Source organism: Salmo trutta, chromosome 30 (genome assembly GCF_901001165.1).
Source record: "Salmo trutta chromosome 30, fSalTru1.1, whole genome shotgun sequence".
NCBI classification, from domain to species: domain Eukaryota; kingdom Metazoa; phylum Chordata; class Actinopteri; order Salmoniformes; family Salmonidae; genus Salmo; species Salmo trutta.
This window is the reverse complement of record NC_042986.1, coordinates 37,096-109,184: the sequence shown is the minus strand read 5'-3', so window position 1 is coordinate 109,184 and position 72,089 is coordinate 37,096. Positions and strand designations below refer to the sequence as shown.

The window sequence follows — 72,089 nt, the reverse complement described above, 5'->3', positions numbered from 1 at the left end:
CACCCATGGTCGCGCCCCTGCACAGTCATGTGTACAGTTCATTCAGAAAGTATTCAGACTCCTTGACTTTTTCCACATTTTGTTACATTACAGCCTTATTCTAAAATGGATAAAAGTTTTTTTCCCTCATCAATCTACACAGAATACCCCATAATGACAAACCAAAAAAAATGTTTTGTGTGTGTGTGTGTGCAAATGTATATATAAATATTTTTTCTTCACATTTCCATAAGTATTCAGACCTTTTACTCAGTACTTTGTTGAAGCACCTTTGGCAGCAACTACAGCCTCAAGTCTTCTTGGGTATGACGCTACAAGCCTGGCACACCTGTATTTGGGGAGTTTCTTCTATTCTTCTCTGCAGATCCACTCAAGCTCTGTCAGATTGAATGGGGAGCATCGTTGCACAGCTGTTTTCATATCTCTCCAGAGATGTTCGATCGGATTCAAGTCCAGGCTCTGGCAGGGCCACTGAAGGACATTCAGAGACTTGTACCGAAGCCACTCCTGCGTTGTCTTGGCTGTGTGCTTAGGGTCATTGTCCTGTTGGAAGGTGAACCTTCACCTCAGTCTGAGGTCCTGAGCGCTCTGGAGCTGGTTTTCGTCAATAATCTCTCTTTACTTTGCTCGTTCATCTTTCCTCGATCCTGACTAGTCTCCCAGTCCCTGCCACTGAAAAACATCCCCACAGTATGATGCTGCCACCGCTAGGGCTGTGGCGTCACAAAATGTTGTCAGCCGGTGATTGTTAAGCAAATAACTGCCGTCTCACGGTATTCAACCGTTAATTAACATCAAATCAAATCAAATCAAATCAAATGTATTTATATAGCCCTTCGTACATCAGCTGAAATCTCAAAGTGCTGTACAGAAACCCAGCCTAAAACTCCAAACAGCAAGCAATGCATGTGAAAGAAGCACGGTGGCTGGGAAAAACTCCCTAGGAAAAACTCCTGAGAAAGGCCAAAAACCTAGGAAGAAACCTAGAGAGGAACCAGGCTATGAGGGGTGGCCAGTCCTCTTCTGGCTGTGCCGGGTGGATATTATAACAGAACATGGTCAAGATGTTAAAATGTTCGTAAATGACCAGCATGGTCAAATAATAATAATCATAGTAATTGTCGAGGGTGCAACAAGCACGTCCGGTGAACAGGTCAGGGTTCCGTAGCCGCAGGCAGAACAGTTGAAACTGGAGCAGCAGCATGGCCAGGTGGACTGGGGACAGCAAGGAGTCATCATGCCAGGTAGTCCTGAGGCATGGTCCTAGGGCTCAGGTCCTCCGAGAGAAAGAAAGAAAGAGAGAATGAGAGAGCATATTTACATTCACACAGGACACCGGATAAGACAAGAGAATACTCCAGATGTAACAGACTGACCCTAGCCCCCCCGACACATAAACTACTGCAGCATAAATACTGGAGGCTGAGACAGGAGGGATCAGAAGACACTGTGGCCCCATCCGATGATACCCCCGGACAGGGCCAAACAGGCAGGATATAACCCCACCCACTTTGCCAAAGCACAGCCCCCACACCACTAGAGGGATATCTACAACCACCAACTTACCGTCTGAAGACAAGGCCGAGTATAGCCCACAAAGATCTCCGCCACGGCACAACCCAAGGGGGGGCGCCAACCCAGACAGGAAGACCACGTCAGTGGCTCAACCTACTCAAGTGACGCACCCCTCCCATGGACGGCATGGAAGAACACCAGTAAGTCAGTGACTCAGCCCCTGTAAAAGGGTTAGAGGCAGAGAATCCCAGTGGGAAGAGGGGAACCGACAAGGCAGAGACAGCAAGGGCGGTTCGTTGCTCCAGCCTTTCCGTTCACCTTCACACTCCTGGGCCAGACTATACTTAATCATAGGACCTACTGAAGAGATAAGTCTTCAGTAAAGACTTAAAGGTTGAGACTGAGTCTGCGTCTCTCACATGGGTAGGCAGACCATTCCATAAAAATGGAGCTCTATAGGAGAAAGCCCTACCTCCAGCCGTTTGCTTAGAAATTCTAGGGACAATTAGGAGGCCTGCGTCTTGTGACCGTAGCGTACGTGTAGGTATGTACGGCAGGACCAAATCGGAAAGATAGGCAGGAGCAAGCCCATGTAATGCTTTGTAGGTTAGCAGTAAAACCTTGAAATCAGCCTTTGCCTTAACAGGAAGCCAGTGTAGGGAGGCTAGCACTGGAGTAATATGATCAAATTTTTTGGTTCTAGTCAGGATTCTAGCAGCCGTATTTAACACTAACTGAAGTTTGTTTAGTGCTTTATCCGGGTAGCCGGAAAGTAGAGCATTGCAGTAGTCGATCCTAGAAGTAACAAAAGCATGGATTAATTTTTCTGCGTCATTTTTGGACAGAAAGTTTCTGATTTTTGCAATGTTACGTAGATGGAAAAAAGCTGTCCTTGAAGCAGTCTTGATATGTTCTTCAAAAGAGAGATCAGGGTCCAGAGTAACGCAGAGGTCCTTCACAGTTTTATTTGAGACGACTGTACAACCATCCAGATTAATTGTCAGATTCAACAGAAGATCTCTTTGTTTCTTGGGACCTAGGACAAGCATCTCTGTTTTGTCCGAGTTTAAAAGTAGAAAATTTGCAGCCATCCACTTCCTTATGTCTGAAACACAGGCTTCTAGCGAGGGCAATTTTGGGGCTTCACCATGTTTCATTGAAATGTACAGCTGTGTGTCGTCCGCATAGCAGTGAAATTTAACATTATGTTGTCGAATGACATCCCCAAGAGGTAAAATATATAGTGAAAACAATAGTGGTCCTAGAACGGAACCTTGAGGAACACCGAAATTTACAATTGATTTGTCAGAGGACAAATCAATTGTACTGTCAGCTACCATTTATTGGAGCTGACAGTACATTTTTGAGGAAAGGGGGGCAGTATTGAGTAGCTTGGTTGAAAAACATGCCCAAAGTAAAATGCCTGCTACTCAGACACAAAAGCTATAATATGCATATAATTAGTAGATTTGGATAGAAAACACTCAGAAGTTTCTAAAACTGTTTAAATGATGTCTGTGAGTATAACAGAACTCATATGGCAGGCAAAAACCTGAGAAAAATCCAACCAGTAAGTGGGAAATCTGAGGTTTGTAGTATTTCAAGTGATTCCCTATCTAATACACAGTGTCTGTGGGGTCATTTGCACTTCCTAAGGCTTCCACTAGATGTCAACAGTCTTTCGAACATTGTTTCAGGCTTCTACAGTGAATGGGAAGAGAATAAGAGCTGATTCAGTCGTGTGTCTGGAAAATTGGCATGAGCTCAAACATGCGTGCAGCTGTGAGAGCGAGCTGCCTATCCATTCAATTCTAAAGACAATGGAATTGTCCGGTTGGAATATTATTGTAGATTTATGATAAAAACATCCTAAAGATTGATTCTATACATCGTTTCACATGTTTCTACGAACTGTAATGGAACTATTTTACTTTTCGTCTGGACTAAACTCACGTGCTTAGTGAATTTGGAGTGCTGGACTAAACGAGCGAACAAAATTGAGGTATTTGGACATAAATATGAATATACAAAACAAACATTTATAGTGGAACTGGGATTCCTGGGAGTGCATTCTGATGAAGATCATCAAAGGTAAGTGAATATTTATAATGTTATTTGTGACTTCTGTTGACTCCAAAATGGCGAGTATCTGTATGGCTTGTTTTGATATCTGAGCGCTGTCCTCAGATTATTGCAAAGTTTGCTTTCGCCGTAACACAGCGGTTGCCTGTTGAGGACAGACGTTCCGCTAGCGGAACCCCGTTCCGCCTGCGGAACCCCTAGCCAACAGCCAATGGCATCGCACGGCGCGAAATACAAAACCAACTAAAATACCACAATTCAATTTTCTCAAACAATCAACTATTTTACACTGTTTTAAAGATAAGACTCTCGTTAATCTAACCACATTGTCCGATTTCAAAAAGGCTTTACAGCGAAAGCAAAACATTACATTATGTTAGGAGAGTAGATAGACACAAATAATCACACAGCCATTTTCCAAGCAAGCATATATGTCACATAAACCCAAACCACAGCTAAATGCAGCACTAACCTTTGATGATCTTCATCAGATGACACTCCTAGGACATTATGTTATACAATACATGCATGTTTTGTTCAATCAAGTTCATATTTATATCAAAAAACAGCTTTTTACATTAGCATGTGATGTTCAGAACTAGCATACCCACCGCAAACTTCCGGTGAATTTACTAAATTACTTATGATAAACGTTGACAAAATACATAACAATTATTTTAAGAATTATAAATACAGAACTCCTTTATGCAATCGCTATGTCCGATTTTAAAATAGCTTTTCGGCGAAAGCACATTTTGCAATATTCTGAGTACATAGCTCGGCCATCACGGCTAGCTATTTTGACATCCGCCAACTTCGGGGTCACCTAAACTCAGAATTACTATTAGAAAAATTGGATTACCTTTGCTGTTCTTCGTCAGAATGCACTCCCAGGACTTCTACTTCAACAACAAATGTTGTTTTGGTTCCAAATAATCCATAGTTATATCCAAATACCTCCGTTTTGTTTGTGCGTTCAGGTCACTATCCGAAGGGTAACACGTGAGCGCATTTCGTGACAAAAAAATTCAAAATATTCCATTACCGTACTTAGAAGCATGTCAAACGCTGTTTAAAATCAATTTGTATGCTATTTTTCTCGTAAAATAGCGATAATATTCCAAACGGGCAACGTTGTATTCATTCAAAGAGAGAAAGAAAAAAATGTGAGTTCTCGTGAACGCGCATCTCCAGTCTCACTGTCCCCAGGCTGACCACTTACAAACTCTGCTCCTATACTTTCCCCAGAGACAGCAGACACCCCATTCCACTCTCTGGCAGCTTTAGAGAGCCAATGGAAGCCTTAGAAAGTGTCACGTTACAGCACAGATGCTGTAATGTCGATAGAGATGCAACAGAAGGACAACAAATTGTCAGACAGGGCACTTCCTGTATGGAATCTTCTCAGGTTTTGGCCTGCCATATGAGTTGTAACCAGATTAAATCGGGTACGTTTTTTTATCCGGTCGTGAAAATACTGCCCCCTATCCCAAAGAAGTTAAGGAGAAGTTTATCTATAATTCTGTGCATCACATTTGTATCTTTTGTCAAAGTTTATGATGAGTATTTCTGTAAATTGATGTGCTCATTCACCGGAAGTTTTGGAGGCAAAACATTTCTGAACATTACACGCCAATGTAAAATGGGGTTTTTGGATATCAATATGAACTTCATCGAGCAAAACATACATGTATTGTGTAACATGAAGTCCTATGAGTGCCATCTGATGAAGATCATCAAAGGTTAGTGATTAATTTTAGCTGTATTTCTGGTTTTTGTGACGCCTCTCCTTGCTTGGAAAATGGCTGTGTGGTTTTTCTTTTCTAGGCGCTGTCCTAACATAATCTAATGCTATGCTTTCGCCGTAAAGCCTTTTTGAAATCAGACAATGTGGTTGGATTAACGAGAAGATTATCTTTAAAATGGTGTCTAATACTTGTATGTGTGAGAAATTTGAATTATGAGATTTTTGTTGTTTTGAATTTTGCGCCCTGCAGTTTCACTGGCTGTTGGCGAGGTGGGACGTTACCATCCCATATGTCCTAGAGAGGTTTTAAGGACTTGTGAGGTGTCTGCTTCTCGAACTAGACACTGTAATGTACTTGTCCTCTTTCTCAGTTGTGCACCCGGGCCTCCCACTCCTCTTTCTATTCTGGTTAGAGCCAGTTTGCGATGTTCTGTGACGGGAGTACTACACAGCGCTGTACGAGATCTTCAGTTTCTTGGCAATTTCTCGCATGGCATAGCCCTTATTTCTCAGCACAAGAATAGACTGACGAGTTTCAAAAGAATGTACTTTGTTTCTGGCCATTTTGAGGCTGTAATCGAACCCACAAATGCTGATGCTCCAGATACTCAACTAGTCTAAAGAAGGACAGTTTTATTGCTTCTTTAATCAGGACAACAGTTTTCAGCTGTGCTAAAATAATTGCAAAAGGGTTTTCTAATGATCAATTAGCCTTTTTAAAATGATAAACTTGGATTAGCTAACACAGCGCGTCATTGGAACACAGGAGTGATGGTTGCTGATAATGGGCCTCTGTACGCCTATGTAGATATTCCATAAATAATCTGACATTTCCAGCTACAATAGTCATTTACAACATTAACAATGTCTACACTGTATTTCTGATCAATTCGATTTTTTTTTTATGGACAAAAATCTTTCAAAAACAAGGAAGTTTCTAAGTGACCCCAAACTTTTGATCGGTAGTGTACATATATGTATATATACAGTACCAGTCAAAAGTTTGGACACACCTACTCCTTCAAGGATTTCTCTTAATTTTTACTATTTTCTACATTGTAGACTAATAGCGAAGCAATCAAAACTATGAAATAACGCATATGGAATCATGTAGTAGTCAAACAAGTGTTAAACAAATCTAAATATATTATGTTCTTCAAAGTAGCCACCCTTTGCCTAAATAACAGTTTTGCACCCTCTTGGCATTCTCTAAACCAGCTTCATAAGGAATGCTTTTCCAACAGTCTTGAAGGACTTCCACCATATGCTGAGTACTTGTTGGCTGCTTTTCCTTCACTCTGCGGTCCAACTCATCCTAAACCATCTCAATTGGTTTGAGGTCAGGTGATTGTGAAGGCCCGGTCTTGTGACGCAGCACTCCATCACTCTCCTTCTTGGTCAAAAAGCACTTACACAGCCTGGAGGTGTGTTGGGTCATTGTCCTGTTGAATAATAAATTATAGTCCCACTAAGCCCAAACCAGATGGGATGGCGTATCGCTGCAGAGTAATGTGGTAGCCATGCTGGTTAAGTGTGCCTTGAATTCTAAATAAATCACTGACAGTGTCACCAGCAAAGCACCCCAACACCATCACACCTCCTCCATGCTTCATGGTGGGAACCACAAATGCGGAGATCATCCGTTCACCTACTCTGCGTCTCACATAGACACGGCGGTTGGAACCAAAATTCTCAAATTTGGACTTTCCACCGGTCTAATGTCCATTACTCGTTCTTCTTGGCCCAAGCAAGTCTCTTCTGCTTATTGCTGTCCTTTGTAGTAGTTTCTTTGCAGCAATTTGACCATGAAGGCCTGATTCTCGCAGTCTCCTCTGAACAGTTGATGTTGAGATGTGTCTGTTACTTGAACTCTGTGAAGCATTTATTTGGGCTGCAATTTCTGAGGCTGGTTACTCTAATGAACTTATCCTCTGCAGCAGAGGTAACTCTGGGTCTTCCTTTCCTGTGACGGTCCTCATGAGAGCCAGTGTCATCATAGCGCTTGGTGGTTTTTGTGACTGCACTTGAAGAAACTTTAGAAGTTCTTGAAATGTTTAGGATTGACTGACTTTCATGTCTTAAAGTAATGATGGACTGTCGTTTCTCTTTGATTAATTGAGCTGTTCTTGCCATAATATGGACTTGGTCTTTTACCAAATAGTGCTATCTTCTGTATACCCCCCTACCTTGTCACAACACAACTGAACAAGCTGGATGTGAGAAAGCCAAGACTGTGTAAAGCTGTCATACGGCAAACGGTAGCTACTTTGAAGAATCTCAAATATAACATATATTTTGATTTGTTTAAAAAAAATTCATTGCTACATGATTCCATAGGTGTTATTTCATAGTTTTGATGTCTTCACTATTATTCTACAATGTAGAAAATATAAAAAATAAAGAGAAACACTGGATTGATTAGGTGTGTCCAAACTTTTGACTGGTTCTATATATAAATACTTACTCTGACATTGCTCGTCCTAATATTTCTATATTTCGTAATTAATTATTTTACTTTTAGATTGTTGTGCATTGTTAAATATTACTGCTCTGTTGGAGCTAGGAACACAAGCATTTTGCTACACCCACAATGATGTCTGCAAAATATTTGGATGTTGATTTAGAATGAAAATGTTAAGATATTTTGGGGGGTAATAATCATTCATGCACATATGCACGCACACACTGATTTTAAAATGTGTAATTTGGGGTACATTTCAAGACCTACTGACAACAGCCACTTTTCCAACAAAATCCTCTCTCTCCACTAGTATTATCACCCCAGTCTGTCTTGGATAATCTCTCACAAACAATGTACAACATTACTTCCCCAACCACTCACAAAATTATGAAGTTCACTTGTGCCTTTCACTTTCCATTAGTAACACATTAATGTATCCCTGTTACCCTCAGTCATTTAAATTGCATTAACAGTAAAAGTCCCCTACCTCTGTGGTTGCAGAATGACCATGCCTTCCCCTGAAGACTAATGCATTAGTTCACGTTTTCAAGTCATCTTACTTGTAATTTGGATGCTAAAACATTTAACATGTTTAATACAAATGTTCCTCCACAAGCATAAGCATAAACCCTTTGACTCAGCCGTACCATGCATATCAAAGCCATTTTGCCCTAATTTTAATTTGCCCATTAGCATTTTAGATTTAAGGGGTCTTGGCTTTTTCAATGAGTAAGCATATCTTCTCTGACTCAGTCAATTTAGCACCATCTGATAATTCAGCCTCCTCCAATAGATACATATGAAATTATAACAAATGAATCTCACTTTCTCTGCTGGAAATTGTGTGTCAGCTAAACAAGGACTGGCGCTATCTGTAATTGGGACTGGAAGAAGCCGGCCTCTTCCTGTGAACTCTTTACAAATGCCCTTCGCATTATCAATATTAACCAACCAGATGTCTCTTTAGGATAAATGGCCATTATTCAGATTTGTTCCTCATTCCTTAAGGGGCCTCACACCAAACCGCCCCATGTTTTTCCTATCTGCATTCATCAATATTATCCACCAATAACCTTCAGGATGGAATGCAAGCTTGGCTTTTAAAAAATGTGAATGACTAATACAAATTTCTCAGAATAATCTTTGTAAGTCCTTTTCAGGTTTTTTCTTTAGCACGCATACACATCCAAGGTTCTGGGAAGGTTGTAATCTCATAAGCCTGTTTTACTGTGCAACGTTATTAGCGTAACATGATTTTGGATGGCGTTAATAGTGGGGTGGGTTTAATTGCTGTTTTAAAGGCCATGTTGCAAGTTAAATGTGCCAAAATAAATTTAATTTACACCCCTTGTAAATGGCAATACTAAAAAACATAGCTTTATCTTTTTTCAGGCTACTAAAGAAAAAATGTGTGAAGCATGAGTGCTAGTAAGCAACGTCCCCTCAAGTGCCTAACACAGCTGCCTAACACAGCCTGTGATTTTGCCTGTGACGTTCGTTGGTGGAGACTCTGGAGCTGACTAGAGATAACATCTGGTGAAGACACAGGTTCTACAAACAAGTAGCTATTACTCTTCGGCCTTAAGTCCTACAATAAAACTAAAAAGATCTGCTTGAATGTAATTGTCTCGTGTACATGTTTTTTGTTGGTAAAAGGCATGAACTTGACATTTCTAGCTGGCTTCTGATTTATTCATCCTACTTTACTAGCAACTGGCAAGTTGTATCAGGCAGCTTTAGATGCGAGGGGAAAATGAATAACTATATTTGCTAAGCTATCCATCTGATTGATAAAGTTGGTAAAAATGCCATTAGCTAGCTAGATTGAAACTGCTGGGGGAAAGTTGGCTAACGTTACCTAACTCAGTTCACCACTACCACTGTAAGTGGACTGTAGCTAGGTTTCTAGAAAATAACAACTATATATTTGCCTGCTATAATACTGACTATTGTAAACACTTTTTCCACACTACTTAGTTCCCCTGCCTGTTTGTTGATGCACCGGTGACTGAAAAAGTTGGCAAGAAAAATGCCCCTCTTGATTTCACTGTGAATAGGCTGTTGTTTTGGTATAATTTGGCTGAATAGGCTTGTGCACATTTCCATAAGTGTTTCATTAGTCAACTAAGTTACTGACTGACTAGGCTAACTCTTATTCATGTTTTTGGTGTTGTTGCATTTCAGATGAAGAGGGAGTAACATGTAGATCACTAGAAAGCAGCATGCAGACAGACCAGAGCCCGTATTTACAAGCATCCCAGAGTATGAGTACTGATTTTAGGATCAATTTTGCCTTTTATATCATAATGAGAGCTGGTCCTAGATCACTATTCCTACTCTGAAGAAGCTTTGCGAATACTGGCCCGGGAAGAAAGCTGTTGCCCAATACCTTCCACAGCAGTCTTTCACCATAGGACCCCAAAGGTATTACAGTCAATGCTTATGAACTGAATATTTGTATATGAATTTCCATATCAATGACACTAACAAAATAGTTTAATTGTTCAGCAACATGTACAGTGAACATGGCTTTGATGATGAAAGGTACATAATGCATTTGTCATCTCCCTATGAGGCCACTGCATGCTGTGACATGGGCTTGGATGGTGACACACATCTTCTTCAAGCTTCCTGACTGATTTCTGGAGATTTTCAGTGGTTCCGGAAGCAAGGGCCTTACCTGGGAGTACAGCAACAGTCTCCGTATCGCAGCCATTCTGTCAACATGTATTGTATGTAACCACTCAAATTCATGCAAACTGCTACGGACGCAAGAATCAATTTATATTCACTTTGTCCTATTCTTTAATCTTGTCTGGCATATATATTTTAATTGAGACACCTGTATGATATACATTAATACAAGTAGGTAGCCGGTACTTAACAATAAACTTTAGTGAACTATTAACAGAATATATTTACTAAAGAATACATATATTGTGCATACAACGCTCCCCGAGGAAGACTCTAGTAGTTGAAACGCATTGCAGTTGTGTGTCCTGATGTACTAGGCTGACTGCTCCCATATGTATTATTTTGTAAATATATTCTGTTAATAGGTCACTAAAGTTTATTGCTATGTACCGGTCGTCTACTCATCTTCTTTCTTTGGATTGCCTGCCATTTAGGTGCCTACCTTCATATTGCCTTCTTCTCACCTGATATACAGTATCAGTCAATAGTTTGGACACACACTCATTCAAGGGTTTTTCTTTATTTTTTATATTTTTTACATTGTAGAATAATTGTAAAGACAAACTATGAAATACCACATATTGAATTATGTAATAAGCAAAAAAGTGTTTTACAAATCTAAAGTAGCCACCCTTTGCCTGGGAGACTTCTAAAGGGAGGAGAGAGCATGAGTTTGAGTGAGTACAGTAAATCCAATCCAACCATTGTCCCTGAATAATAGGCTAGCATCACACAAGCAGACTGCTGTAGAGAAAGAGTTTTACATAGTGCATCAAGTTAATTGGTCAGAAGGCTCTGGAGATTCTTTAATCAGTCTGTCTTTGTAGCACCTGGAGAGAGACGGATCGAGGTAGTGAGTGTGCTTGAAAGAGTGTCCTCACCCCTGACCTACCACTGGCCCAGGGCCTTCTGCCTAACCCTCCAATCACAGACAGGAAGTTACTCCAGGAGTAGACCATTGCATGGTGCATAGGGCTTCTTTACATTTTATACAAGTATAGTATTAGCTTTGAAATAGTATAATGCAATGTAAAGGAAAAAATTATATCAAGACCTACTGGCACGGAGTGCTCCATCTTCCTGCTGATAGCAAGCCTCAACCTGAATGCATGATTCATGCCTTTAAATGGCTATAGAGTGGTCTTCACTAGTTAACACAACCACAAAGTTGTACATCCCGCCATTTTTCTACAATTTATCTTCTTAAAATCAGATTTAAACCTATGCCTAACCTAACCACACTGATAACCTTATACCTAACCGTTTTCATGAATTTGAGCAATTTTGACTTTGTGGCTCTGGTAACTATTGGAAACCCAACAGTGCTGATAAAAATATGGATGCCATTTTGTGATAATGTGAATTATCACAAATTTTATAGCTAAGCTATTATAGCTAAGAATTTATAGCTAAGCTATTATTTATATTATGGCACCAAGTATCATTTCACTAACAATTGCAACCTCGACATATTCCATCATGACATCAATGACAACATGCTCCTTATTTGAATATAGTTAGCTGCTAGCTTAGCAGCCTGTGAGGCCGGGCAAGCTTTGCTGCTAAACTGCTTCAAAATGGGTGATTAGTCTACGTAGCAAGCTATCTAAATGATAATTCCAATTAGTTCTAGAAGTATCGACTCTATTGCTTATTCAGCTCCGAGTTACATATGTAGACATTAGCTTGCTAGCTAGCTCGATCCAGCTAACGTGAGCTAGCTAGTCAACATGCATTGTTTCTGACATGCCACGATCCTGTTTACTTTACATCTGACAGATATTTAGCTATTGTAGCTAGCTAGATAATAATGGTTTATGATAATTGCAGTTAGTTCATAATCTAGCTAGCTAACTAGCTAAGTGTCAAATGCAGCTCGCTATCTAGCGAGCTGTATTTTACAGTTAGCTAGCTAGCTAACCAACTAGACAGTTATCAAAGTCACTCACTCGGTAACTTCCAATAATTTTCAAACCAACTAGACATTGCTGTAGCAAATAGGGTTGGACAGTATCCATATTTTCATACTGTCATACCGTTTCTGTACTATACCTGGGTGTACAGTATTACGGGAAGTGCACACAAAGGGCGCTATTTCAACCCCCGCCCCCACCCCCCCAAAAAGGACAAAACAATTTGGGAGGGATTGAATGTCTCTGCTGTAACCTAGAAACTTGATCTTGAAATCTAGCCACTTAGCTAGCAAGTTAGCAAACCACATGCATAGCTGGAGCCCTGAGCTGGATATAATTTCTTTGACACTTAGATTTCTTATAGTTACAATTAACTTATAGTTCTAAGCATGCACCGAGCACTAAAAATATTGCAGGTTTTTCTAGCGTTTTTCTCAAATGTTCTTAATCAGTTTGTTTCATGCTTTACTACACCCATCCAGGAAGAACTTTTGGAATACAAATTGCTGGGTAATCACCGACCTCCCGGAATTCCCTGAGACAGCAGAACAATGGACTACCTTCTTCGGTGAGGAGCCAAGCTGCCTGGGAGGCCTAACGGAGAGTAGGAAGCGAAGAGTTCTTAGTGAGATTAAGACGCCGGGCGACCCGTCCACCATGACTGAGCATACTTCTGTTCATTAACAAAAAACTTGCGAAAGTATTCACCCCCTTGGCATTTTTCCCATTTTGTTGACTTACAAACCCCATTTTAATTCCAGGTTGTATCATATGATTTACACAACATGCCTACCACTTTGAAGACTCAAAATATTTTTCATGTGAGACAAACAAGAAAACAAGACAAAAAAAACAGAAAACTTCAGCGTGCATAACTATTCACCCCCACAAGTCAATACTTTGTAGAGCCACCTTTTGCAGCAATTACAGCTGCAAGTCTCTTGGGGTATGTATCTATAAGCTTGGCACATCTAGCCACTGGGATCTTTGCCCATTCTTCAAGGCGAAACTGCTCCCGGATGGGTTCCACTGGTGTACAGCAATCTTTGAGTCATACCACAGATTCTCAATTGGATTGAGGTCTGGGCTTTGACTTGGCTATTCCAATACATTTAAAAGTTTCCCCTTAAACCACTCAAGTGTTGCTTTAGCAGTAAGCTTAGGGTCATTGTCCTGCTGGAAGGTGAACCTCAGTCTCAGTCTCAAATCTCTGGAAGACTGAAACAGTTTCCCTCAAGAATTTCCCTGTATTTAGTGCCATCCATCCTTCCTTCAATTCTTACCAGTTTCCCGGTCCCTGCCAATGAAAAACATCCCCACAGCATGATGCTGCCACCACCATGCTTCACTGTGGGGGTGGTGTTCTCAGGGTGATGAGAGGTGTTGGGTTTGCGCCAGACATAGTGTTTTCCTTGATGGCCAAAAAGCTCAATTTTAGTCTCATCTGACCAGAGTACCTTCTTCCATATGTTTGGGGAGTCTCCCGCATGCCTTTGTTTGCTTATTTCTTTCTTTAAGCAATGGCTTTTTTTCTGACCACTCTTCTGTAAGCCCATCTCTGTGGAGCGTACGGCTTAAAGTTGTCCTATGGACAGATACTCCAATCTCTGCTATGGAGCTTTGCAGCTCCTTCAGGGTTATCTTTGGTCTCTTTGTTGCCTCTCTGATTAATGCCTTCCTTGCCTGGTCCGTGAGTTTTGGTGGGCGGCCCTCTCTTGGCAGGTTTGTTGTGGTGCCATATTCTTTCCATTTTTTAATAATGGATTTAATGGTGCTCTGTCAGATGTTTTTTTATAACCCAACCCTGATCTGTACTTCTCCACAACTTTGTCCCTGACCTATTTGGAGAGCTCCTTGGTCTTCATGGTGCTGCTTGCTTGGTGGTGCCCCTTGCTTAGTTGTGTTGCAGACTCTGGGGCCTTTCAGAACAGGTGTATATACAGTGAGGGAAAAAAGTATTTGATCCCCTGCTGATTTTGTATGTTTGCCCACTGACAAAGAAATGATCAGTCTATAATTTTAATGGTAGGTTTATTTGAACAGTGAGAGACAGAATAACAACAAAAAAATCCAGAAAACCGCATGTCAAAAATGTTATGAATTGATTTGCATTTGCAACAGATCAACAGAATCGCCATTGCACTGCACAGTCTGAGGTCCTGAGTGCTCTGGAGCAGGTTTTCATCAAGGATCTCTCTGTAATTTTCTCCAATCATCTTTGCCTCGATCCTGACTAGTTTCCCAGTCCCTGCTGCTGACAAACATCCCCACAGCATGGTGCTGCCACCACCATGCTTCACCGTAAGAATGGTACCAGGTTTTCTCAAGATGTGATGCTTGGCATTTAGGCCAAGGTGTTCAATCTTGGTTTCATCAGACCGGAGAATCTTGTTTGTCATGGTCTGAGAGTATTTAGGTGCCTTTTGGTAAACTCAAGGCGGGCTGTCATATGCCTTTTCCTGAGGAGTGGCTTCCATCTGTCCACTCCACCATAAAGGCCTGATTGGTGCATCAATTTGCATCAATTGAAAAAACTACAAGCCTCAGATTTTCAGCTTCCTGGTTGGATTTTTCTCAGGGTTTTGCCGGCCATATGAGTTCTGTTATACTCACAGACATCATTCAAACAGTTTTAGAAACTTCAGAGTGTTTTCTATCCAAATCTACTAATAATATGCATATCCTACCTTCTGGGTCTGGGTAGCAGGCAGTTTACTACGGGCACACTTTTCATCTGGACGTCAAACTACTGCCCCCTACCCTAGAGAAGTTAAATGTGCTGACACATTTCAGTTAAATGCATTTAGTTAACTGACTAGGTATCCCCCTTTCCCCTTTCCTACTCCCTGTTCACACTGCGTCTCCAACTCAATCATCAAGGTTGCAGACGACACAACAGTATGCCTGATTACCAACAACGACGAGACAGTCTACAGGGAAGAGGTGAGGGCCCTGGCAGAATGGGGTCTGTGGTGATTGTGGACTTCACGAAACAGCAGAGGGAGCACGCCCCTATCCACATCGAGAGGACGCGGTGGAGAAGGTGGAATGCTTCAAGTTCCTCTGCGTTCACATCAATTACAATCTGAAATGGTCCACCCACACAGACAATGTGGTGAAGAAGGCGCAACAGCCTTGCCTTGATGACAGTTTTGCACACTCTTGGCATTCTCTCAACCAGCTTCACCTGGAATGCTTTACCAACCGTCTTGAAGGAGTTCCCACATATGCTGAGCACTTGTTGGGTGCTTTTAATTCACTTTTGGTTGAGGTCAGGAGATTGTGAAGGCCAGGTCATCTGATGCAGCACTCCATCACTATCTTTCTTGGTAAAATAGCCCTTACCCAGCCTGGAGGTTTGTTTTGGGTCATTATCCTGTTGAAAAACAAATGATTGTCCCACTAAGTCCAAAGCTAGATGGGATGGTGTATCGCTGCAGAATAATGTGGCAGGTATGTGCCTTGAATTCTACATAAATCACAGACAGTGTCACCAACAAAGCTGCCCCAAACCATAACACCTCCTCTTTCATGCTTCACTGTGGGAAATACACATGCAGAGATCATCCGTTCACCCACACCGCATCTCACAAAGACACACCGTTTGGAACCAAAAATCTCCAATTTGGAATCCAGACCAAAGGACAAATTTACACCAGTCTAATGTCCATTGCTTGTGTTTCTTGGCCCTAGCAAGTCTCTTCTTATTATTGGTGTCCTTTAGAAGTGGTTTCTTTGCAGCAATTTGACCATGAAGGTCTAATTTACATAGTCTACTCTGAACAGTTGATGTTGAGAAGTGTCTGTTACTTGAACTCAGTGAAACATCTACTTTGTGCATGACACAAGTAATTTTTCCAACAATTGTTTAGACAGATTATTTCACTTATAAAGAACACCATCCCAACTGTGAAGCATGGGGTTGGCAGCATCATGTTGTGGGCGTGCTCGCTGCAGGAGGGACTGGTGCACTTCAAAAAATAGATGGCATCATAAGGCAGGAAAATGATGTGGATATATTGAATCAACATCTCAAGACATCAGTCAGGAAGTTAAAGCTTGGTCGCAAATAGGGTCTTTCAAATGGAAAATGACCCCAAGCATACTTCCAAAGTTATCTCAAAATGGCATCACAAAGCCCTGACATCAATCCTATAGAAAATGTATAGGCAGAACTGAAAAAGCATGTGCGAGCAAGGAGGCCTACAAACCTGACTCTGTTACACCAGCTTTGTCAGGAGGAATGGGTCAAATATTCACCCAACTTATTGTGGGAAGCTTGTGGAAGGCTACCCGAAACGTTTGACCCAAGTTAAACAATTTAACCTCTTACATCTACACGTTCCGCTAGCGGAACGTCTGCTCCAATATCCAATGATGGGCGGGGCGCGAAATTCAAACTCCTCTAAATCCGAAAACTTACACTTTTCAAACATATGACTATGTTACAGCTATTTAAAGACAAGACTCTCCTTTATCTAACCAAACTGTCCGATTTCAAAAAGGCTTTACAGCGAAAGCAAAACATTAGATTATGTCAGCAGAGTACCCAGCCAGGAATAATCACACAGCCATTTTTCAAGCTAGCATATCATGTCACATAAACCCAAACCATATCTAAATGCAGCACTAACCTTTGATGATCTTCATCAGATGACACACCTAGGACATTGTGTTATACAATACATGCATGTCTGTTCAATCAAGTTCATATTTATATCAAAAACCAGCTTTTTACATTAGCATGTGACGTTCAGAACTAGCATTCCCACCGAACACTTCCGGTGATTTTACTAAATTACTCACGATAAACGTTCACAAAAAGCATAACAATTATTTTAAGAATTATAGATACAGAACTCCTCTATGCACTCGATATGTCCGATTTTAAAATAGCTTTTCGGATGAAGCACATTTTGCAATAATGTAAGTACATAGCCCGGCGTTACAGGGCTAGCTATTTAGACACCCACCCAGTGTAGCCTTCACCAAAATCACATTTCCTATAAGAAAAATGTTCTTACCTTGCTTGTTCTTCATCAGAATACACTGCCAGGACTTCTACTTCAATAACAAATGTAGGTTTGGTCCCAAATAATCCATCGTTATATCCAAACAGCGACGTTTTGTTCGTGCGTTCTAGACACTATCCCAACGCTAAATCTCGGCCACGAGCATGACGCAAAATATGACAAAAAATTTCGAAATATTCCATTACCGTACTTCGAAGCATGTCAACCGCTGTTTAAAACCAATATTTATGCAATTTATCTCGTAGAGAAGCGATAATATTCCGACCGGGAATCTGCCTGTCTGTAAACTGAGGAAAAAACCAAAAGCCGGGGGCGGGGCGTGTCACGCGCCTAAGGCTTAGTCCATTGACTGACCACTCAGCTTTTGCTCTCGTGTGCTTCAGCCAGGGCTTTGAATGACATCATTCCTGTTTTTCCCGGGCTGTGAGACTCCATTGTTGACGTGAGAAGTGTCACGTAAGAGCAGAGATCCTTTGTAAACGATAGAGAGAATCAAGAAGGGCAAGAAATGTTCAGACAGGGTACTTCCTGAACAGAAGCATCTCAGGTTTTTGCCTGCCATAGGAGTTCTGTTATACTCACAGACACCATTCAAACAGTTTCAGAAACTTTGGAGTGTTTTCTCTCCAAAGCTAATAATTATATGCATATTCCAGTTTCTGGGCAGGACTAATAATCAGATTAAATCGGGTACGTTTTTTATCCAGCCGTGAAAATACTGCCCCCTAGATGTAACAGGTTAAAGGCAATGCTAGCAAATACTAATTGAGTGTATGTAAACTTTTGACCCACTGGGAATGTGATGAAAGAAATAAAAGCAGAAATAAATCATTATCTCTACTATTATTCTGACATGTCACATTCTTAAAATAAAGTGGTGATCCTAACTGACTTAAGACAGGGAATTTGTACTCGGATTAAATGTCAGGAATTGTGAAAAACTGAGTGTAAATATATTTGGCAACGGTGTCTTTAAACTTCCAACTTAAACTGTATCCTCTTCAGCAGAGGTAACTCTGGGTCTCCATTCCTGTGGCGTTCCTCATGAGAGCCTGTTTCATCATAGCGGTTGATGGTTTTTGGGACTGCACCGTATTGACCTTCATGTCTTAAAGTAATGATGTACGGTGGTTTCACTTTGCTTATTTGAGCTGTTCTTGCCATAATATGGACTTGGTCTTTAACCAAATAGGGCTATCTTCTGTATACCCCACCCTACCTTGTCACAACACAACTGATTCCCTCAAACGCATTAAGAAGAAAATAAATTCCACAAATTAACTTTTAAGGTGGTACACCTGTTAATTGAAAAGCATTCCAGGTGACTACCTCATGAAGCTGGTTGAGAGAATGCCAATAGTGTGCAAAGCTGTCATCAAGGCAAAGGGTGGCTATTTGATGAATCTGAAATAATAAATATATTTTTATTTGTGTGACACATTTTTGGTTACTACATGATTGATGTGTTATTTCATAGTTTTGATGTCTTCACTATTATTCTGCAATGTAGAAAGAAGTTCAAATAAAGAAAAACCCTTGAACGAGTACGTGTTCTAAAACTTTTGACCGGTAGTGTACGTCATGAGTCTGAGCCATTGAATTGTGACTCCACTTTGTCTCTGTACTGACGTTTTGCCTGTTTGTGTCACGACTTCCGCTGAAGTCGGTTCCTCTCCTTGTTCGGCAGCATTCGGCGGTCGACGTCACCGGCTTTCTAGCCATCGCCGCTCCATTGTTCATTTATCCATTTGTTTTGTCTTGTTCCCTGCAAACCTGGTTTTCATTCCCCAATCACAGTACATGTATTTATTCCTCTGTTCCCCCTCATGTCTTTGTGTGTGATTGTTTCGTGTTACCTGTCATGTTTGACATGCTATTTCTGTTGTGCGTTTATTTCTGTGTTTTATTTCACGAGGTATGTTTATTTGCTTGTACATGTTATTGTGACTGTTTGGGTGTTTTGCACTTTGGCATATTGGCTGGAGGTTTTCGACGCAGTGGCGTCCATCTGTTGGATTCTCCTGCCTAAATAAAGTGTGCGCCTGTTCACAACTCTCTGCTCTCCTGCACCTGACTCCGCTCCCAGTACGCACACAATTGACAGAATCACACACCCACCATGGAGTCAGCAGGAGCAGGTAACCCGGTCAGAGGAGTCGAGGAGAGCCTCGACCAGCGCAACCGGGGTTACCTCTACCCGTCCCTTCCGAATCCAGTTCCAGTGGGATGCGTCTCTCCCTTCCCAGGGAGTATGACGGGACGGCAGCACAGTGCCAGGGGTTCCTCCTACAACTGGACTTATACCTGGCCACCGTTCACCCAGCTCCCTCGGGGAGGGAGCGAGTGTCCGCCCTCGTCTCATGCCTCTCGGGGGGAGCTCTGGAGTGGGCAAACGCCGTATGGGGAAAAGGAAAAGCGGCATTGGACCACGTCGAGGAGTTCGCCCACCACTTCTGGGCCGTCTTCGACCATCCACCCGGAGGAAAGATGGCAGGGGAACGGCTCTTCCATTTGAGGCAGAGGACGAGGAGCGCACAGGAGCTCTCACTGGATTTCCGGACCTTGGCCGCCGGAGCAGGATGGAACGACAGGGCCCTCATCGACCACTACCGATGCAGCCTGAGTGAGGACGTCTGACTGGAGTTGGCCTGCAGGGATGCCACCATCCCTTTTGACCAACTGGTGGATCTGTTCATCCGGTTGGATAACCTGCTGGTCACCAGCGGACGTCCAGAGGGGGCTCTGTCTGTTCCATCTTCCAGCACCCCCGTTCTGATGCCCATGGAGCTGGGAGGGGCTGCGTGTAGGGAGTCTAAAGGAGGGGCCTTCACGTGCACCATCTGTGGCCACAGAGGGCACACTGCCGGATGGTGCCGGGTTGGTCCCTCTGGGAGTTGAGGCAGCAGGCAGGGCACTCTGGCGTCACCCCAGGTGAGTCTGCACCACTCTCATCCAGAGTCCTCTGTTGTCCACCTGTTTGTACCTGTTTGTTTTCCTGAGTTTTCCCCGCATTCCCAGCATAAGGCGCTCGTCGAGTCAGGCGCAGCTGGGAACTTTATCGACAGAGCGTTCACCCTTAGATTATGTATCCGCATTATTCCTGTGGTTAGACCTTTCCCGGTACACGCTCTGGATAGTCGATCATTAGGGTCCGTGTTAATCAGGGAAGTCACCATCTCCCTGGCCATGGAGACGCAGGGGGATCACGAGGAGAGAATCAGTCTCTTCCTCATTGACTCTCCTGCAATTCCCGTGGTACTAGGCCTTCCCTGGTTGGCTCGTCATCACCCCACCATTTCCTGGCAACAGAGGGCTCTCACGGGGAGGGGGGGGGGTCACGAGAGTGCTTGGGGAGGTGTGTAGGGGGTTTCCGTTGGTGCTACCATGGTGGAAAGTCCAGACCAGTTCTACACCGTGCGCATTCCCCCAGAATATGCCGATTTGGCTCTCGCCTTCTGTAAAAAGAAGGCGACTCAATTACCACCCCATCAACGGGGGGATTGTGTGATAAATCTCCTGGTAGATGCTACACTTCCCAGGAGTCACGTGTATCCCCTGTCGCAAGCGGAGACAGTGGCTATGGAGACATATGTCTCCGAATCCCTGCGTCGGCTATATTCGGTCCTCCACTTCACCCGCCTACTCGAGTTTATTTATTTTGAAGAAGACGGATGGAGGTCTGCGCCCTTGCATTGACTATCGAGGTCTCAATCAAATCACGGTAAGGTACAGTTACCCACTACCTCTTATCGCCACGGCGATTGAGTCAATGCACGGGCACGCTTCTTCACTAAACTGGATCTCAGGAGTGCGTACAACCTGGTGCGTATCCGGGAGGGAGACGAGTGGAAGACGGCGTTTAGTACCACCTCACGGCATTATGAGTACCTCGTCATGCCGTACGGGTTGATGAATGCTCCATCAGTCTTCTAATCCTTTCTAGACAAGATTTTCAGGGACTTGCACGGGCAGGGTGTAGTGGTGTATATCGATGACATTCTGATATACTCCGCTACACGCGCCGAACATGTGTCCTTGGTGCGCAAGGTACTTGGACGACTGTTGGAGCATGACCTGTACGTCAAGGCTGAGAAATGCCTGTTCTTTCAGTAGGCCGTCTCCTTCCTAGGGTATCGCATTTCCACATCAGGGGTGGAGATGGAGGGTGACCACATTGCAGCCGTGCGTAATTGGCCGACTCTCACCACGGTAAAGGAGGTGCAGTGATTTTTAGGGTTTGCCAATTACTACCGGAGATCTATTCGGGGTTTTGGCCAGGTGGCTGCTCCCATTACCTCACTGCTGAAGGGGGGTCCCGTACTGCAGTGGTCGGTTGAGGCGGACAGGGCTTTTGGACACCTAAGAGCTCTCTTAGCACACGGGCACGCCACCGAAGCTCCGCCCCTGTCCTTCTCGAAGAAGCTCAGCCCGGCGGAGCGAAACTATGATGTGGGGGACCGGGAGCTGTTGTCTGGGCTTAAAGCTTTGATGGCGTGGAGACATTGGATTGAGGGGGCTAAACACCCTTTCCTCATCTGGACTGACCACCGCAACCTGGAGTACATCTGGGCAGCTTGGAGACTGAATCCTCGTCAGGCAAGGTGGGCCATGTTTTTCACCCGTTTTGTGTTTATCCTGTCTTACAGACCAGGTTCCCAGAATGTGAAGGCAGACACACTGTCCTGGCTGTATGACACAGAGGAGCGACCCATGGATCAGACTCCCATTCTCCCGGCCTGCTGACTGGTAGCGCCGGTTGTGTGGGAGCTGGACGTGGACATTGAGCAGGCATTGCGTACAGAGCATGATCCACTCCAGCGTCCCGTTGGGTGTCAGAACATTCCGTCTGCTGTCCATGACCAGTTGATCTATTGGGCCCACACATCACCCTCCTCTGGTCATCCGGGGATTGGTCGGACGGTGAACTGTCTGACTGGGAAGTACTGGTGGCCCACCTTGGCTCGGGACGTGAGGGTTTATGTTTCCTCCTGCTCGGTGTGTGCCCAGTGTAAGGCTCCTAGACACCTGCCCAGAGGTAAGCTACATCCCTTACCCGTTCCACAACGGCTTTGGTCACACCTGTCGGTGGATTTTCTAACGGATCTTCCTCCCTCACAGGGAAACACCACAATCCTGGTCGTTGTGAATCATTTCTCTATGTCCTGTTGTCTCCTCCCTCTTCCCGGTCTCCCTACGGCCCTACAAACTGCGGAGGCCCTGTTTACACGCGTCTTCCGGCACTACGAGCTGCCTGAGGAAATAGTGTCTGATCGAGGTCCCCAGTTCACTTCAAGAGTCTGGAGGGTGTTCATGGAACGTCTGGGGTCTTGATCAGCCTTACCTCGGGTTTCCACCCCGAGAGTAATGGGCAGGTGGAAAGAGTGAACCAGGATGTGGGCAGGTTTCTGCGGTCCTATTGCCATGACGGGATGGGGGGGGGGGGGTTTGTGCCCTGGGCAGAGATGGCGCAGAACTCGCTCCGCCACTCCTCCAATAACCTCTCCCCATTTCAGTGTGTATTGGGGTACCAGACGGTTCTGGCACCGTGGCATCAGAGTCAAACCGAGGCTCCTGCGGTGGACGATTGGTTCAGGCGTGCGGAGGAGACATGGGAAGCCGCCCATGGTCACCTCCAGCAGGCTGCGCTGTGCCAAAAGACCTGCGCGGACCGTCACCGCAGTGAGGCCCCGGTGTTTGCACCGGGGGACAGGGTCTGGCTCTAGACCCGAAACTTGCTCCTCCGCTTGCCCTGCCGGAAGCTGGGCCCGCGGTTTGTGGGGCCATTTAAAGTCCTGAGGAGAGTGATCGAGGTATGTTACAGCTTCCCCCCGATTACCATATTAACCCCTCGTTCCATGTGTCTCTCCTCAGGCCGGTGGTGGCTGGTCCGCTCCAGGAATCTGAGGTGCGGGAGGTTCCCCTCTGGACATCGAGGGGGCCCCGGCGTACTCCTTCCGTTCCATCCTGGATTCGAGGCATCAGGCGAGGGGCCCTCAGTACCTCGTGGAGTGGGAGGGGTACGGTCCGGAGGAGAGGTGCTGGGTTCCGGTGGTGGATGTGTTGGACCCTGAACTGCCAGGGGAGTTCCACCATCACCGTCGGTGCACCGCTGGAGCTGCGCGTCAAGGGGGGGGTACTGTCACGACTTCCGCCAAAGTCGGCTCCTCTCCTTGTTTGGGCGGCGTTCGGCGGTCGCCGGCTTTCTAACCATCGCCTCTCAAATGTTTATTTATCCATTTATTTTGTCTTGTTCCCTGCACACCTGGTTTTCATTCCCCAATCACACTACATGTATTTATTCCTCTGTTCCCCCTCATGTCTTTGTGTGTGATTGTTTCATGTTTCGTGTCATGTTTGATGCGCTATTTCTGGTGTGTGTTTATTTCCGTGTTTTATTTCACGAGGTATGTTTATTTGCTTGTACATGTTATTGTGTCTGTTGGATTCTCCTGCCTAAATAAAGTGTGCGCCTGTTCACAACTCTCTGCTTTCCTGCACCTGACTCCGCTCCCAGTATGCACACCATTGACAGTTTGATTGATTGTGCCTTTCCAAATCATGTCAGGTGGACTCCAATCAAGTTGTACAAACATCTTGAGAAAGACCAATGGAAACAGGATGCACCTGAGCTCAATTTCAAGTCTCAAAGCAAAGGGTCTGAATACTGATGTAAATAAGTTTTTTATTTTTTGAAATTTGCCAAAATATCTAAAAACGTGTTTTCACTTTGTGATTATGGGGTATTGTGTGTAGATTGATGAGAATTTGTTTTATAAATTCTATTTTAGAATAAGGCTGTCACATAACAAAATGTGGGAAAAGTCTGAATACTTTCCGAAGGTACTATATGCAGTATAAGGTTAGCGGCTATGCTAATATGTAAACCACGTGTTAAACACAAGGCCCGTCTCGTGACGAATCCGTCTCGTGACACATTTATTTTTGGACTGCGCAATGATTTGGGTTGTCACTGAATTTTGGCCCACTTCCATAATGCCTGCAAATATCTGCACTACAAGTCACAGCAAGCACTGCCAATGTGCTGCATGCCAAATGGCAGTGCATTGCCACACAAGCACCCCTCCTCCCAGACCCAAACACTAGCCAGCCAGTGCACTGTACCATATCATCACTAATATTCTACCAGACCGAAAGTTAAATGTATTGTATGTGTGTGCCGTTTACAGCGAGCAATGGAGGGAAATGCCAGGGTCCTAGCTAGGCTACTAAAATGGCTTCGGTTTTTAGAGCTTTACAGTAAATAACCAAAAGACAAAACCTGCAACAAAACACCATGCAAAGGAGAAACATGTAGGCCTATTACAGCAACATCTGAGCAGTAGCCTAGGCTGGCTACTTAACTACAAGACATTCTGAGTGTGCCATACAGCAATGCTGCATTCAACAGCACCGGTGGTCCATGCAGTGCAAAACAATTTAAAACATCTTTCAAGTTTAAATATTATGACAACCTATCTATGTTTTTGTTATTTGTAGTAATGAAATACTTTTTATTGGGGTCGCAGCATGCACATCTGCAAGCAAAGCAGCATAGGCTGGACAAATATGATCACTTCTTTTGTTTAAATATGCTAAAATGCTATATACTGAATCCTATGTACATAAATGGAAATTATAAAGGGACATATAAAAAACAAGTGCCAATTTGAGTCGCAGCTGTAGGCCTATGCAATGTTTTTGATAAAAACAGAGATAATAGGCTATTTCTGGGCCGCAAATTTGTTGTGTTTTTTCAATATGGCCGTGTGCTGATTGAGATTAACACCCCTGATGTAAACAATAGGCCTCTAGGATATGACCACAGCCATCCTGGGTTACCTAACAACCACAGGCCAGCAGCCATCTTGGGACCAAAGGCACAATGGAGAGTACATGTAGAGGCCAAGTACATTTACATTTACATTTACGTCACTTAGCAGACGCTCTTATCCAGAGCGACTTACAAATTGGTGCATTCACCTTATGATATCCAGTGGAACAACCACTTTACAATAGTACATCTATATCTTTTTTTGGGGGGGGGGAGGGTAGACGGATTACTATATCCTATCCCAGGTATTCCTTAAAGAGGTGGGGTTTCAGGTGTCTATGGAAGGTGGTGATTGACTCCGCTGTCCTGGCATCGTGAGGGAGCTTGTTCCACCATTGGGGTGCCAGAGCAGCGAACAGTTTTGACTGGGCTGAGCGGGAACTGTGCTTCCGCAGAGGTAGGGGGGCCAGCAGGCCAGAGGTGGATGAACGCAGTGCCCTTGTTTGGGTGTAGGGCCTGATCAGAGCCTGAAGGTACGGAGGTGCCGTTCCCCTCACAGCTCCGTAGGCAAGCATCATGGTCTTGTAGCAGATGCGAGCTTCAACTGGAAGCCAGTGGAGTGTGCGGAGGAGCGGGGTGACGTGAGAGAACTTGGGAAGGTTGAACACCAGACGGGCTGCGGCGTTCTGGATGAGTTGTAGGGGTTTAATGGCACAGGCAGGGAGCCCCGCCAACAGCGAGTTGCAGTAATCCAGACGGGCGATGACAAGTGCCTGGATTAGGACCTGCGCCGCTTCCTGTGTGAGGCAGGGTCGTACTCTGCGAATGTTGTATAGCATGAACCTACAGGATCGGGTCACCGCCTTGATGTTAGCGAAGAACGACAGGGTGTTGTCCAGGGTCACGCCGAGGCTCTTAGCACTCTGGGAGGAGGACACAATGGAGTTGTCCACCGTGATGGCGAGATCATGGAAAGGGCAGTCCTTCCCCGGGAGGAAGAGCAGCTCCGTCTTGCCGAGGTTCAGCTTGAGGTGGTGATCCGTCATCCACACTGATATGTCTGCCAGACATGCAGAGATGCGATTCACCACCTGGTTATCAGAAGGGGGAAAGGAGAAGATTAATTGTGTGTCGTCTGCGTAGCAATGATAGGAGAGACCATGTGAGGATATGACAGAGCCAAGTGACTTGGTGTATAGCGAGAATAGGAGAGGCCCTAGAACTGAGCCCTGGGGGACACCAGTGGTGAGAGCACGTGGTGCGGAGACGGTTTCTCGCCACGCCACCTGGTAGGAGCGACCTGTCAGGTAGGATGCAATCCAAGAGTGAGCCGCGCCGGAGATACCCAACTCGGAGAGGGTGGAGAGGAGGATCTGATGGTTCACAGTATCAAAGGCAGCAGATAGGTCTAGAAGGATGAGAGCAGAGGAGAGAGAGTTAGCTTTAGCAGTGCGGAGAGCCTCCGTGACACAGAGAAGAGCAGTCTCAGTTGAATGACCAGCCTTGAAACCTGACTGATTTGGATCGAGAAGATCATTCTGAGAGAGATAGCAGGAGAGCTGGCCAAGGACGGCACGTTCAAGAGTTTTGGAGAGAAAAGAAAGAAGGGATACTGGTCTGTAGTTGTTGACATCGGAGGGATCGAGTGTAGGTTTTTTGAGAAGGGGTGCAACTCTCGCTCTCTTGAAGACAGAAGGGACGTAGCCAGCGGTCAAGGATGAGTTGATGAGCGAGGTGAGGTAAGGGAGAAGGTCTCCGGAAATGGTCTGGAGAAGAGAGGAGGGGATAGGGTCAAGCGGGCAGGTTGTACAATGTACAACAAAGCCTATGAACACTGAAAACCTACTTACATGGTCATAGACACACTAGACACTCGTGGTGGAATGTCCAGAGAGGAAGCGGCCCAGGAGTGGTCCATAGGTGAGTGGTCCAGCTGTTGGTGTGCAGGACATAGGTTTATGAGAGAGCTCCTCACTCTGCCACTGCTTGCTGGAGACTGTTCAGAGTGGGAGTTTGAGATCCACCGGGTAAGGCCTGTGATTGGCTGACCAAGTTCCATGACCCTGGAAAACTGGTCCATCACACAGAGGTGTGAAGTGCCTTCTGCCGCTAAACAATAGGGTCATGCTGAGAAAGGGGTTGGTAGCCTACTACAGGAGTAAAAATCACAAAGTTTCTGTCTCTAAGACAGGGTGAGGGAGCAGGGTTTTCTACAACAGTGGGAGGAAGTCACTTCTTATCAATCTACTTCATCGCCATGTGTTGGTTTAGTTGTTTTCTCTCTAATTTCCCCAGCTATTCCATTACCATTTAGAAATGACCTGTTGACCATCCTATTCAACACCTAGCGACCTGAAGTTTGGACCTCATGGTGTAACGGACAGTTACAGAGACCCGGGTTTGTGTCCTGGTGCGGGTAGCCCCTTCAATTTGCTACAATATTGAAATATCTATCCTTTAAATGTAAAGTAATTGTAGTTGGCTTAGAATTTGCCAACAGTCTACCCACCACCAAGAGGCTAGACTCTTCCTACTCCTCCTCATTTTCATGTCTTGTCCGAAACTGCATGTTTTCTACATTTAATATGGTTAATGAGGAAAAGTAAGGTCAGGGTGGATATAGCTGTCATAACATGAATTGTTTGTACATTCAGAATGCAAGAAGAAACCCAGGGGTGTTCAATCTCAACAGCATAAGGAGCTCACTGATAATGTTCCTAATAACAAGATCCAATGCCCCTCCACTCATTGCACTATAGCCGAGGTGGCAAATGCAATTACATTGGTTCCTTGTTGTCTCTGCAGCAATCTAGAGGTGAGGAAAGTTGGTTCTAGGAGTGGGGCCAGAAGGTATTAATCATTGCCTTAAGGCCACCAGCTACCACTGCAGTAGAATGCATCAGCAGCCAGTGACAGATTTACTTAGACTTTCACAAAGATAGCTTAGATTAGCCAATAAGAAATCCAGGTGTTTATTCTGCATTAGGTTCTACGGATAATGAGTGATTTATGATAGTTAAAAAATAGACAGATCAAATGTTACATCAATTTGATATTCTTAGTACTATATTTACTGTGATAATGCATTGATTGGCAGCATACTCAGTGTAATTGTGCATGTAATTTTTCTTTCAAGATCTTTGAATATACATATGGTATATCATAATGTAATTTTTACATACGTACCCATTGATTCATAAAGCAACAAAAACGGGCATTTCCACAAGTTGCTCAAGAAAAAATGTCAGTCCTCTTAACTGGCTCTGCCAAACCTTGGAGCTCATAAAATGTAAATGATGTACGTCTACACCACTCAGTGTGGAAACTGCAGGCTAAAGATTGGAGGAGGAGGACAGAGGTCTCTTAATTTGTCCTGCTGCTGAAGGTAAGACTGTGTCTACTTAGTAAGCATGACAGGTTCACACTGAAAACGAGGTTGGCAAAGGACACTGTGTGCGACAATCTATCGAGTCCTCTTGGCATAAGCTTGAGGCAGCCAGCCCTCACCTAGAGAGGACAGAGCGATTTAGCTTAGGGCACCTATTCTGTCCTCGACTGTTTAGCAGCAATGTGACCAGAGAAGACAACACAAGTTGTTATTGAACACTAGGTTAATTCCTGTAATTCAGGGAACCATGAATTTACATTCAAATGACGTTTGTGAAGCTACCCTAATTTCGTATTTTTTATTATTAAATCAATTAAGATGATTATATGAACATCAGCATATAGAAGTTTACCGTTTTCACAGCTTTGCCTAAATGTAATGTAAATGGTAAAGAAAACATGTCCTAAAATGGATCCTTGTGATGTCCAGGAAACTCGTTTTGTGTCTGTTCACCTTGATACACTAAGCTATATCTGAGAGATAGTTGTTGAACCAATCACAGCCTTTCTGACTCTTAATTTTGGTTGGTGGGGATTTAGAAATCATTTTTATGAAAGGACTCCATAATTTCACAATCACAGCCTGCGGACAGGCTGCTGCCAAGTGAAAATAAGATCACAGTTTTAAGTTCAATTTCCTCACCCAGGTTGGCATGCTCTGGAGCGTTTCTCAAAAAAGTCAGGCTATCTGCCTCACCAACCACCAACTCCCTACTGGAAGAACCAGTCTTTCTGTGACAAATATTTTATATCTTGCAGTGGTGTTTTATGTGGTTTTCCTCATTACTTTCAGACTAGCGAAGATGAGCCATCTTCTTCCCACTGGTAGACATTAGGTAAAAATATAGACTTTTCTATTCATTTGTCTGTGCATTTTATGGCCCATTTTTATTTTCAGATGAATCACGACAAAGGGATTACTGCCATAAGTACAGTACATAGCCTACTGTAATATGTTTTTCAGGGGATTCAGTTGAACAATGAAAAGTGAGGATTTCCATAGAGAATAGTTTTAATTGATGTGAATAAGTATCTCAGTGTTAATGAATGGATACTGATATTGTCACACTCTATGCCTATTACATACTGCAGCTATCAAGTGCACTACTTAATCTCTGGGTCACCATGTTCTTCTGTGAGATAATAGATCTCTACTAGATAGATGGCTCCTTTTACTATTTAGGCGATTCCACATGATTGATTTTACCTATCAATGTTTCCACCTCCTATTGTGTAATGATACCGTAATATGTTGAACCTTCATGTGTGCAATGCTGAAATTAGTTCTCGACACACACAACATTTATTGACTATAGCTCAGACTATCATTAATTGACGCTCTCATTACTACATCTCAGTCTCCATATTTACTCCTCTCCTTTCCACTCCTCTCCTTGCAGGAATCCACCCATTTGGGTTACGCTATCTCTCCCCAGCCGCTTTTGACATGAATAGTAGATAATGAAATGAAGGAGTCGCTAGTGAGGTAATCATAAAAAAGTGTAAACATTATTATTGCACACATAGTGAGTTCATGCAACTTTTTATGTGACTTGTTAAGAATTGCTTTACTCCTGAACTTATTTAGGCTTGCCATAACAAAGGGATTGAATACTTACTGACTAAAGACATTTCATATTTTATTTTTCATTAATGTGAAAAAATTATTTAACTTTGACATTATGCGCTATTGTGTGCAGGCCATTGACAGAACATCTGAATTTAATCCATTTTAAATTCAGGCTGTAACTCAACAAAATATGGAAAAGTTGATGGGTGTGAATACTTTCTGAAGGCACTGCAATACTGTAGAAACAGTGTAGTGCAAATATAACAACGCACAAACATTACACTTGTCTTTCATCTTCTATTTTCATTCACAGCAGATACAGATACTGTACCTATCAGCATTTTGTTTGGTGGTACATGTTAGTCGTCATCCCTTCATATGGTGTCCGATATAAAACAGTTTCCTGACATGTTTGAAGAATATGCTGAGTGCAAGGTCTCTCCCAGTTCAGACATCTGTATCAAACTGTCTTTTAGTCAGTCGGCTCCATGACAAACCATCTCTCCTTTCCTCCATCAGTAGAAAAACAAGTAGAGTTGATACTCACAGCACTGATTATATTATCAATTGTGGTTAGGTGAATTCCAGGACAGACACGTGATAGTATTCTGACCAATGACCAGATCAAATACAATCAACCTGAAGTAGGACTGGTGCCTGGCCAAGTACTCCCTCAGTCTTCTGGTAGGGGGGTTGCCACGACACTGCTGAACAACAAATCCACCAGGTTTTGTAAGTAGCCTGTGAACGAACTAAAATATCATCACTCAATAAACATACTGAGAAATAGTTTGGAAGTATTATACTACGAGAGTGACTCAATTCAGAATAGATTCATGCCAGTGACCCTGACGCTGTTAATATTGCCCCGTTCAAAACAACTGGGAACTCAGAAATCTCAGACTTCCGACTTTAGTGTGTTCAAGACAACTTGGAATTCAGAAAAAAAAAATAGCTCCGACTGGAAAAAATATTTTTGAACGGTCATCCAACTTGGGAGTCAGAAACTCGGGCATCTCCAGAGCTCTGACTTTACGACCTGAAAATCACTTCATGATTTGACCAAGAGAGTGTAATCCATTTCTTGCACAATATTTTTGAATGCATTAGAACTTTGACACAACTTTATGGAAGCTCATTTTCATTCCGATGCCAGGCAAGTGTGCATGCATTGCAGACTTGACAACATGACCACAACACATGGCAGCTGGGGGCGAACCACACCATGTTTTCTCTGGGCAATTGTACATCATTGGCAAAGGTGGGCATGTAAGTAATCCATACCCAACCCATGCACACCCGTTGTGACGCACTCACTTCCAAATTGTAGTCATGTTTCTGACTCACATAGGCCTTTTATTACCAGATAAAGTGGTTCTAGGAAGCAGTTCCCTCTTAAGAATGTTCTGTAAATGTCACACCCTGATTCGCTTCACCTGTCTTTGTGCTTGTCTCTACCCCCCTCCAGGTGTCGCCCATCATCCCCATTATCCCCAGTGTATTTATACCTGCGTTCTCGGTTTGTCTCTTGCCAGTTCGTTTTGTTTCGACAAGCCCACCCTGGATTACTGACCTCTCCCTGCCCTGAGCCTGCCTGCCATTCTGTACCTTTCAGACTCTGTCCTGGATTATTGCCTTCTACCTGCCCTTGACCTGTCGTTTGCCCTTCTTATTTTTGTAATAAACTGTTCTTACTTCGAAACTGTCCATCTGGGTATTCTCCTGAGCCTTGACAGTATAGTTGTCTAATGTTGGTGCATCTTAACCTGTTTTAATTACATCAGGTGTGTTGTAACTGTTGCCAAATAATGACACTAACATATTTTGCTAATTATGCCAGAGTAGGGTGATTCCCATTGCGGGTCTCGAATCCAGTCTACCAGCACCAATGATGAACGCCCTAACCACTTTCCCAATAAGGGATATCTCTAGGACATGTGCTTATTGGGGCAGTATAGTTAGGCCCTGTTCTGTCCAGAATAAACCCTTCTCCCTAGGCACTTCTGTAGATCTGAAACAACTTGATAGGTGTAAGGCTGTAAACAATAAGGAATGCAGTTTGAAGTAAATCTCAGCTCTGTTAAAAGTACACTCAAGAAAAACTTTTATTGATCCTAGTGATTCAAGAGTATCACTAACCCCTTACACTCGTGGGAATTGGCCAACTTGGAGAGTGCTAAATTGAAATGTTTCTTACATAAGAAATATAGAAAGCATATGCATAACCATGGTAGCATATGAAAGGAAACAGTTTGGAGATTATAGTGAGGACACAACATTTCACCTGACACAGGACTGAATCCAAAAATTACACAGATTTTATGTTAATTTTACTGTACTTTTCGCCACATTTGTTCATAACAAAATCTGAAAATACTCTGGATGCATTCAGTAACATAAGTATATTCTAGAAAAATGTGGGGTAGGTGCAAAAAACTAAAATATGACAAGGGTGTGAGTAGAGGTCTAACTGGTGTTTCCAAGTGGCCACACACGTCTCCAAAGTGTGCGCAGGTCCTAAGTAATTCCAATGCACTTTTCTGACTCAAAGAAGAGTCTTCAACTATAAGGTGCTTTTTGAGCTCTTCTAGCTGCGCCGTTGAGCAATCACACTTGTAGTTGTTGGTTGGAATTTAGCCCTGCATCCCGACTTTAGAGAATTACTGTCACACCCTGATCTGTTTCACCTGTATTTCTGATTGTCTCCACCCACCTTCAGGTGTCACCCGTTTTCCCCAGTGTTCTCTGTTTGTCTGTTGCTAGTTCGTCTTGTCTTGTCAACCAGTGTTTTTTCCATGCACCTGCTTTTTCCAAGTCTCTGTTTTTGTAGTCCTCCCGGTTCTAACCTTTGCCTGCCCTGACACTGAGCCCACCAGCCTCACCATTCAGCCTGCCCTGACCTTGAGCCTGCCTGCCACTTTGTACCTCCTGGACTCTGATCTGGTTTATGATCTTTTGCCTGTCCACAACCTGTCTCTTGCTTGCCCCTTGTTTTATAATAAATATCAGAGACTCAAACCATCTGCCTCCCGTGTCTGCATCTGGGTCTTGCCCTGTGTTGTTATAATTACCGTTGTTGTTGACGCAATCCAAAAGCAGTCCATTATAAATCAGAATCTAAGTCAGGTGGGCATAATTTGGAAGCTTGTTCTATTGCCAACATCTAAATGATAAAAGACTTTCACAAGGAAATTCAGAGAAGCAGATTGTAGTTTTGGTGGACATAGAATGGAATCACAAGTACATTCAGATGTGTGGTCCGCAGCAAATTGTCTTCACAATACAACAAACTGGCTCATTCTGTTCAGGGCAATCCAGGGTATAACACAATGTCATCTTGTAACTGTACATCAAACATAATGATCATAAACTTTGACACTGTATATTACATGAGTTTTATATGGAAATGTGAAGTTCACATTTGGACTCACGGATGTTTGGTTTGCTTGTATGACATCATAGCAGTATTTATTATAAACATCCTAAACATCTCATCTTTCAAAATACATAGGCTCCTTGTAATTTAAAGCATTTCCCTTACTCAGACAACAAAACATTTGCAAAAGTTGCCATGTTAGCTGAAGGGATGGGTACAACTTGTTGTACGCGATGCTTAAGTTCAGAACAGCTGTCAATCAAAACCTATACAGAGCTGTGAGACGGAGACCTTGAGTTCTGACATCATGTATAGCAGGTTACTGTAGAGCCACTGTGTTCCATTTTCAAACTGTGTACAACTGTAATGGGCTAAAACAGGTTAACATGCCCCACCAACATTAGACTACTATACTGAAAGCCCTTAAATTGCTGAAATAAGTGAATCAAATCAATCTTGAGAATAGTCAGATTAACCGATACATGAAATGGACATGGGAGTGTAGCAGGAAGATTGGCGTACCATGAACCAAGAGGCTCTAAGTTCAACGACCAGGTGATGACTGTTGATTAAAAATGACTGTATAAATTAACATGGACAATGTAATCATGTGTGTCAGAATATATACGTTGAAAACACTATGTTAAAAGCAATGTGTGTGAGCATCCCTAACCTTGCCAACAGACAAAGATCTATGAATGGATCAGTGGCCTTGATTGGCTTGGGAACAGTAACAGGGCGTGATCTGTAATGAGACAATTTTTGGAGGGATGTAGAACATTTCTTTGGTTCTGTCAGGCGACGTCCTGACAACTGATACACAGAGATGTTCTTGCAATGTTCCCATGAAACATGTCAAGAACATTAATACCTTATATTCTGAGTACATTGCAAACATGTTCTTTGTATGTTTGGTGGAACATTGATGGAGTATTCTTCTAATTCTCAGAAAACTGGACACACAAATGTTCTTTCAACGTTCTCGTGAAACGTGTCTAGAACAATAATATCTTATATTGAGAAAACCTGCCGATCGTGCTCTGTGTATGTTTGGTGGGACGTTGATGAAATATTCTTAGAAACCACAGAAAACTGGATATTAAAACATGAATTACTATGCAACCAGCTGTTGTCACGGCTGTCTGAATGATCGGACCAAAATGCAGCGTCGGTTTCGTTCCACATATTTATTGGACAGTGAAACTTAATGCAATACAACAAATAAACTGAAGGAAACAAAACAACAAACCGTGACGGAGGAGGTACAAACACACTCTGACAATACACTTTTATGTTGTTTGGGGTTAGAAGACGAAGCCCCCGAATGCTAACTACCTAACTTGCAAATCCGGGTAAGTTATCACACCTTTGTCATAGTTGAAATGAATTGGCTAGCTAGCTAATATTCGCTAGCCAGTTCGAGTTGAAACATTGAAAGCAAGCTGGCTGCATCCTATGATTAGCTAGCAAGCTAGTATACAAGTGCCTGCCCTGAATGCAAATGGACTACAGTTAGCTGCTGTTAGCAAGGTAGCTAGCTAACGTGAGCTATGTACATTCTACATCACATTACATGTTAGCTTGATCTACAGAGTCAAATGTTTGGACACACCTACTCAATCAAGGGTTTTTCTTAATTTTACTATTTTCTACGCCGCAGAAAAATAGTGAATACATAAAAACTATGAAAAAGTGTGTTCAAAATAATCAAAATATATTGTATATTTGAGATTCTTAACTTGTTATAGATAGGGGGCAGTATTTTCACGGCCGGATAAAAAACATACCCGATTTAATCTGATTATTACTCCTGCCCAGAAACTAGAATATGCATATAATTATTAGCTTTGAATAGAAAACACTCCAAAGTTTCTAAAACTGTTTGAATGGTGTCTGTGAGTATAACAGAACTCATTTGGCAGGCCAAAACCTGAGAAGATTCCAAACAGGAAGCGCCCTCTCTGACTATTTCTTGGCCTTCTTGATCATCTCTATCCAAAACAGGGGATCTCTGCTGTAACGTGACATTTTCTAACGCTCCCATAGGCTCTCAGAAGGCGCCAGAACGTTGAATGATGACTTTGCAGGCCATGGCTGAAAAACAGTAGCGCATTTGGTAAGTGGTCGATCTGAGAACAATGAGACTGGTACGCGAGTGCACGAGACGACTCCATGTTTTTATTTTCAGTCTTTGAACAAAAACAGGGTTTCCCGGTCGGAATATTATCGCTTTTTACGAGAAAAATCGCATAAAAATTGATTTTAAACAGCGTTTGACATGTTTCGAAGTACGGTAATGGAATATTTTGACATTGTTAGTCCCGATACGCGCCGGGCGCGTCACCCTTCTTTACCCTTCGGATAGTGTCTTGAACGCACAACAAAACGCCGCTATTTGGATATAACTATGGATTATTTGGAACCAAACCAACATTTGTCATTGAAGTAGAAGTCCTGGGAGTGCATTCTGACGAAGAACAGCAAAGGTAATCCAATTTTTCTTATAGTAAATCTGAGTTTGAGTGCCAAACTTGGTGGGTGTCAAAATAGCTAGCCATGATGGCCGGGCTATCTACTCAGAATATTGCAAAATGTGCTTTCACCGAAAAGCTATTTTAAAATCGGACATAGCGATTGCATAAAGGAGTTCTGTATCTATAATTCTTAAAATAATTGTTATGTTTTTTGTGAACGTTTATCGTGAGTAATTTAGTAAATTCACCGGAAGTGTTGGGTGGGAATGCTAGTTCTGAACGTCACATGCTAATGTAAAAAGCTGGTTTTTGATATAAATATGAACTTGATTGAACAAAACATGCATGCAATGTATACCATAATGTCATAGGAGTGTCATCTGATGAAGATCATCAAAGGTTAGTGCTGCATTTAGCTGTGGTTTTGTTTTTTGTGACATTATATGCTAGCTTGAAAAATGTGTGTCTGATTATTTCTGGCTGGGTACTCTCCTGACATAATCTAATGTTTTACTTTCGTTGTAAAGCCTTTTTGAAATCGGACAGTGTGGTTAGATAAAGGAGAGTCTTGTCTTTAAAATGGTCATATGTTTGAAAAATTGAAGTTTTCGGATTTTTGAGGAGTTTGTATTTCGCGCCACGCCCATCATTGGATATTGGAGCAGGTGTTCCGCTAGCGGAACGTCTAGATGTAAGAGGTTAACCTGTTAGGGTATAGGGGGCAGTATTGAGAATTTTTTTTAAAAATATGTGCCCATTTTTAACCTCTCTAGTACATGTGGGACGAACTCGTCCCACCTACGTAACAGCCACTGAAATCCAGTGGCGCGATTTTTGAATCGTTAGAAATGCTATAACTTCAATTTCTCAAACATATGACTATTTCACAGCTATTTAAAGACAAGAATCTCGTTAATCTAACCCCACTGTCCGATTTCAAAAAGGCTTTACAACAAAAGCAAAACATTAGATTATGTTAGCAGAGTACCCAGCCAGAAATAATCACACAGCCATTTTTCAAGCTAGCATATCATGTCACATAAACCCAAACCACAGCTAAATGCAGCACTAACCTTTTATAATCTTCATCAGATGACACACCTAGGACATTGTGTTATACAATACATGCATGTCTGTTCAATCAAGTTCATATTTATATCAAAAACCAGCTTTTTACATTAGCATGTGACGTTCAGAAAAAGCATAACCACCGCAAACTTCCGGTGAATTTACTAACAGTTTGCTAAATTACTCACGATAAACGTTCACAAAAAGCATAACAATTATTTTAAGAATTATAGATACATTACCCCTCTATGCACTCGATATGTCCGATTTTAAAATAGCTTTTCGGATGAAGCACATTTTGCAATAATCTAAGTACATAGCCCGGCATTACAGGGCTAGCTATTTAGATACCCACCCAGGTCAGCATCCACCAAAATCACATTTCCTATAAGAAAGATGTTCTTACCTTGCTTGTTCTTCATCAGAATACACTGCCAGGACTTCTACTTCAATAACAAATGTTGGTTTGGTCCCAAATAATCCATCGTTATATCCAAACAGCGACGTTTTGTTCGTGAGTTCTAGAATGCCTTTTCGCGGTGTCGCGCATGGCGCATTGGCGTGTCAAAAATGTCTAAATATTCCATTACCGTACTTCGAAGCATGTCAACCGCTGTTTAAAACCAATTTTTATGCCATTTATGTCATAGAGAAGTGTTAATATTCCGACCGGGAGTATGCATTGAGCCTAAACAGCCGAATAAAATTTCTCCTCAGAAGCGACTCATGCACGCGCATCATTGAAAGGTCCTCCGAGCATCCACTTACAAAAGGCGATAATATATTTCAACCTGAGGTTCCCTCGTAAACCTTCAGTTATTTCGCGGGCTCTGAGAGCCTATTGGAGCCCTGGGAATTGTCACGTTACAGCTAAGATCCTTACTTTTCAATAAAAAGAGGTAAGACGCACGACTCCTTGTCAGACAGGGTACTTCCTGCTTGAAGCCTTGTCAGGTTTTTGCCTGCCATAGGAGTTCTGTTATACTCACAGACACCATTCAAACAGTTTTAGAAAATTCAGAGTGTTTTCTATCCAAACCTGAACAATAATATGCATATTCTAGCTTCTGAGTTGGTGTAGGAGGCCGTTAAAAATGGGAACATATTTTTTCCAAAATTCTCAATACTGCCCCCTATACCAAACAGGTTAACTGCCTCCTACACCTACCCAGTAACTACAATATGCATATACTTATTATATATGGATAGAAAACACCCTAAAGGTTCCAAAACTGTTTGAATGGTGTCTGTGAGTATAACAGAACTCATTTGGCAGGCAAAACCCTGAGACAGATTCTGACAGGAAGTGGATACCTGATGTGTTGAATTGACTTTGAGCCTATGCCATTGAAAAACAAAGGGGGTGAGGAATATTCTGGCACTTCCTATTGCTTCCACAAGATGTCCCCAGCCTTTACAAAGTGTTTTGAGTGTTCTACAGTGAGATCTGACCGAATAAGAGCCATGGAACGTGATGGTCCATTAGACACCTGGCGTGCGATTTGATGGTGGGTACTCTCATTCCGAAACGTTTTAAAAGAAAACCCAATGGTCCGCCTTGAATTTTATTCATGTTCTGGTTAAAAAAGGCCCTAATGATTTATGCGATACAACGTTTGACATGTTTGAACGAACGGAAATATATTTTTTCCGTTCTTGAAGTGAAGTGAAGTCCGGCTGGCTTAGATCATGCGCTACAACACGGAGGTTTTTCGACATAGATGATGAGCTTTTTTGAACAAAACTACATTCGTTATGGACCTGGGACTCTTTGGAAGTGACATCTGATGAAGAGAATCAAAGGTAATGGATTATTTATATAGTATTTTCGATTTTAGATTCCTCCAACATGGCGGTTAGTCTGTATCGCGATGCGTATTTTTCTGGCGCAGTGCTCAGATTATTGCAAAGTGTGATTTCCCAGTAAGGTTAATTTTAAATCTGACAAGTCCATTGCGTTCAAGAGATGTAAATCTATAATTCTTTGAATGACAATATAATATTTTAGCAATGTTTTCTAATATTAATTCATTATTTTGTTGTCATGACTTGACTGCCGGTATTGGAGGGAAACGATTTCCTGAACATCAACGCCATAGTAAAACACTGTTTTTAGATATAAATATGAACTTGATAGAACTAAAAATGCATGCATTGTCTAACATAATGTCCTAGGAGTGTCATCTGATGGAGATAGTAAAAGGTTAGTGCATAATTTTAGCTGATTGTATGGTTTTGGTGATGCATTGCACACAGCTATTGTCAATGTACTCTCCTAACATAACCTAACTTTATGCTTTCCCCGTAAAACCTTTTTGAAATCGGTAAACGTGGTTAGATTAAGAAGATGTTTATCTTTCAAAGGCTGTAAGTTAGTTGTATGTTTGAGAAATTTGAAATTGTACATTTATTTGGTTTCAAATTTGCCGCTCTTGAAATGCACCTGCTGTTGATAGGGTGCGCCACGGGGGGCACGCTAACGTCCCAGGTAGCCTCAAGAAGTTAAGGGGGGGGTTAGAAGGATTACTTTATCCTATCCCAGGTATTCCTTAAAGAGGTGGGGTTTCAGGTGTCTCCGGAAGGTGGTGATTGACTCCGCTGTCCTGGCGTCGTGAGGGAGCTTGTTCCACCATTGGGGTACCAGAGCAGCGAACAGTTTGGACTGGGCTGAGTGGGAACCGTACTTCCTCAGAGGTAGGGGGGCCAGCAGGCCAGAGGTGGATGAACGCAGTGCCCTTGTTTGGGTGTAGGGCCTGATCAGAGCCTGAAGGTATGGAGGTGCCGTTCCCCTCACAGCTCCGTAGGCAAGCACCATGGTCTTGTAGCGGATGCGAGCTTCAACTGGAAGCCAGTGGAGAGAGCGGAGGAGCGGGGTGACGTGAGAGAACTTGGGAAGGTTGAACACCAGACGGGCTGCGGCGTTCTGGATGAGTTGTAGGGGTTTAATGGCACAGGCAGGGAGCCGAGCCAACAGCAAGTTGCAGTAATCCAGACGGGAGATGACAAGTGCCTGGATTAGGACCTGCGTCGCTTCCTGTGTGAGACAGGGTCGTACTCTGCGAATGTTGTAGAGCATGAACCTACAGGATCGGGTCACCGCCTTGATGTTAGTGGAGAACGACAGGGTGTTGTCCAGGATCACGCCAAGGTTCTTAGCACTCTGGGAGGAGGACACAAGGGAATTGTCAACCGTGATGGCGAGATCATGGAACGGGCAGTCCTTCCCCGGGAGGAAGAGCAGCTCCGTCTTGCCGAGGTTCAGCTTGAGGTGGTGATCCGTCATCCACACTGATATGTCTGCCAGACATGCAGAGATGCGATTCGCCGCCTGGTTATCAGAAGGGGGAAAGGAGAAGATTAATTGTGTGTCGTCTGCATAGCAATGATAGGAGAGACCATGTGAGGATATGACAGAGCCAAGTGACTTGGTGTATAGCGAGAATAGGAGAGGGCCTAGAACAGAGCCCTGGGGGACACCAGTGGTGAGAGCGCGTGGTGCGGAGACAGATTCTCGCCACGCCACCTGGTAGGAGCGACCTGTCAGGTAGGATGCAATCCAAGCGTGGGCCGCGCCGGAGATGCCCAACTCGGAGAGGGTGGAGAGGAGGATCTGATGGTTCACAGTATCAAAGGCAGCAGATAGGTCTAGAAGGATGAGAGCAGAGGAGAGAGAGTTAGCTTTAGCAGTGCGGAGAGCCTCCGTGACACAAGGAAGAGCAGTCTCAGTTGAATGCCCAGTCTTGAAACCTGACTGATTAGGATCAAGAAGGTCATTCTGAGAGAGATAGCAGGAGAGCTGGCCAAGGACGGCACGTTCAAGAGTTTTGGAGAGAAAAGAAAGAAGGGATACTGGTCTGTAGTTGTTGACATGGGAGGGATCGAGTGTAGGTTTTTTCAGAAGGGGTGCAACTCTCGCTCTCTTGAAGACGGAAGGGACGTAGCCAGCGGTCAAGGATGAGTTGATGAGCGAGGTGAGGTAGGGGAGAAGGTCTCCGGAAATGGTCTGAAGAAGAGAGGAGGGGATAGGGTCAAGTGGGCAGGTTGTTGGGCGGCCGGCCGTCACAAGACGCGAGATTTCATCTGGAGAGAGAGGGGAGAAAGAGGTCAAAGCACAGGGTAGGGCAGTGTGAGCAGGACCAGCGGTGTCGTTTGACTTAGCAAACGAGGATCGGATATCGTCAACCTTCTTTTCAAAATGGTTGACGAAGTCATCCGCAGAGAGGGAGGAGGGGGGGGAGGGGGAGGAGGATTCAGGAGGGAGGAGAAGGTAGCAAAGAGCTTCCTAGGGTTAGAGGCAGATGCTTGGAATTTAGAGTGTTAGAAAGTGGCTTTAGCAGCAGAGACAGAAGAGGAGAATGTAGAGAGGAGGGAGTGAAAGGATGCCAGGTCCGCAGGGAGGCGAGTTTTCCTCCATTTCCGCTCGGCTGCCCGGAGCCCTGTTCTGTGAGCTCGCAGTGAGTCGTCAAGCCACGGAGCAGGAGGGGAGGACCGAGCCGGCCTGGAGGATAGGGGACAGAGAAAATCAAAGGATGCAGAAAGGGAGGAGAGGAGGGTTGAGGAGGCAGAATCAGGAGATAGGTTGGAGAAGGTTTGAGCAGAGGGAAGAGATGATAGGATGGAAGAGGAGAGAGTAGCGGGAGAGAGAGAGCGAAGGTTGGGACGGCGCAATACCATCCGAGTAGGGGCAGAGTGAGAAGTGTTGGATGAGAGTGAGAGGGAAAAGGACACAAGGTAGTGGTCGGAGATTTGGAGGGGAGTTGCAATGAGATTAGTGGAAGAACAGCATCTAGTAAAGATGAGGTCAAGCGTATTGCCTGCCTTGTGAGTAGGGGGGGAAGGTGAGAGGGTGAGGTCAAAAGAGGAGAGGAGTGGAAAGAAGGAGGCAGAGAGGAATGAGTCAAAGGTAGATGTGGGGAGGTTAAAGTCACCCAGAACTGTGAGTAGTGAGCCAGCCTCAGGAAAGGAACTTATCAAGGCGTCAAGCTCATTGATGAACTCTCCAAGGGAACCTGGAGGGCGATAAATGATAAGGATGTTAAGCTTGAAAGGGCTGGTAACTGTGACAGCATGGAATTCAAATGAGGAGATAGACAGATGGGTCAGGGCAGAAAGAGAGAATGTCCACTTGGGAGAGATGAGGATTCCAGTGCCACCACCCCGCTGGCTCGATGCTCTAGGGGTATGCGAGAATACGTGGGCAGACGAGGAGAGAGCAGTAGGAGTAGCAGTGTTATCTGTGGTAATCCATGTTTCCGTCAGCGCCAGGAAGTCTAGGGACTGGATGGTAGCATAGGCTGAGATGAACTCAGCCTTGTTGGCCGCAGACCGGCAGTTCCAGAGGCTGCCGGAGACCTGGAACTCCACGTGGGTCGTGCGCGCTGGGACCACCAGGTTAGAGTGGCAGCGGCCACGCGGTGTGAAGCGTTTGTATGGCCTGTGCAGAGGGGAGAGAACAGGGATAGACAGACACATAGTTGACAAGCTACAGAATTGTTGTTTCTTGTATTATTGTCTCTTGTGTCTTTAGAGAACTGTTTCACTTTGATATCCTTTTTCTTCTGTCCTGATTTTCTCTTTCTTCGTTAGCTAGCTAGCTTCTTCCAAAAGAGTCCCTAGCAACTGCTTAGCAACTGGTAAACAATTCAGCTAGCTAAGATAACTACAATTTTATGAAAAATAGTAACTTTTTTCAAAAGCCTATCTTCTTTGTTTGTTGCTTGTTTTTTCTCCTATTCAGTCTTGCAGTTTTTTCAGCTGCTGCTGCTCAAATTGGAATTCCGGAACACAAATGTGAAAAATCACATTTCCTACAAGAAAAATGGTCTTACCTTTCCTGTTCTTCGTCAGAATGCACTCCCAGGACTTCTACTTCAATAAAAAATGTAGGTTTGGTCCTAAATAATCCATCGTTATGTTCCATCAGCGACGTTTTGTTTGTGCGTTCTAGACACTATCAGAATGGTAAATCACGGTCGCGAGCATGGCGCATTTCGTGACAAAAAAATTCTAAATATTCCATTACCGTACTTCGAAGCATGTCAACCACTGTTTAAAATCAATTTTTATGCAATTTATCTCGTAGAAAAGCGATAATATTCCGACCGGGAATCTGCGTGTCTGTAAACTGAGGGAAAAACAGAAAGACGGGGGCGGGGCAGGTCACGCGCCTAAGCCTTTGTCCTCTGATAGACCACTTAGCAAAAGCTCTCGTGTGTTTCAGCCAGGGCTTTGAATTACGTCATTCAGGTTTTTCCCGGGCTCTGAGACCCCATTGGAGACGTGGGAAGTGTCACGTAACAGCAGAGATCCTGAGTTTTTGGAAGAGATGTCAAAGAAAGCAAATAAATGGTCAAACAGGCCACTTCCTGTAAAGGAATCTCTCAGGTTTTTGCCTGCCAAATGAGTTATGTTATACTCACAGACACCATTCAAACAGTTTTACAAACTTTAGGGTGTTTCTATCCATATATAATAAGTATATGCATATTCTAGTTACTGGGTAGGATTAGTAACCAGATTAAATCGGGTACGTTTTTTATCCGACCGTGTAAATACTGCCCCCTAGCCCCAACAGGTTAACCTCTTACATCTAGACGTTCCGCTAGCGGAACACCTGCTCCAATATCCAATGATGGGCGTGGCGCGAAATACAAACTCCTCAAAAATCCGAAAACTTCAATTTTTCAAACATATGACTATTTTACACCATTTTAAAGACAAGACTCTCCTTTATCTAACCACACTGTCCGATTTCAAAAAGGCTTTACAACGAAAGCGAAACATTAGATTATGTCAGGAGAGTACCCAGCCAGAAATAATCAGACACACATTTTTCAAGCTAGCATATAATGTCACAAAAAACAAAACCACAGCTAAATGCAGCACTAACCTTTGATGAGCTTCATCAGATGACACTCCTATGACATTATGTTATACATTGCATGCATGTTTTGTTCAATCAAGTTCATATTTATATAAAAAACCAGCTTTTCACATTAGCATGTTTTGTTCAGAACTAGCATACCCACCGCAAACTTCCGGTGAATTTACTAAATTACTCACAAAAAACATAATTATTTTAAGAATTATAGATACAGCACTCCTTTAAGAAAAATTGGATTGCCTTTGCTGTTCTTCGTCAGAATGAACTCCCAGGACTTCTACTTCAACAACCAATGTTCTGTTATAATATCCACCCGGCACAGCCAGAAGAGGACTGGCCACCCCTCATAGCCTGGTTCCTCTCTAGGTTTCTTCCTAGGTTTTTGGCCTTTCTCAGGAGATTTTCCTAGGGAGTTTTTCCCAGCCACCGTGCTTCTTTCACATGCATTGCTTGCTGTTTGGGGTTTTAGGCTGGGTTTCTGTACAGCACTTTGAGATTTCAGCTGATGTACGAAGGGCTATATAAATAAATTTGATTTGATTTGATTATGATTTGATTTGGTTCCAAATAATCCATAGTTATATCCAAATAGCTCCGTTTTGTTCGTGCGTTCAAGTCACTATCCGAAGGGTGACAAAAATACAGGATCTCTGCTGTAATGTGACATTTTCTAAGGCTTCCATTGGCTCTAGGAAGGCGCCAGAACGTGGAATGATAGCTCTGCAGTCTCTGGCCGAAAAACAGTAGGGGTTTTGGTGAGTGGTCATTCTGAGGACAATTACACTGGCGCGCATGTGATGACTCCATGTTTTTCTTTCAGTGTTTGAACGGATACAACGTCTCCCGGTTGGAATATTATCGCTTTTTTACGAGAAAAATCGCATAAAAATTGATTTTAAACAGCGGTTGACATGCTTCGAAGTACAGTAATGGAATATTTAGAATTTTATTGTCACGAAATGCGTCGGGCTCGTCACCCTTCGTCACCCTTCGGATAGTGTCTTGAACGCACGAACAAAACAGAGGATATTTGAACATAACTATGGATTATTTTGAACCAAACCAACATTTGTTATTGAAGTAGAAGTCCTGGGAGTGCATTCTGACGAAGAACAGCAAAGGTAATACAATTTTTCTAATAGTAAATCGGAGTTTGGTGAGGGCCAAACTTGGTGGGTGTCAAATTAGCTAGCCGTGATGGCTGGGCTATCTACTCAGAATATTGCAAAATGTGCTTTTGCCGAAAAGCTATTTTAAAATCGGACATAGCGATTGCATAAAGGAGTTCTGTATCTATAATTCTTAAAATAATTGTTAGGTTTTTGTGAACGTTTATCGTGAGTAATTTAGTAAATTCACCGGAAGTTTGCGGTGGGTATGCTAGTTCTGAACATCACATGCTAATGTAAAAAGCTGGTTTTTGATATAAATATGAACTTGTTTGAACAAAACATGCATGTATTGTATAACATAATGTCCTAGGGTTGTCATCTGATGAAGATCATCAAAGGTTAGTGCTGCATTTAGCTGTCTTCTGGGTTTATGTGACATTATATGCTAGCTTGAAAAATGGGTGTCTGATTATTTCTGGCTGGGTACTCTGCTGACATAATCTAATGTTTTGCTTTCGTTGTAAAGCCTTTTTGAAATCGGACAGTGTGGTTAGTTTAACGAGAGTCTTGTCTTTAAAATGGTGTAAAATAGTCATATGTTTGAGAAATTGAAGTAATAGCATTTCTAAGGTATTTGAATAACGCACCACGGGATTCCACTGGCTGTTGAGTAGGTGGGACGATTTCGTCCCACATACCCTAGACAGGTTAAGGCAAATCGGAACTCACCAGCATTTGGAGTAAGCGGTTTCTGTTGCAACAGAATCGTGTGTAATGAATTCACCTCTGTCAAGCATGGGGGGTGTTGGGTTCAAAAACATATATTAAACACTGCCTGTACACTACTGTGACTAAAACACACACATCAGAGCTGCCAACTCGTACACATTGTCCGTGAGACACACGCGCTTGACCCAAATCTCACGCTCTCATGGCACTCCTCTTATACTGTATCTCATGCTTTGAAAAGTAATGCTTTTCAATGCGGAAAATCTGCGACTGCAATTTAATTAACAAGAACTTAATCTTTAAACTGATGTATAACACCTGTATGCTTTTTGAATCTTATTATGAGTATTTCTGTTTTTGAATTTGGCGCGCTACAATTTCACTGGGTGTTGTCAAATCGATACCGCTAAAGGGATTGGCGTGCGAAGGGATCCATAACCTGTCTGGGCTAGCTTGAAAAATGGGTGTGTGATTATTTCTGGCTGGGTACTCTCCTGACATAATCTAATGTTTTGCTTTCGCTGTAAAACCTTTTTGAAATCGGACAATGTGGTTAGATAAAGGAGAGTCTTATCTTTCAAATGGTGTAAAATAGTCATATGTTTGAGAAATTGAAATTATAGCATTTTTAAGGTTTTTCGTATTTCGCGCCAACCTCTTATTGGATATTGGTGTCCATAAGAGGTTTTAAGAACTGAGGTAATCGGGTAATGAATACACCCCAGATGTGCATGGCCATCTCAAGATTCAGCATGCAATACCAAGAGTGAAGGGGTTAAATCTGGACTGGGAGTGATCTGCATGGTCAATCCGACTTCTGCATTGGCCATGCAGCATTAAGAGACAGTTTATGCTTGATCTGTAAATGTGGTCGGAGGCGCCATATGGATGGTATGGTGCAATTTTGAAGCCTCCGGAGGCATGCAGAGGCCAAATTGAGCTCCATACCGCATCACCGTGAGCCTCTCAAATTTTGTAACAATGTGGAGGGCTTGGTAAAGCTCCGCATTGACATGATTGGTCGACGGTAGGTGAGGGCAGGAGGTCCTGTATAAACACAAACTCACTTCCTTGAAAACAGCTCTGCACTGCTTGGCAAAGTGCAAGAAGTATGAATGCCCTGACTTCTGCAGAGGCCACATCACAGTAAATGCTGCAAGACCATGCAGACTCAATGTGAAATGGCCTCTGCAGAAGTCAAAGCATTCATACTTCTTGTACTTCACAGAGCAGGGCAGAGCTGTTGTGAAGGAAGTTGACATGTTTATACAGGACCTCCCGCCTTCACCGACAGTCAATACAGAGCCCTCCGCATTGTTACAACGTCATCACGGCCCGATCTGTGTATGGACCCAAATGAACAAGATCATTTCAATGGAAGGAAAGCGGTGAGAAGCAGGGAGGGCGGGGGACCTTTGGGTGGTGCGAAGGTGGGGTGGGAGGCGGTGAAAAATATAAACTTTTCCCAACTTTATGTAAAACACCAGCGGCGACCGCTGGGCGATGACCAATCATATCGAGTGGTTCCCATGACGAATTTGACACTATGCGACCCAAGGCTGGAGACTTTCTTCAGTAAAGATGGCTGACACAAATACTAGGATGGTAGCAAATGTAAGTGATTATAACATCATAACGAATCATGCAAAAAAATGTACAGTTGATAGGAATATGTTAGTTAATGTAGAGACAAACTATTTTGCATATTTTTTTATCATAAAGTTAATTTACCAAAAACTGCGATTTAGGAAGCTAGCTGACTAGCTAACATTAGCCAGATAGCTGTCTAGCTTTATGGGTGTTGTGACATGAGTATGAGATTCTAAATCTGGTTGTTTAATGTTTTAGAGGCTCCTGAAATAACCAGCAAATCAGGCTGTTGTCTTGTAAAACAGTGGATGTAAAGAATCTAGCTAGCTAAAGCATTTACTACAAATTGAATGTACAATTCTGTAAGCTTGCCTTTCTGATATTTGCCATGCAATGCAGAAAATTGAAATAACGTAGCTCGCTAACTATCATCCTGCTTATTGTGCAGTGGAGGATAAAAATACTTGTATGCCTATGGATGTGTAGCTAGCTATCTACCCGATCTGTGTATGGACCAAATGTTTGGTATACATATTAGTTCAGAACCTAGTTATGAACCTCAGCTATCATATCCGGTTGTATCAACTTCAAAACAGTCTGAATGACATTAATGATGTCTATGTATTGAGTAGAATATAATATATTCTTACAAGATGGCGCCGACTGTTTGCAAGATGGCGCCGACAGAGATGGTTGCCTCGCTTCAGGTCCTCAGGAAACTATGCAGTTCTTTGTTTTTTTAATGTATTATTTCTTACATCGTTAGTCCAGAAAATCTCAAGTGTTATTACATACAGCCGGGAATAACTATTGGATGTCAACTTACCAACATTACAACCAGGAATACGTCTTTCCCGAAGCGGATCCTTTGTTCGGACCTCTACCCTGGACATGGGATCTTATCCCAGAGGCCGACCCAAAACAACGAGGTCGCTGCAGGAGAGGCAGACGGAGCGGCCTACTGGTCAGACTCAGAAGGCGAGCACACCATCCACCACTTCCGAGCATATTACTCGCCAATGTCTAATCTTTTGATAACAAGATGGACGAAATTAGGGCACAAGTTGCCTTCCAGAGAGACATCAGAGATTGTAACATTCTCTGTTTTAAAGAAACATGGCTCACTCGGGATATGTTGTCAGAGTTGGTACAGCCACCCAGTTTCTTCATTCATCGCGCCGACAGAAACAAACATCTCTTTGGTAAGAAGAAGGGCGGGGGTGTATGCCTTATGATTAACGACTCATGGTGTAATCACAACATCATACAGGAACTCAAGTCTTTTTGTTCACCTGACCTAGAATTCCTTACAATCAAATGCCGACTGCATTATCTTCCAAGAGAATTCTCTTCGATTATAGTCACAGCCGTGTATATCCCCCCCCAAGGAGATACCTCATCGGCCCTGAAATAACTTTTCTGGACTCTTTAGGCTGCATTTACTGTAGCTGGGGATTTTAACAAAGCAAATCTGAGAACAAGACTTCCTAAATTCTATCATCATATCGAATGCGCAACACGAGCTGGTAGCATTCTGGATCATTGCTACTCTAACTTCCGCAATGCATACAAAGCCCTCCCCCACCCTGCCTTCGGCAAATCTGACCATGACTGCATTTTGTTGCTCCAAGTCTATAGACAGAAACTAAAACAGGAAACTCCCCATGCTCAGGTCCATCCAACGCTGGTCTGACCAATCGGATTCCACGCTTCAAGATTGCTTCGATCACGTGGACTGGGATACGTTCCGGATAGCCTCAGGCAATAACATTGATGTATACGCTGACTCGGTGAGCGAGTTTATTAGCAAGTGCATCGGAGATGTCGTACCCACTGTGACTATTAAAACCTTTCCTAACCAGAAACCGTGGATGGATGGCAACATCCGCGCAAAACTGAAAGCGCGAACCACCGCCTTTAATCATGGCAAGGTGACTGGAAGCATGACCGAATACAAACAGTGCAGCTATTGCCTCCGCAAGGTAATCAAACAAGCAAAGCGTCAGTATAGAGACAAAGTAGAGTCTCAATTCAACGTCTCAAACATGAGATGTATGTGGCAGGGTTTTCAGTCAATCACAGATTACAAAAAGAAAACCAGCCCCGTCGCGGACATCGACATCTTGCTCCCAGACAAATTAAACAACTTCTTTGCTCGCTTTGAGGGCAATACAGTGTCACTGACACGGCCCGCTACCAAAGCCTGTGGCCTCTCCCTCTCCGTGACCAGCGTAAGCAAAACATTTAAACATGTTAACCCTTGCAAGGCTGCCGGCCCAGACGGCATCCCTAGCCGCGTCCTCAGAGCATGCGCAGACCAGCTGGCTGGTGTGTTTACGGACATATTCAATCAATCCCTATCCCAGTCTGCTGTCCCCACATGCTTCGAGATGGCCACCATTGTTCCTGTTCCCAAGAAAGCTAAGGTAACTGAACTAAATGACTATCACCCCATTTCACTCACTTTTGTCATCATGAAGTGCTTTGAGAGACTAGTCAAGGATCATATCACCTCCACCCTACCTAACACCCTAGAGCCACTCCAATTTGCTTACCCCCTTGAGGTCCACTGACGATGCAATCGCCATCTCACTGCACACTGCCCTATCCCATCTGGACAAGAGCAATACCTATGTAAGAATGCTGTTCATTAACTACAGCTGAGGAGGCTGAAGAAATTTGGCTTGTCACCTAAAACACCTAAAACACAAACTTTTACAGATGCACAATCGAGAGCATCCTGTCGGGCTGTATCACCACCTGGTACGGCAACTGCACCGCCCTCAACCGCAAGGCTCTCCAGAGGATAGTGCGGTCTGCACAACGCATCACCGGGGGCAAACTACCTGCCCTCCAGGACACATACAACACCCGATGTCACAGGAAGGCCATAAAGGTCATCAAGGACAACAACCACCTGAGCCACTGCCTGTTCACCCCGCTATCATCCAGAAGAAGAGGTCAGTACAGGTGCATAAAAGCTGAGACTGAAAAACAGCATCTATCTCAAGGCCATCAGACTGTTAAACAGCCATCACTAACATAGAGAGGGTGCTGCCAATATACATACTCAAATCTCTGGCCACTTTAATAAATGGACTTAATAATGGTATCACTAGTCACAAAAAATAACCCCACTTAAATGTTTACATATCCTACATTACTCATCTCATATGTATATACTGTATTCTATACCATCTACTGCATCTTGCCTATGCCGCACGGCCATCGCTCATCCATATGTACATATTCTTATTCATCCCTTCACATTTGTGTGTATAAGGTAGTAGTTGTGAATTTGTTAGATTACTTGTTAGATATTACTGCATTGTCGGAACTAGAAGCACAAGCATTTCACTACACTCGCATTAACATCTGCTAAACATGTGTACATGACCAATAAAATTTGATATAACTTTGTGCCAAGGATGTAAGTCGTACATACATGTAGTTATTACCATGCATGAGATCCCCCACATTGTAGCCTGTACATTTAATATATTCACTGATCCTGTACTCTACCTTGGCAAATAATGGTGCAGTTCAGGTATGAATGTCTGAGAATGTTTCATTAATTTCCAATTCCAGTTTTATCAAAATCCAGTCTTTGAATGATGCTGTGTCTGCATGTATGTATTATACACTTCAACAGTGTTTACCAATCTTGGTCCTGGGGCATCTATGGTTACACATTGTAACTATGCAATAGGCTAGAAACATGATTTAACTAGTTAAAAGCTGATTTATAATTATAATATAAATTATAATAATATAATTTATATACAGAAGTAGAATTCTTTTTTAAAAACAGTACACTACACTTCCTATGCATCATGTAAATACTCAAACCGGTTCATCTCAATATCTAATTTCCTTCATCTGCATTGATCTGATAAACACAGGACAAGTGTAGTATTTCATCAAATGAGAGACTTCTTTATTGAAAGAAGTTAATTATCCAAGTGTTATAAATACATGCATTATAAATACAAGTTCAATCTGTACTTCAATGCACATCTGTTGTGTATTATAAAAACAGAGAAAGAAAGGTGGCAAGAGAGGTGTAAAAGACAAAGGGAAAGAGGTAAGGACATATGCTGCCTTCCCTGCTCCTATGATTAATGAATCACAGTGCTACCCTAATATTCTCTCAGTTCATCACAATTACATAAGTATCTCTAGTGGTGTCTCCTAACCAGCCTTGGACTCCCAGTCGGCCCGAAGGTTATCTTAAGAGCGGGTGAGGTGGCGATGACGGGACTAGGGGTTGGCATCCTCTTTCACATCAAAACATATCTGCAGACGAGAGATGGAGAGAGAGCATGCTTAAGCCTTGTTTGTTTTTTATTCTAACACTCAGTCATAATCAGGAGGTGAAATGCAAAACTGACCTTGGATCATTAACTCTGGGACTACTACATCTCCATCTGTATTTCAATGTAAAGCATCCCTTTAATAATACTTCCTGTTGACCTGACCAAGTGACCTCTCACCTCTGATCATGCTGTGCCCTCTATGTAGCCAGTTCCGATGCGGGAGGGGTTTACCGACACATCTGATATAACCTAGAGGATTTAGGGAGAAGAGAGAGGGAGGAAGTGAAGGAGAGACTTATTGAGAAAATAAGGTAGTTAAAGAGACAGTGTTCAACCGGAATCTGTGTGTGTGGCCTCACCTGGTGTCCACACTAAGTGGCTGCAGAGTACTTTATGCTGAAAAACATGAACGGACACACGAGGACAAACAATTTAGCGTAGTTATAGAAATAATGAAGTGTCTTACTATTCTCCATGGTTGGCCCTCTTGCCTATTCTTTGAAGGAGCCACAGTTATACACCAGAGCCTGCTTACTGCACAACACAATCCATCAATCAGGTTAATACCTGAGTGTGTGGGTTATAGGGTTTCTAATTGTTCTAAATTTGTTCAATATGGGTGACTTATAATAGCCTGTTTTGTTTTTGTACAGACGTCACACCCTTACTTAAACAGCACCCTCTGCTAAGAAGTAGAATCTACAGTTACATGGTATCTGGGGTAATATGGAAGATAGTCATTATTAGACTTTTACATCACCATGTAATTGTGGATTACTAAAGTATAATATCCCTTATAACAATTCATGATAACATTAGATTGATAGATGCATGTGCACACACACGTGCATGTGACAATAACAGGATCATTTCAAGGATAGCATCACAAATTAATACAGAAATACCACTTGATGCTTGATGATGAGTTGATCATTTGAATCAGCTATGCAGTGCTAAGGCAAAAACAAAAATGTGCACCTTTGAGTCCCTAGGCCAGGATTGAGAACCACTGGGACAGGCTTTCATAGCTCTCTTTATCTGAAATTCCACAGCACTAAAATTCCACAGCAATGAATATTATGTTACTATTATCTCTGTCCTGTCTTCTAGGGACTGGAACTACACACAAGTACCTGCCCTATCCAGAATAGCCTACTCACTTTGACAGTTGGGGCTGCTATCCTTTCACCCTCCTCCATGGCTGTTAGCTAGCTTGTTTTATACAGTGATAAATACATCAAGATAGCTAGCTAATATGAAGTTAGGTACCTGGGTGATATTTAATTAACTTAGCTAACTAACGTTATCTATACAGTATGTAAAGTTGGCTATAAAGCTAGCTGCCCAATTAGATTTAGGTCATTTGAGTTAGCCTGCACTGTAGCTAGTTAGCTAATAATACATCGTTGTTGTTTTTTTACATTTTCAAAATGTATTTACTTACTTGAATAGGTTCTCCCAGCCATGTGGACAATTGGAAACAGGGCAGCAAAGTTTGTTACCAGGGTGTTTTAGAGCGTATTACTATTGAACTATTTACACATTTAATAACCAGACCTTCTTACAAACTTGCTATGCTGAATTCTTGACGCACCCTCGAACTTGTTGCCATGTACTACCAGCACGCCCACAAGCGAGTCACAATGGGCTGCCTAAGCGGAACGCGGCAATTTACCGCTTGCTAGTGTACATGCCCGGCACATGGCCATGCGGTATAGCGCTTGATTTTCCCTCTGCATGAATCCAGGCTCCGCAATTGCGTCACACCCTCCATACGAAGCTTCCGTCCACATTTTCGGATCAAGCATAAATATTCTTATATGTTGTTACTTTTTCTTTAGCCTTTCCGTCGGAGAAAGTTCCTGGTTTGAAAATAGGTGAGAATAGTGAATTTCCAAGACATAGCTTAAATACATAATTGATTTGATCGGGGGTGATCAACTACAAAGGAACTATTTGGATTGGATGGCTACAAATGAAAACATCACATTGCGCGAATCTTTGTCTGTCAGCTATGTAAGGTAAGGCCATGTAGACTACCACCCCATTTCTTTATTATTACAAACCTCTTTGGTTTTTATCAGTTTAGTAACTTTGACATTCATACATAGCCGAAATTATAGTCTATTAGAACAAGAGTAATATGGGTTAATTTCTTTGTTTTTCCGAACACACCCCTGTGTTCCGAGCGGGTAAGATTTTATACTGGGCTACTGGGACAAAGACGTGTGTGTTGTTAGCAACAATAGTAGACTGCGGGCTGCTTTCAAAATAAATGTTCCCCATTGAAACTGCGAAAACGGATACAAATGGAAGATGCCACAATTGGACTAGATAATGCTAAACAAAGTTGGAACGTTATATAAATTCAACAAAATATTTGACACAAAGTAAAAATTCTGAAATCGCACTGTGGATGTATTGGACTTCATAATTGCATTGGGGGTATACTTAAATTGCAATATACAGCCTTACTTAGCCTAAGATGTACTCTTAAGGAGCATGCCATTGACAATTACAGAATGGTTACCTGGAGGAAAATGGGGGAGGGTCATGCTTTTTCAATTTCAATCAAGGGGAGGTTTAGTATTTTTTTTAAATCTAGTCCAGGGGAGGGTCGTGTAATTTGTAATTGATGAAATGTAAATATTTCTTAGTGTTTTAGAATGAGTTACTTATTAGGTATATATCGCTGTGTGCCCGATCCCACCCCTCATCTCTGATTCTCAACTGTACACGCAATATCAATTGTGCCTATAGGCTATTTAGTGTGGTCTCAATCAAATTATCCATAGCCTAAAGGCTACAAAGTGTATGCTTGGAGTAGCACAGTGCAAAGTTATATTTCTAAAATAGCTACTGGGATGGTGTAAATAAAACTAGGCTGCATTACAAACAGCAATGGATATTTCAACCCTGAGCCCTGCTCTGCTCATGCTGAGCAAAACGTTTTTGTGTGCTGCTTAACCAGTGCTGTGCTGTGTAGGTCTAGGATGGCAGGTCAGGACAAGAGTCAAAGGTTTCTTCGCTACATTTTTTTTTATTAGGCCTAGTCCAAAAAATAAATAATATCGTGCGTGCGGACTTGCCTATAGCCTATGTTCTGAACAGTTTGAGAAGGAGACCTTGAAGATAAGGAGGACCAGAGAAAAACTTTGATAGCTTGCTGCTACTATAATTGATTTTATTAATAACAATGTGTTTCTGGCCCATTATGTATTTGAGTTATTGACCTTACAATAAGCCAGATTCGAGTAGCTTACATCATGGTGCTGAAACTTGAAGCAGATGCCGCGGCACAATCAGTCGCATATGGACAGCTCATGGTGCTGAAAGTCTTCATTTTACTAACAACAAGAGGGCTTTGTGTTTGAGCCTATTTCTTCCTATTTAAGAAATAAGAGGTAGGCCTACTTGTTTGACAGATGCAATTAGGCTATAGGGTGCTATATCCATATTTGTTGGTCAATTCCTCCACCCACCATGCCTACATTTTAAGGAAATAGAAAAAAGCACAGTCCTACCTATTGTTAGCTTAAGATTTTGAAGAAAATAAAATGGACCCAATTGTATAAAGGTCTATTACAGCGCTTTGGTCCACGATGCTTTATGATAGAAACAAGCTGTAAAATACCCAGGAAAGACGTGATTCCGATAGATATGGGGATATCATTGTTTCGTTTCTTTGACATTCAGAGGCTGACTTTGCTTGGTAAGTAATCTAATTCTGACCCTTTGGCTTTTTCTTATTCTGAAACTGATTCAATTGTGTTTTTCTCTCATTAATCTCCACACAATACCCCATAATGACAAAGCAAAAACTGGTTTAGAATTTTTTGCTAATTTATTAAAAATAAAAAACTTAAATATGAAATTTACATATACTACCGTTCAAAAGTTTGGGGTCACTTAGAAATGTCCTTGTTTTTGAAAGAAAATCTCATTTTTTTTGTCTATTTAAAATAACATCAAATTGATCAGAAATACAGTGTACAGTTCATGTTGTAAATGACTATTGTAGCTGGAAACAGTAGATTTTTTATGGAATATCTACATAGGTGTACAGAGGCCCATTTTCAGCAACCATCACTCCTGTGTTCCAATGGCACGGTGTGTTAGCTAATCCAAGTGTATAATTTTAAAAGGCTAAATGATCATTAGAAAACCCTTTTTCAATTATGTTAGCTCAGCTGAAAACTGTTGTTCTGATTAAAGAAGCAATAAAACTGGCCTTCTTTAGACTAGTTGAGTATCTGGAGCATCAACATTTGTGGGTTCGATTACAGGCTTAAAATGGCCAGAAACAAATAACTTTATTCTGAAACTCATCAGTCTATTCTTGTTCTGAGAAATGATGGCTATTCCATGTGAGAAATTGCCAAGATACTGAAGATCTCGTACAACGCTGTGTACTACTCCCTTCACAGAACAGCTCAAACTGGCTCTAACCAGAATATAAAGAGGAGTGAGAGGCCCCGGTGCACTACTGAGCAAGATAACAAGTGCATTTAGAGTGTCTAGTTTGAGAAACAGATGCCTCAAAAGTCCTCAACTGGCAGCTTCATTAAATAGTACCCGCAAAACACCAGTCTCAACGTGAACAGTGAAGGGGTGAATCCGGGATGCTGGCCTTCTAGGCAGAGCTCCTCTGTCCGGTGTCTGTGTTCTTTTGCTCATCTTAATCTTTTCTTTTTATTGGCCAGACTGAAATATGGCTTTTTTTTAACTCTGCCTACAAGGCCAGCATCCCGGAATAGCACAAAAGGAGATGTATAAAAATTATTAACATCATGGCTAGTCATGGTTTATGTACATGTTTTGGAAGTCAGTAAATGTCATTTTTGAAGTGAACCTTTCCTTGACCAGTTTCAACTGAAATTGTCCACCATGAACTGTGCCAGCTAGCTAGCTAAATTATACTAAATAACCATGCTGTTACAATACACAAATGGTTGGGTAAATAAATAATTTGTGAAACCACAATGTAATTTTTTATTTTATTTAACTAGACAAGTCAGTTAAGAACAGATTCTTATTTACAATGACGGCCTACACAGCAGATGACATTGGGTGAGTTTAGATGAGCTGTTCGGGTGCAACCCAGGCGACGTGGCGATGTCGGGAACTGAGCTCGGGCGAGGACCAAAGTCACCCTCCTGGCCCAGAGCCTCGCTGAGGCTAGTGGCTTGGCGGGCTTGGGGAGGTTGCCCTCCTTTCCCCCCTTCTCCAGAGCGAGAGGCCATAGTTCACAAAAAGGTTTGAGGTTGAAACGAGAGCATACTGGTGCTTCATCGGCGACGATGAGGGGAGACATTGAACCCCCGCCTTCACCGGGGCACAGAGCGGTTGACTTGGTACCCGGAGCCACACAAGGGTCTTGGGCAAGACCAAAGCGCTTGATACTGGAGGCCGAGGTGGGAAGATACGGTTCACCGGCAACCCCCGATCCCCTTCGGACGCGGCCGACGCCATGCGGCCGTGCCTAACAGGGAAAGAGGGGTTTGAGCCAGTCGGGTGCAACCCAGGCGACGTGGGGAGCTGAGCTCGGGTGAGGGCCGAAGCCACCCTCCCAGCCCAGAACCCCACACAGAGGAAAGGGAGACGTATACTCCATCTTCAGAGAGTCGTAGATACTCGCGGCGTTTACCCGCACTTCATTGGTCTATTTCACTTGACGGCCTTCCAATCTGCCTTTGTTTGGTGGCCCTCTGTCCGGCAACTGTTTTTTTTTTTACGGTTATATATTTGTTCCCTTTCTTGTAATGTCTTTTATTGCCCGCCTAACTATCATCCTGGGCTTATAGATCGGCCCGGCGCGAGATTTACACCCTCTCCCCCGGATTTTCAAGGGCCAGCAAGAGTTCACCGGACACCGCCGGAAAGCAACGCCCTCTCTCGGGGCGAACCCATTCCTCTCTCGGGGGGCTCTGCCCTTCCCAAAGAAAAGAGAACTCTCCCCGGGGCTCCCACCACCAACTTCTCCTGGATCGGTCGCGCTACCGCACTGGATGCCTCACGGCGTCCGTCTCCCCCACTCCGGATTCGGGGATCTGAACCCGAATCCCATTGCCCCTCCCTTCCGAACGGCGTTCGCCCATCTCTTAGGACTGACTGACCCATGTTCAACTGCTGTTCACATGGAACCCTTCTCTACTTCGGCCTTCAAAGTTCTCGTTTGAATATTTGCTACCAATATGATGAAGCAGCTTCAATTTGATTGACTGTTGCATGCTATTTTAATTACGTTTGAGTTGCTTCATGTAACAGTGAAATTGTCACTAGAGATGTCAAAGAGATGTCACTAACAACTGCAACCAAAATTGTTTTGAATGTTGCTTTGTATATAACTCGAACGTCTAGCAACCCAAACGTTGTGTTCAAATCTCATCACAGAGAACTTTAGCATTATAACCTCTCTGGGCCAGTGGGATGCTTGCGTCCCACCTACTCAACAGCCAGTGTAATCCCGTGGCGCGATATTCAAATACCTTAGAAATGCTATTACTTCAATTTCTCAAACATATGACTATTTTACACCATTTTAAAGACAAGACTCTCGTTAATCTAACCACACTGTCCGATTTCAAAAAGGCTTTACAACGAAAGCAAAACATTAGATTATGTCAGCAGAGTACCCAGCCAGAAATAATCAGACACCCATTTTTCAAGCTAGCATATAATGTCACATAAACCCAAACCACAGCTAAATGCAGCACTAACCTTTGATGATCTTCATCAGATGACAATCCTAGGACATTATGTTATACAATACATGCATGTTTTGTTCAATCAAGTTCATATTTATATCAAAAACCAGCTTTTTACATTAGCATGTGACTAGCATGTGACTAGCATTCCCACCGAACACTTCCGGTGAATTTACTAAATTACTCACGATAAACGTTCACAAAAAACAATTATTTTAAGAATTATAGATACAGAACTCCTTTATGCACTCGCTGTGTCCGATTTTAAAATAGCTTTTCGGTGAAAGCACATTTTGCAAAATTCTGAGTAGATAGCCCGGCCATCACAGGCTAGCTATTTTGACACCCACCAAGTGTGGTACTCACCAAACTCCGATTTACTATTAGAAAAGTTTGATTACCTTTGCTGTTCTTCGTCAGAATGCACTCCCAGGACTTCTACTTCAATAACAAATGTTGGTTTGGTTCAAAATAATCCATAGTTACATCCAAATAGCGCCGTTTTGTTTGTGCGTTCAAGACACTATCCGAAGGGTAAAGAAGGGTGACGCGCCCGACGCGTTTTGTGACAATAAAATTCAAAATGTTCCATTACCGTACTTCGAAGCATGTCAAACGCTGATTAAAATCAATTTTTATGCAATTTTTCTCGTAAAAAAGCGATAATATTCCGACCGGGAGTCGTTGTTTTCGTTCAAAGAGAGAGAAAGTAAACATGGTGTCGGCTCGTGCACGCGCCTCCAGTCTTATTGTCCTCAGATCGACCACTATCCAAATGCGCTAATGTTTTTCAGCCAGGGCCTGCAAAGCCACCATTCATCGTTCTGGCGCCTTCTGAGAGCCTATTGGAGCGTTAGAAAATGTCACGTTATGCCAGAGATCCCCTGTTTTGGTTAGAGATGATCAAGAAGGCCAAGAAATAGTCAGAGAGAGCGCTTCCTGTTTGGAATCAGGTTTTGGCCTGCCAAATGAGTTCTGTTATACTCACAGACACCATTCAAACAGTTTTAGAAACTTTAGGGTGTTTTCTATCCAAATCAAACAATTATATGCATATTCTAGTTACTGGGCAGGACTAGTAACCAGATTAAATCGGGTACGTTTTTTATCCGGCCGTGCAAATACGGCCCCCTATCCCCAACAGGTTAAGTCATTAGCAACTTTGCAACTACTTACTACTTTGTACCTACTTTGCAGCTACTTAGCATGTTAGGTTAAAGGGTTAAGATTAGCTAACTCCTAAAATTATCATTTTTATCTCACGGATGGTGAGTCCTTGCATCCGTAGCTTTGTCTATGGATTTGACAGTGGTTATATTTCTCCAGCCCCTTCCCTTAGGGTAGTGTGTATATTTTCATGTTTTTAACCTGTCTGGGCTAGGGGGCAGTATTTTCACGGCCGGATGAAAAACGTACCCAATTTAATTGTACCCAATTTACTACTCTGGCCCAGAAACTATAATATGCATATTATTAGTAGATTTGGATAGAAGTTTCTAAAACTGTTTGAATGGTGTCTGTGAGTGTAACAGAACTCATATGGCAGGCAAAAACCTGAGAAAAAGTCAACCAGGAAGTGGAGGATCTGAGAATTGTAGTTCTTCTTTCTAGTCCCTTTCGAAACTACAGTATCTGTGGGGTTACGTTGCACTTCCTAAGGCTTCCATTGGCTGTCAAAAGCCTTCAGAAAGTGGTTTGAGCATTCTCCTGTTACTGGGCAGATAATAGGAGCTCAGTTACTGAGTGGTCTGCCTGGCAACAAAGGGATTGGATATGCGCGGACACACGAGCACGCCGTTCCTTCTTTTTCTTCTTGAATGAATATGCTATTGTCCGGTTGTAAAATTATCTAAATTTTACGTTAAAAATACCATAAAGATTGATTTTAAACAGCGTTTGACATGCTTCTAAGTACAGTAATGGAACATTTTGACTTTTCGTCTCTGGTTCCGCGCTCGCGCGTTATGGCTTTGGATAAGTGATCTGTACGCACGAACAAAACGGAGGTATTTGTACATAAATATGGATTATTTGGAACAAAAACAACATTTCTTGTGGAAGTAGCAGTCCTGGGGGTGCATTCTGACGAAGATCAGCAAAGGTAAGAGAATATTTCTAATACTAATTCTGAGTTTAGGTTGCCCCGAACTTGGCGGGTGTCTGTATAGCTCTCTGTGATGGCTGAGCTATGTACTCAGAATATTGAAAAATGTGCTTTCTCCGTAAAGGTATTTTAAAATCTGACAAAGCGGTTGCATCCAGGAGTAGTCTATCTATAATTCTTTAAATAATTGTTATATATTTTGTCAACGTTTATGATGAGTATTTTTGTAAATTGATGTGCACATTCACAAGGAGTTTTGGTGGGAATACATTTTCTGTACATCACGTGCCAATGTAAAATGCTGTTTTTGGATATAAATATGAACTTTATCGAACAAAACATACATGTATTGTGTAACATAATGTCCTAGGAGTGTCATCTGATGAAGATCGTCAAAGGTTAGTGCTTCATTTAGCTGTGTTTTGGGTTTTATTGACACGTCCTTGCTTGGAAAATCGCTGTGTGATTATTTTAATGTTTTGCTTTCGCTGTAAATCTAATGTTTTGCTTTCGCTGTAAAGCTTTTTTGAAATCGGACAATGTGGTTATATTAAGGAGAAGTGTATCTTTAAAATGGTGTAAAATAGTTGTATGTTTGAGAAAGTTGAATTATGACATTTTATTGTTTTTGAATTTGCCGGCCTGATATTTCACTGGCTGTGTCCCGCAGGTTGGACGCTAGCGTCCCACGTAGCCCATAGATGTTAATTGGCCTATATTTAAGTTATTGGAATAATGATTCTCTATTTATCTAAATTATATCACAGTTTGAGTGCAATCAGTTTTCCCAATTATTCATGTTATATTGGATATGTATTGGAAGGCTATTGTTAACTCCACAGATGAACCTCTCTACTGTATCAGTGTTCTGTCTGTGCCCTAATCGACTGTCTTTCTCCTCAGTCTTTGACTGAACACCAGGAGGGCCTACATTTTGGGGAAAATGCGCGGTACAGGCACAAGTGGGGTGCCCCCGAACCCCCCTGTAGCCAGAAACCACAACAACAGTCCTGGAAACTCGGGTTCCCAGTATGCCTTGTGTGCCCTGGGGGTGGGGCTGGTGGCCCTGGGCATAGTCATGATTGTGTGGAGTGTGGTGCCCTCTGACACGGCCGGGAACAACAGTGGTGGCACCGGAGGAGGGAACCCCAAACCAGACAACAGGGGCAGGGCTTCGTTGGTGGCCTTTGTGCTGGTCGGGGCTGGGGTGGCCATGCTCATGCTGTCCCTGTGCCTGGGGATGAAGAACAAACAGCGGGAACAGCGAGCGCTTCAAGAGGCCCAGACTCTGGGGGCAGACAACGTAGCTGCCAGTGAGGAGGATGGAGAGATGTGAGTACTATAGTTACTGAATAATAACTGAAATAATTACTGACCTCAGCAGGTTTGTTTGCAGGGATGGGCAATCCCTTTACTACTTTACTAACCTTTGCCTGCTCCTAGATGTTTAACATCACATGATGTACACCAGATGATGTCAGTGTTTCCGGATATTGTCATCGGAAAACACTTACAGTTGAAGTCGGAAGTTTACATACACTGTATGTATTGTAGACCTCCACAAGTCTGGTTCATCCTTGGGAGCAATTTCCAAATGCCTGAAGGTACCATGTTCATCTGTACAAACAATAGTACGCAGGTATAAACACCATGGGACCACACAGCCGTCATACAGTGAGGGGAAAAAAGTATTTGATCCCCTGCTGATTTTGTACGTTTGCCCACTGACAAAGAAATGATCAGTCTATAATTTTAATGGTAAGTTTATTTCAACAGTGAGAGGCAGAATAACAACAAACAAATCAAGAAAAATGCATGTAAAAAATTGTATAAATTGATTTGCATTTTAATGAGCGAAATAAGTATTTGACCCCCTCACAATCAGAAAGATTTCTGGCTCCCAGGTGTCTTTTATACAGGTAACGAGCTGAGATTAGGAGCACACTCTTAAAGGGAGTGCTCCTAATCTCAGCTTGTTACCTGTATAAAAGACACCTGTCCACAGAAGCAATCAATCAATCAGATTCCAAACTCTCCACCATGGCCAAGACCAAAATGCTCTCCAAGGATGTCAGGGACAAGATTGTAGACCTACACAAGGCTGGAATGGGCTACAAGACCATCGCCAAGCAGCTTTGTGAGAAGGTGACAACAGTTGGTGCGATTATTCGCAAATGGAAGAAACACAAAAGAACTGTCAATCTCCCTTGACCTGGGGCTCCATGCAAGATCTCACCTCGTGGAGTTGCAATGATCATGAGAACAGTGAGGAATCAGCCCAGAACTACACGGGAGGATCTTGTCAATGATCTCAAGGCAGCTGGGACTATAATAGCCAAGAAAACAATTGGTAACACACTACGCCGTGAAGGACTGAAATCCTGCAGCGCCCGCAAGGTCCCCCTGCTCAAGAAAGCACATATACATGCCCGTCTGAAGTTTGCCAATGAACATCTGAATGATTCAGAGGACAACTGGGTGAAAGTGTTGTGGTCAGATGAGACCAAAATGGAGCTCTTTGGCATCAACTCAACTCGCTGTGTTTGGAGGAGGAGGAATGCTGCCTATGACCCCAAGAACACCATCTCCACCGTCAAACATGGAGGAGGAAACATTATGCTTTGGGTGTGTTTTTCTGCTAAGGGGACAGGACAACTTCACCACATCAAAGGGACGATGGACGGGGCCATGTACCGTCAAATCTTGGGTGAGAACCTCCTTCCCTCAGCCAGGGCATTGAACATGGGTCGTGGATGGGTATTCCAGCATGACAATCACCCAAAACACACGGCCAAGGCAACGAAGGAGTGGCTCAAGAAGAAGCACATTAAGGTCCTGGAGTGGCCTAGCCAGTCTCCACACCTTAATCCCATAGAAAATCTGTGGAGGGAGCTGAAGGTTCGAGTTGCCAAACGTCAGCCTCAAAACCTAAATGACTTGGAGAAGATCTGCAAAGAGGAGTGGGACAAAATCCCTCCTGAGATGTGTGCAAACCTGGTGGTCAACTACAAGAAATGTCTGACCTCTGTGATTGCCAACAAGGGTTTTGACACCAAGTACCAGGTCATGTTTTGCCGAGGGGTCAAATACTTATTTCCCTCATTAAAATGCAAATAATTTTATAACATTTTTGACATGCGTTTTTCTGTATTTTTTGTTGTTAGTCTGTCTCTCACTGTTCAAATAAACCTACCGTTAAAATTATAGACTGATCATTTCTTTGTCAGTGGGCAAACGTACAAAATCAGCAGGGGATCAAATACTTTTTTCCCTCACTGTACCGTTCAGAAAGGAGACGCATTCTGTCTCCTAGAGATGAACACACTTTGGTGCGAAAAGTGCAAATCAATCCCAGAAAAACAGCAAAGGACCTTGTGAAGATGCTGGAGGAAACAAGTACAAAAGTATCAATAGCCACAGTAAATTGAGTCCTATATCTACATAACCTGAAAGGTCGCTTAGCAAAGAAGAATAAGCCACTGCTCCAAAACCGCCATAAAAAAAGCCAGACTACGGTTTGCAACTGCACATGGGGACAAAGGTTATACTTTTTGGAGAAATGTCCTCTGGTCTGATGAAACAAAAATGGAACTGTTTGGCCATAATGACCATCATTATGTTTCGAGGAAAAAGGGGGAGGCTTGCAAGCTGAAGAACACCATCTCAACCTTGACGCATGTGGGTGGCAGAATCATGTTGTGGGGGTGCTTTGTTGCAGGAGGGTCTAGTGCACTTCACAAAATAGATGGCATCATGAGGAAGTAAAATTATGTGGATATATTGAAGCAACATCTCAAGAAATCAGTCAGGAAGTTAAAGGTTGGTTGCAAATGGGTTATCCAAATGGACAAAGACCCCTAGCATACTTCCAAAGTTGTATCAAAATGGCTGAAGGACAAGATAGTCAAGGTATTGGAGTGGCCATCACAAAGCCCTGACCTCAATCCTACAGAAACTTTGTGGGCAGAACTGAAAAGGCGTGTGCGAGCAAGGAGGCCTACAAACCTGACTCCGTTACACCAGCTCTGTCGAGAGGAATGGGCCAAAATTCACCCAAGTTATTGTGGGAAGCTTGTGGAAGACTACCCAAAATGTTTGACCCAAGTTAAACATTTTAAAAAGGCAATGCTACCAAATACTAATTGAGTGTATGTAAACTTCTGACCCACTGGGAAGGTGATGAAAGAAATAAAAGCTGAAATGAATCATTCCCTCTACTGTTATTCTGACATGTCACATTCTTGAAATAAAGTGGTGCTACTAACTGAATTTTTACCTAGATTAAATGTCAGGAATTTGAAAAACTGAGTTTAAATGTACTTGGCTAAGGTGTGTGTAAACTTCCGACTTCAACTGTATCTTCTATATTTGTTTATTACAAAACATAGAAACCCACCGTTTCACAAATGTTGATTTTGGGGTGGTGCTGGAGATGATGAATGTGGTTGAAAAGTGGTGAAATTTCCCTGTGTGTGTGTGTGTGTGTGTGTGTGTGTGTGTGTGTGTGTGCGCAGACTTTGCACCAGCCAAAGCTCTAACACGTATACAGCTCATTCAAGTAGTTAGTTGATTTGTTCAATCATGTGAATTACTTTGCTTTGGCTGAAGCGGATGCCTGCACCAACACTGGGCATTTGCTAAAAAGATTGCTTACCCATGTTAAAGTGCTTTGAGTCTTACTACAGTGCTTTCTTTAGTAACTTTTCATTTAAAGCCCCCTGACGTAAACTCCATAACATACATTTATTTGGACACCTGTTGCAAAAAAAACAGGAATGTAATTAATAGTACACACAGCATAGCCTACAGTACACAGTAGCAACAATGTAAAAGATAAACAGAATCCATTCTGAATTATTCATGTCCGTGTATGAATGTCGACAGGGCCGAGGAGCGATCCCAGAGGTACACCGTGCCCAGCTACGAGGAGGCAGTGGGCAGTGGCCAGTACCCCATACGCCAGAGCCACCTGCACCACAGCTCCTCCCAGCTTCCCTCCTATGACGACCTGGTGGACGGTGTGCAGGTAGAGATCGAAGGGTCAGAGGTCACCCAGATGACAGCCACTTCCGCTAACCCTGCCGCCTCTGCTGCTGCGCCTTACCACCGCACTAGGCGAACGGGCCTCAATCTCCTTCCTCTTAAAATTCAGAGGATTAAATCAGAGAAGATCCATATGAACAACACGGATAACTCTCAGCCGCCCGGAGGGATAAGTATTGAGCCGCTCACTCCACCACCAATGTATGAGGATAAAGTGCCCCAGCTCTGAGACTTGGTGCCCTCTAGGTATCAAAGCAGGGTACTGCATCCTCTGAGGCCCGCTATGGGTGGACTGGATGTGCAGTGCTACAATAGATGTAATTCGATGGCCCCTTGTCATGCATCTGTGGCTAAATCATCTTGATGGCACTTGTCATGCTTACCTGGTTTTTTAAGACCTGACATTCAAGGGAGTGAGCAGAGAGCACAGTTCCAAACGTGGGGCACTGGGATTTGATTGGAACAACACTGTTGCTGGACAGAGAGCACACTTCTGATTTCAGACTGTGATTACAAGGACATTGAATCTTACAAGGTCATTGAAGCTCGGTTCAAAGGATCAATATGATTGGGAAAAATACTCGCTCAATGTCTTAGATGCCTTTTGATTACTTTACAATGAGCCCTGTTCCAAATCTCATTTGTATGCAGCTGACCATATTTTTTTATACTCCTACTGATTTAATTTCAAGTTCCATCTTCATCCTCAGTCAAGTCAGCCATCATGGTGCGCTAAATGTATTATTATTCATGTTCAAGTTTTTGTATTCTGTACAGCTACTTAGACAGCTGCTCCTTGGAATTTTGAAAGAGGTGTTATTTGGCGACTGAATTAATGGCTTTGCACAGACAGTGTTTGTGCGTTGCTCCCTGTGTTGCTTGTCAATACAGGATAATTGAGAAAGAGACTGAGACTCATTGATAGTTGGAAGCCTTTGCCCTGTAGCCACGGTGAAATGGGTTTGGGCTCTGAAGACAGTAGTGTAGTCCAGCTCTTTTCATTTGCTGTTTTATGCTCAATAGAGGACACAAGGGGCTCTTTCCCTGAGCAGCTGGGATAATGGCACTCATTGCTCACTCACTCATCACTCTTGAACTATACAGCAATACCAGCTCCTTGACTGCCAGCACTGTTTTCATTAGGAGTATTCAGAGGATTAAGTTGTTGTGGTGTCCAAGGTTTGACCCCATTTTGTTTAGTAAAGCAAGAAGACGTCAGTGACTTTTGTCTCTCTAGTCTATTTGTTTCATGCTTATCAGACTATGGAAATTAGCAAATCCATGCAATAATCGGAATTCCAGAATGTTATTTTATCATATGGATGCTATTTTCTGATTTGATATCATTTTGATGACCCTGTCCAGCAACTACTCACTACATTTACTGTAGGTGGGAACTCAAACAGTACACAACAGTATACTTCTTGGCATAAGTAAACAGTTGCTAAACTAGCATATGAATACCTATGCACACAGAATAAGATTTTTTTTTTAAGAGGAAACTTTTAATGCTGAATTACTAGTTTCTAAATGTAAAATAGCATGCACCTCATGTACATTTAGTTTTATATAGATTTTCTAAAGGCTCTGAGTACAGTCTGTTCTTTCAATATTGTTGATACTCTGTAGTTGTCATGCCTATGCAATGCTTTTTGTACCTCTGTGTATGTGGGACCATTTTTTACTGTGAGGAATCAGTTGCTTATTACTACCATTTTCTGTACTCTAAGGGACACTACACTCGAAAAGGAACGTTTGTCAGATGTTTTCAAACCTCAAAGTGGTCTTATGTTGAAAGAAGTCTACGTCCCACACCATGGGTTTCATAGATCCAAGGATATGTCACAACCTCAAGTGAATGGAAAAGATGATAACCCAAGATGTTTATGAATGGAAATGGTGCCGGTGGTGCTAAACTTTTCCATTCATAAACGGATCAGCACCAAGACAAGCACCATGGAGCTTAATTAATAAACAGATGATGGGTTGATTCATTTATGAATGAACAATTATGGGTTGTGATCTGGACTTTTCCATTCATTTGGGGACGATATCTGTATCTACACAATCAATGGTGTTGGACATGGATCTATCTTCACATTAGACTTATTTTGAGGTAGAAAAACACCTCACAACTTTGAATTTGGAGTGTAATGTCCCTTTAAGGATATTCTTATGTGGAACATAAACATGGTCAGACTGTTCATTAGTTCAATGGACTTTTCTCTCAACCAGAGGTGTGTGTGTGTGTGTGTGGGTGTGTGTGTGTGTGTGGGTGTGACTTTTATTACGATAATGTCAAAGACCATTATTTGTACTGGAAACTACATGATTGGCTTATATAACTAATACCCTTTTGTATGTATCGTGAAAGTATGTTTTTGTAAGAGATGAATTCTGTCTAGTGTTTTTGTTAACTTCAAGAGGGGTTCAGAACGATGCATTCTTGTTTTGGACACTAAAGGAGCTGAGTCTGAAAATTGTGAGAAATAAAAGGAAATGTTTGTATTCTGACCACGCAAATAGTTGTGTTGCAAATAGGTCCTGTGACTTGTTACTCATTTTCAGTAAGCACACTAACATGTGTTTCTAGGAAAGCTTAAATCATTCCAATGCCACACTTCCTGTAATTCTATATTGTTGAGATGATGTAGGTGATATCTAGCCTGGTCCCAGATCTGTTTGTGCTGTCTTGCCAACTCCTATGGTAATTAGGAGTTGGCCAGACAGGTAAAACAGATCTGGGACCAGGCTAGGAGATATCTGTACTTTTCCACTATACTATTCACCTCGCCTTGGTTACTGTAAAGCTGAATGAAGAGGAAACATAGCATGAGTGTGCGCTTTTTCTCTAAAGTATTGAATCTTTGTTGTAGCCTCAAGGTCATTTTCTGTGAGACATTGAATGCACTTCCTTTTAAAAAGTTCCATAAAACCCTGCGTTAGACATTACTGTATTTAAACGCTGTTATGTGAACAACTTTGGTGTCTGAAAGGCTTTAACTCTGATAAGGATTTCTGTTTTGGCTTGAACATGTACATTTTGACCTTGCTTCTCTAGTGGTAGAGTACTGTAACTTTTCCAATACATTTGTTAACTAGTGACCATAGTATTCCCTGATCAGGTAGTGTCCTCCTATCCCTATTGGCATCCTTTTACCATTTTGCCACATTCATTTAGAAAATGTATTAAGCTCTTGAAATTTAAACCATTACTACTGTGTACATTAGAGGTCGACCGATTATGATATTTCAACGCCGATACCGATTTATTGGAGGGCCGAAAAAGGCCAATACCGATTAATCGGCCGTTTTTTAAAATTGTTATTATTATTTTTTTACATGTATTTATTTGTAATAATGACAATTACAACAATACTGAATGAACACTTATTTTAACTTAATATAATACATCAATAAAATCAATTTAGCCTCAAATAAATAATGAAACATGTTCAATTTGATTTAAATAATGCAAAAACAAAGTGTTGGAGAAGAAAGTAAAAGTGCAATATGTGCCATGTAAAAAAGCTACCTTTAAGTTCCTTGCTCAGAACATGAGAACATATGAAAGCTGGTGGTTCCTTTTAACATGAGTCTTCAATATTCCCAGGTAAGATGTTTTAGGTTGTAGTTATTATAGGAATTATTGGACTATTTCTCTCTATTCCATTTGTATTTCATCTACCTTTGACTATTGGATGTTCTTATAGGCACTTTAGTATTGCCAATGTAACAGTATAGCTTCCGTCCCTCTCCTCGCTCCTACCTGGGCTCGAACCAGTAACACATCGACAACAGCCATCCTCGAAGTAGCGTTACCCATGTAGAGGAAGGGAAAAAACTACTCCAAGTCTCAGAGCGAGTGACGTTTGAAACGCTATTAGCACGCACCCGGCTAACTAGCTAGCCATTTCACATGGGTTACACCAGCCTAATCTTGGGAGTTGATAGGCTTGAAGTCATAAACAGCGCAATGCATTGCGAAGGGCTGCTGGCAAAACGCACGAAAGTACTATTTTGAATGAATGCTTACGAGCCTGCTGCTGCCTACCATCGCTCAGTTAGACTGCTCTATCAAATCAATGACTTAATTATAACATAATAACACACAGAAACACGAGCCTTAGGTCATTAATACGGTCGAATCCGGAAACTACCATCTCGAAAACAAAACGTTATTCCTATTACATTGCACAACCTTCAGTGTTATGTCATAATTACGTAAAATTCTGACAAATTACCCAAAGTGTTGCATATACCCTGACTGCGTGCAATGAACGCAAAATGACACAATTTCACCTGGTTAATATTGCCTGCTAACCTGGATTTCATTTAGCTAAATATGCAGGTTTAAAAATATATACTTCTGTGTATTGATTTTAAGAAAGGCATTGATGTTTATGGTTAGGTACAGTCGTGCAACGATTGTGCTTTTTTCGCAAATGCGCTTTTGTTAAATCATCCCCGTTTGGCGAAGTCGGCTGTCTTTGTTAGGAAGAAATAGTATTCACACAGTTCGCAACGAGGCAGGCGGCCCAAACTGCTGCATATACCCTGACTCTGTTTGCAAGAGAAGTGACACATTTTCCCTAGTTAAAAGAAATTCATGTTAGCAGGCAATATTAACTAAATATGCAGGTTTAAAAATATATACTTGTGTATTGATTTTAAGAAAGGCATTGATGTTTATGGTTGGAGCAACGTGTACCTAAGCGATTATATGCAACGCAGGACAGGCTAGATAAACTAGTAATATCATCAACCATGTGTAGTTAACCTCTCTGGGCCAGTGGGACGCTTGCGTCCCACCTACTCAACAGCCAGTGTAATCCCGTGGCGCAATATTCAAATACCTTAGAAATGCTATTACTTCAATTTCTCAAACATATGACTATTTTACACCATTTTAAAGACAAGACTCTCGTTAATCTAACCACACTGTCCGATTTCAAAAAGGCTTTACAACGAAAGCAAAACATTAGATTGTCAGCAGAGTACCCAGCCAGAAATAATCAGACACCCATTTTTCAAGCTAGCAGATAATGTCACATAAACCCAAACCACAGCTAAATGCAGCACTAACCTTTGATGATCTTCATCAGATGACAATCCTAGGACATTATGTTATACAATACATGCATGGGCCAGCATCCCGGAATAGCACAACAGGAGATGTATAAAAATTATTAACATCATGGCTAGTCATGGTTTATGTACATGTTTTGGAAGTCAGTAAATGTCATTTTTGAAGTGAACCTTTCCTTGACCAGTTTCAACTGAAATTGTCCACCATGAACTGTGCCAGCTAGCTAGCTAAATTGTACTAAATAACCATGCTGTTACAATACACAAATGGTTGGGTAAATAAATAATTTGTGAAACCACAATGTAATTTTTTATTTTATTTAACTAGACAAGTCAGTTAAGAACAGATTCTTATTTACAATGACGGCCTACACAGCAGATGACATTGGGTGAGTTTAGATGAGCTGGTCGGGTGCAACCCAGGCGACGTGGCGATGTCGGGAACTGAGCTCGGGCGAGGACCAAAGTCACCCTCCTGGCCCAGAGCCTCGCTGAGGCTAGTGGCTTGGCGGGCTTGGGGAGGTTGCCCTCCTTTCCCCCCTTCTCCAGAGCGAGAGGCCATAGTTCACAAAAAGGTTTGAGGTTGAAACGAGAGCATACTGGTGCTTCATCGGCGACGATGAGGGGAGACATTGAACCCCCGCCTTCACCGGGGCACAGAGCGGTTGACTTGGTACCCGGAGCCACACAAGGGTCTTGGGCAAGACCAAAGCGCTTGATACTGGAGGCTGAGGTGGGAAGATACGGTTCACCGGCAACCCCCGATCCCCTTCGGACGCGGCCGACGCCATGCGGCCGTGCCTAACAGGGAAAGCGGGGTTTGAGCCAGTCGGATGCAACCCAGGCGACGTGGGGAGCTGAGCTCGGGTGAGGGCCGAAGCCACCCTGCCAGCCCAGAACCCCACACAGAGGAAAGGGAGACGTATACTCCATCTTCAGAGAGTCGTAGATACTCGCGGCGTTTACCCGCACTTCATTGGTCTATTTCACTTGACGGCCTTCCAATCTGCCTTTGTTTGGTGGCCCTCTGTCCGGTAACATTTTTTTTTTTTACGGTTATATATTTGTTCCCTTTCTTGTAATGTCTTTTATTGCCCGCCTAACTATCATCCTGGGCTTATAGATCGGCCCGGCGCGAGATTTACACCCTCTCCCCCGGATTTTCAAGGGCCAGCAAAAGTTCACCGGACACCGCCGGAAAGCAACGCCCTCTCTCGGGGCGAACCCATTCCTCTCTCGGGGGGCTCTGCCCTTCCCAAAGAAAAGAGAACTCTCCCCGGGGCTCCCACCACCAACTTCTCCTGGATCGGTCGCGCTACCGCACTGGATGCCTCACGGCGTCCGTCTCCCCCACTCCGGATTCGGGGATCTGAACCCGAATCCCATCGCCCCTCCCTTTCGAACGGCGTTCGCCCATCTCTTAGGA

At 42.9% G+C, this 72,089-nt stretch overlaps 1 protein-coding gene and 1 long non-coding RNA gene across 2 annotated transcripts; one reads left to right on the top strand and one right to left on the bottom strand.

Moving 5' to 3' along the window:
* Positions 1–51,648: 51,648 nt before the first annotated feature.
* On the bottom strand, positions 51,649–53,496 carry LOC115168916 (uncharacterized). The gene is made up of 4 exons (XR_003870766.1): positions 53,166–53,496; positions 52,081–52,117; positions 51,899–51,970; positions 51,649–51,701 (listed from the first exon to the last, which is right to left on the bottom strand). It is a non-coding gene; the product is annotated as an uncharacterized LOC115168916 (long non-coding RNA).
* Positions 53,497–53,530: 34 nt separating this feature from the next.
* On the top strand, positions 53,531–68,098 carry LOC115168915 (transmembrane protein 51). Its single transcript, XM_029724434.1, has 3 exons — positions 53,531–53,742; positions 61,436–61,864; positions 65,417–68,098. The coding sequence occupies exons 2-3, from the start codon at positions 61,476–61,478 to the stop codon at positions 65,802–65,804; spliced, it is 777 nt and encodes a 258-aa protein (XP_029580294.1). The 5' UTR covers positions 53,531–53,742; positions 61,436–61,475; the 3' UTR covers positions 65,805–68,098.
* Positions 68,099–72,089: the final 3,991 nt, after the last annotated feature.

Bases quoted from the DNA above. Each gene is read 5' to 3' on its own strand.
- LOC115168915 (XM_029724434.1), top strand. From the start codon at position 61,476: ATGCGCGGTACAGGCACAAGTGGGGTGCCCCCGAACCCCCCTGTAGCC. The intron at 61,865-65,416 runs GTGAGTACTATA...GAATGTCGACAG, and splicing joins AGTGAGGAGGATGGAGAGAT to GGCCGAGGAGCGATCCCAGA.